General features: G+C 36.1%; 6 protein-coding genes and 1 pseudogene across 7 annotated transcripts; 4 read left to right on the top strand and 3 right to left on the bottom strand.

The window, feature by feature from the left end:
• Positions 1–4353: 4353 nt before the first annotated feature.
• Positions 4354–5520, top strand: LOC116204259 (glycine-rich protein DOT1-like). The gene has a single exon (XM_031536338.1). It carries the CDS (start codon positions 4354–4356, stop codon positions 5518–5520), a length of 1167 nt encoding a protein of 388 aa, XP_031392198.1.
• A 230-nt stretch (positions 5521–5750) lies between these two features.
• Positions 5751–9430, bottom strand: LOC116206078. Of its 2 annotated transcripts, none has more exons than XM_031538825.1 (7): positions 9199–9430; positions 7893–8145; positions 7692–7811; positions 7425–7583; positions 6882–7054; positions 6658–6763; positions 5751–6052 (listed from the first exon to the last, which is right to left on the bottom strand). In XM_031538825.1, the coding sequence occupies exons 2-7, from the start codon at positions 8118–8120 to the stop codon at positions 6023–6025; spliced, it is 816 nt and encodes a 271-aa protein (XP_031394685.1). In that variant the 5' UTR covers positions 8121–8145; positions 9199–9430; the 3' UTR covers positions 5751–6022. The 2 variants fall into 2 exon arrangements, with proteins under 2 accessions (XP_031394685.1, XP_031394686.1); XM_031538826.1 differs by having other exon boundaries at positions 9170–9427.
• Positions 9431–12142: 2712 nt separating this feature from the next.
• Positions 12143–13796, top strand: LOC116203217 (probable F-box protein At4g22030). The gene has a single exon (XM_031534886.1). It carries the CDS (start codon positions 12220–12222, stop codon positions 13597–13599), a length of 1380 nt encoding a protein of 459 aa, XP_031390746.1. The 5' UTR covers positions 12143–12219; the 3' UTR covers positions 13600–13796.
• Positions 13797–16390: 2594 nt separating this feature from the next.
• LOC116202855 (probable F-box protein At4g22030) lies at positions 16391–18016 on the top strand. Its single transcript, XM_031534484.1, has one exon. It carries the CDS (start codon positions 16468–16470, stop codon positions 17839–17841), a length of 1374 nt encoding a protein of 457 aa, XP_031390344.1. The 5' UTR covers positions 16391–16467; the 3' UTR covers positions 17842–18016.
• Positions 18017–28519: 10503 nt separating this feature from the next.
• Positions 28520–30474, bottom strand: LOC116203360 (probable F-box protein At4g22030). The gene has a single exon (XM_031535049.1). The coding sequence runs from the start codon at positions 30059–30061 to the stop codon at positions 28712–28714; it is 1350 nt and encodes a 449-aa protein (XP_031390909.1). The 5' UTR covers positions 30062–30474; the 3' UTR covers positions 28520–28711.
• A 6319-nt stretch (positions 30475–36793) lies between these two features.
• Positions 36794–38481, bottom strand: LOC116205423 (annotated as a pseudogene).
• Positions 38482–60630: 22149 nt separating this feature from the next.
• On the top strand, positions 60631–63005 carry LOC116206316. Its single transcript, XM_031539148.1, has 2 exons — positions 60631–61160; positions 62285–63005. Exons 1-2 carry the CDS (start codon positions 60866–60868, stop codon positions 62674–62676), a joined length of 687 nt encoding a protein of 228 aa, XP_031395008.1. The 5' UTR covers positions 60631–60865; the 3' UTR covers positions 62677–63005.
• Positions 63006–72089: the final 9084 nt, after the last annotated feature.

Here is a 72089-nt window from a genome sequence, read left to right as displayed (position 1 = left end):
AGTGGGAGAAGATTGAGAAGATAAAGAAGTTTTTTGAGGCTTTCTATGAGATTATAAACTTGTTTTCTGGAAGTAAGTACCCGACGTATATCTATACCTTCACTTTCACTTTCAAAGCATATGTGATGCTCAAAGATTATAGTGATGGGGCATATGAAGAATTGAGAGCAATGTTGTTGAGAATGCTAATGAAATTTGAAAAGTACTGGTCTGAATTTTCAGTCATTTTATCGATAGCGATTAATTTTGTTTGTGAATTAGAATTACAAAAAGTTGTATGGTAGTCAGTTTTTGGAATTTTAGACTATTTGAGGCAAATTATTCTACTTATATGAAGAATATACATCACATGAGATGGGGAATCCAATATCTGCATCAAATGAAAAGTTCAATCTAGATGCTGATCAAGAGTCAATTGAGTTAGATATGCTGGAGGTAAAAATTTTAATGATGTTATGTATTACTTTGTCAATATTTGTATTTGTCCCTTATATATTTTCTTTTTCTTGTTGGCATTTGCACTTGAAATATGTTTTCATTGGTCTTTTCTTGTTATTTTAATTTTTTTTATCAAGAGCTCGATGATTATGATGATGATGAGTATTCAACATCTTCGAAAAAGTCTAAGCTGGAAAAGTACTTAGATGAGGCAAGGATCGATAGAAAGATGGACTGAACATTATTGATTATTGAAAGATTAACTCCCTACGATATCCAACAGTTGTAAGGATGGCTCGTGATATTTTGAGCATTCTCCTATCCACAGTTGCCTCTAAGGCATCATTCAGCTGTGGAGGTCGTGTTCTCAATCAATATCGGAGTTCTTAGAAACCTAAACATGTGGAAGCACTCATGTGCTCTAGAGATTGGCTTTATGCATTAGCCAGTAAGTATGCTTTTCAGATTTGATTTCTAAAGTTCTTTTGTTGATTTTTCTCTATTTCGAATGTATATGGTTATGAGATTTCTGTGGATCAACTCCCTGAGGATGTGATGAACTTCCATATTAGCGATGAGCCATCAACTCAAAGATCCAATACTGTGGTTAAGAATTAGTAAGGCTTTTAAAAAGCTAATGTTTCTTTGTTTTTTTCTTTAACTTTTATATATTGCAATAACATTTTTACTTACATTGAACATGTATTGTTAGATTCCATTGAAAATAGCACGTGGAGCTGGGTTTTTTCTTTGGCTGGATGAGGGCCCGATGTTTTGCTAATTTAACTATTGTCTTTTGTTATCGAGTGCTGAAACTTATGGTGAAGGTCATCAAGTTCGGTTTCTCATTTTGTTACTATGATTTTAGACTACGAATGTATGTTGTGTGTGGATTGTATTCCACTTATGAGCGTGTTAACTGTTATGCAAGTATCTGATATTTAGATTGTTATTGTATAATTGTGTTTTAACTGGCAGATATGGATACGTGTACCTATTATGGCACGTTTCGATAAACATGTTCAGCATGTCGTATCCGAATTGACACGGATATAAACAGGTCGTGTTTTCAAAATCTAACCATTTAATAATCGTGTCATGTACGGATTAGACTTCGATGACTCGCGTCCGTTTAGACACGACACATATAAACACGATACGACACGAATTGTCAGACCTTGATGAAGAGCATTACCATCCATGAATAAGCGACAATAACGTGTATATAGGAAGCCGCTTGGTAAAAAATATAGGGAAAAGTACAAAAACTCCCCTTGTGGCTTGAGTTTGGGATAAATTGGACTATGTGGCTTTTTAAGGGACAACTAACACCTTGTGGTTAGTTTACTTAGTGAGACATAATAGACCTCGTCGGTAGTTTTTCCGTCACTTTTGGTCCTCAAACTATTTTTTTTGCCATTATTATCCTCAAACTTTCAACTTTTTACGATTTGATCCTAAAATTCGAGGGAAAAAAGGGAGAAGGGACTTGGGCTGCCGGTTGGCAACCCTGACCCCATCACCGAGGTTGTCGACACCAACAAAGGACGTCAAAAACCTCAAGGGTGGAGTTGGGGCCGCCGATTGATGGCCTCAGCCCTCAAATCGACCGATATTTCAAACTCGAGATTCCGATCGATCGGGGGCCGGGGCCACCAATCTGCGATCCCCGACCCCACCTCCATGGTTGCTAACATCCTCTGTGGGTGCATGCTACCTCAATGGTGGGGTCGAGGTCGTCGACCGACAGCCTCGGCCCCTTTCCCTTTTTTCTTTTTTTAATTTTAGGATAAAATTGAAAAAAAAATTGAAAGTTTGAGGGTAATAATGACAAAAGAAAAAGTTTGAGGAACAAAATTGACGGAAAAAACTGACGGCGAGATCCATTATGTCTCACGAAGTAAATCAATTGATGTTAGTTGTCTCTCGAAAAATTACAAGATTCAATTTATCTCAAACTCAAACCACAATGGAGTTTTTGTACTTTTCTAAAAAATATGTACTACTTGGGGATAATATTCAGCTGGTGTCCAGCAATAGGCATAGAAAATGTATGTGTTGTGTCCTCGCAATCTTTGTAGGAACGGTTTTTAAGATTTTATAAGCCGGAGGAAGTGGCAGAAAATGCTAAGGGTGGTTGTAGTGGGAGCAGTTGTATTCCATTATACTAAAAAAGACATCCCCTAGATGGAATATTGTAGATTTCAAGGGATTCTAGAAATTTTATAGTTATAAGTGGAATACACCAGACTGCATTCAAACTATTTTTGTTAAGTTTCAATTTTGTATTTTCATGTCTAAAAACAATATCTGTAAATGTAACTACTCCCTTTCAATCAAATTTCGAGGAATAAGTCATATTTTCAGGGAAACATAACTCCCTCTGTGTATAATCACAGAATTTGATGGACTATGAATAATCAAAGTCCAGAAAGCTAGTCCCGATTTTTGTGACCCATATCATGTTAAGGACGATTTCCGATTCCGGTCCACGACATAGCTAGCTATACGGTCCACAAGCTAGGGATGGAGCTGCATAAGAATGTTGCCTTAGGTTGCTAGGCGCTTGCCCATTGGTCTTCGTACATGCCAAGTTACATACATACATACATGCATTGTCTCCAACCGAAACTACAAAAAGAACTTTTTAACTACTTGAACGAACCTGCTAAAAGATTCCGCACATACCAACTTGTGTTGCCTTCAAACGGTTCAAAATTTATTCTCTTTAAACAAGGTCACATCTTAAAGCCTTGTGAATAAAAAAAAATCGTGATTAGGAAAATATTCTCTTTTAACAGGCCCACTTGGCTCAGATACCAAAGTGCACCCAAAAAAAAAAAAAGGAAAAATTCCCTACATCTATATTATCCATCAGTTTCACAGTTCTGGTGTTTTGCCTGATGTTATCATGTTCTACTATCAACCCGAGCCGAGCCATCAGCAAGCTCCAGCTTGCGCTATCAGATTTACAGTATGCAGTGAATAAACGAGCGAAAGTGATGGGATTTATTTTAGTTATGTCTGCAACCTGAGGTGCCTGGGTATGGTAAGCTCCATTTTGATGTAAAGGTTGGCTTAAGCTCCAAGAGCATCGAGCCGAATATGTGTGTTTAAGGATCTCAAGCTTGAGTGGCTCGTGAGGGGATCCGGCCTTATTTGCACCTGCCCGTCTCAAAAAAGCAATAATTTCAGAAGGAAAGAGCTAGTAGCTCCATGGACATGAATGAGCTTGGTCACGGCAACACACATTCTGATTAAGCCAAAGTCACACCATATTGCTTCCACGTCGGTATTGCTACAGCACATTACCTTGTGCCACAAGCCCATGAACACCGGCCAGTTCACAGAACCCGCGAAAATTTTGACAGGCACAATGATCCAACAGCAACTTTTCACTGGCACGATGCTCCAACGAAATGCATAGGAAGTTCAACCTCTCGGTATCATGCAGACACTCTACTTCAAAGACGTGTATTTTCAAGAAAGCCCCAGCTCCCGACACATAGTATCGACCTAATACTTACATTAATCACCTAACCCACTATCATACTCTTACATCACAACAAGAATGTTCATGTGGAACATGATGTTAATTAGCAAAATAATACTAAACCCAACAGCTGTGTGCATTCATGTTTGAACCATAACAGAATAGCGCACATGCTGTTTTGTCTGGATTTGAACTTCCCTTTTTCGGGATGTTGTTGACAATATGTAGTAAACGGATCTTACTTGACTTAGATGTCTCTACATCGTTATCTTCCCTTTCAAAATACAGTAACGACCATGACCAATTACCACTTGTTTAACCACAGGAATGTTTTCATCCTTGGGCTTCTAGGTTGCTGTTTATATAAATAGCAGATGCTTCTTGGAAAGAATTGCAGAACAAGTTGGGCCGCTTACTAAACAATGGGCGCCCATGTGAGAACTCCTTACGTGGCTCTTGTTCTGCTCACCATTCTCACTGCTTCGAGCAAGGTCAGTTCTCAAAGTCCTTGGAAGTTTAATGATCAGGAAGGTGGTGGTGATGATGATGATGATTGCTTGTATATGAGCTGGAGAAGCTGTGGAAATTTGTTTGGTCAGTTCGGGAGAAGCTCTGAGAACCCAGGCAATTGGTTTGGCAAGCCAAATACTGGAGAGAGAGGTGGTAATAGTGGCGCCGGTGGAGGCGGAGGTGGCGGTGGCGGAGGCGGTGGTGGCAGTGAGGCTGGTGCCGGTGTTGGTCATGGTGAAGGCTCTGGAGCGGGTTCTGGCACTGGGGAAAGCAATGGTGGCGGTGGTGGCGGTGGCGGAGGTGGTGGTGAGGCAGGTGCTGGTTTTGGCCATGGTGAAGGTTCTGGAGCAGGGGCTGGCGTAAAAGAAAGCGGTAGTGATGGTGGTGGTGGAGGTGGAGAAGGGGGTGGAGGCAGTGATTATGGCGGAGGCTCTGGCCATGGAAGTGGATACGGCGATGGTGCTGGAGGTGGAGACATGGGAGGCGGTGGCGGTGGGGGCAGTGGAGAAGGTGGAGGATATGGGGATAGCGGCTTGGGTGAAGGATCTGGTCATGGAAGCGGATCAGGTGCAGGGTTCGGTGTAGGAGATAGTGGTGGTGGTGGAGGTGGGGCCGGTGCTGCTGAAACTGGCAGTTCTCGTGGGGGTTTTGGTCATGGAAGTGGTTTTGGTGCGGGAGCTGGATTCGGCAACAGTGGAGGCAGCGGAGGCGGAGGTGGTGGCGTTGGAGGAAGTTCTAGTGAAGGGTATGGTCATGGGAGTGGGTTCGGGGGAGGTTTTGGTGTGGGTGGATCTGGAAGCGGTGGAGGTGGAGGTGGAGGCGGAGGCGGAGGTGGCGGAAGTGGTTTAGGTGAAGGATATGGCCATGGTGAAGGTGGCGGGTTTGGGGCAGGCAGTGGCAGTGGCGGCGGCCAAAGTGGAGGCAGCGGCAGTGTCCCCAAAAAAGGCCTTCAAGGGGGAAGTCATGGGATTGGGGTGGGATTCGGCATCGGTATCGGGTTTGGTTTTGGCATTGGGGACACTGATGGCAATGCCAATATCAATAACTATCCCAAAAATGGTAGGAATGGTGAACCCTAAGACGATCATTTGATTGTTCACAAGAAGCTCTTAAACATTAAAAATCAAGAAGCAATTCTCGAGGTCACTGATGTCAAAAAGAAAAAAAAATCACAAAAATGTTGGGTTATAGACTCTTCACATCCGAGTGCAAATAAGTTCTCAAAGTCAGAATAATTTATTCGACCTGAACAATTTGTTCAAGTCGATAAATTCTTTATCATCCCTTATCGGTTGATCTGTAATTGATGTTTACATAAAACTTCTGAGCATCGGTTTTATTTCTTGTTCACAGAATGCAGTTTTTACCATATAATTACAGATGGACACCCAGGCTTCCGACTTTCACATTTCTGTATGCATATATATACAGCAATATTGAAGTTCGTGAAGCACTTCATCGTTAAAATTCTTTGAAGTCGCAAGACATTATGCAGCAAGCAACATTCATTTACATACAAAGGAGAATTTTTACATACCGAAAAATTGGTATATGTCTTGGCTTGACTGAGAAGGCATTGGACTAGACTCTTGGCCACTGTGGACTCACTACCTGCACAAACCCAATAAATTCATTGGACTTCGAATGCCAGGAATTGCTCATATGAATCCTCAGCTAATCAGAGATTGCAATTATATTAAAGCGATTAAGCAAAACAAAAATAACGTGCCACGGCACAATTCAAAAGATTCATGTAAGCAGATGCTAGTACTGTTGAGAGTATGGGAATCTCGAACTTCCTTTTTGCAGTTTCTGTGAAAACAAGAAATCTGTCGGAAAGATGTGTTTCAGAAGGGTTCTCGTTTAACACACAAATACTTCTCCATTAACTTGTTGTCTGAAAATGAAAAACTGTTGCAAACATCATGAAACAGATTGCGGAACTATCTGTAAACTACAGAAAAGTCTAAAACCATATCGACATACTTGTCAAAAAAAAAAAGGAGGCAAAAAAAAAACATATCAACCTCAAAATTGCTTAAAGTTTGTAGAAAAATCTGATCCAAAGGAAAAATCTCGGGAAGCTTCTCCACAATGTTACAGTCATTAGACATATTACATAAGATGAAATAACCCTCAACTACGAAACCAAGTTTTCCAGAGGAATGGGCAAACTCTTAAAGTGGTAATTAGACATGGGCCAAGGTAGGACTAACCTCAAGAGTGCTGAACACCAATCTCATTCGGCTAGCAACTACTGATGGCTCCTCTGCATGGCCCATCACTGCCATTTGCTCCAGCTGAAGAGTCTTCACAGGAAGCCTGTCAGCAAATGCAAACGTTCTAAGTATATGTTTCGACATAATGTTCCACTATGAGAGAAAGAAACAGAAAAACAAATGCAAAGTAAGGAACTAGTACTTCAAGAAGAATTTCTCACCATGCCATCCCTCTTATATAGTATGCGTTTGCTATGAGGGCACAAAAACCTTTCCATTGAAGAAGTATTTCATCCGATACTGGGGGTGAAGATGACCATCTAACAACAGTCGGTTGTGGCGTACACAAGATTGTGATGAATGTAATGCTCACCCACAAAATGCACTCGTCAATCTGCAAATTAAAGAAAAGGGGGGGAAAAAAACACTTGTTAAGATTTGAGCATATATTACTGAGATGGACTCCTGCATCATCATCGAAGCTGGCAGACACCCAAGGTTCGGTACAGTAGGTTTAGGACTCTGCACGGCCCAGGATGACTTAGGCGTGGTAAACGAGGGCAACAAGCGAGTTGAACTCGAGACATGTTGCTACGATTCATACCGTTCCTTTCATTGCTTGACCGACCCGCAAAGTTTAAAAGAATTGAAAATATTTAATTAATTTACTGCCTGTGTGTTGCCAGTTGAATTGGAGGGCACAATTCGTTCACTGATTCTCAAATAAGAGGAGATTTTTTTCTAGTATATGAAGTTCTCACTACCTCCTCCAATACGATCTTAGACTTCAAGCTGGTGTTTCCACTGAAAACCTGCATGGCTTCGATTTCGACACCTGATTCCTTCATGTCAGTGAGTTCATCTCTTAGTCCTTCATCAGTGCACCCAAGCGCATATGCATTCACCCCCGCACTGATGAACTCCTGATTAAGGGAGAAAAAGAAAAAAACCAAGAGCAAAGAATCACTAAAAATTGGCCACCGATCTAACAGCAAACAACAATTCTGGCGAGCAAGCTGCTCAATATATACTTTCAAGTTGTCACCTCCTCCACGCTCAACGGCATTTCTGTATCGCTTGAAAAGACTGATCGCTATGTTGCGAGATGAACGGTACTCGTCATCTGGTGACACGGGATCATGCAACCGGCACTGCGTTTTCACATCAGAGAAAAACAAATCAACGAGACTCTGAAAATTCAAATTTTAACCAGCAATAGAAGTCCTGCATACCAGCCATTTCTTTGAAGCAACATGGTGTGCTCCAAGTCGGTGCCAGCTGCTGCTCGAAAAAGAGGTGCTTAAATCTTCAGAACGATTCCTTATCGAGATGGGAGAAACCACCGTCTTGTTTGATGGGTTGTAATACCTAAATTTGGGTAGATAGGTCTCTCGGGGAGAGCAGTGCTCTAAGTATGGGGTGTAGTTGTTAATCCTTCCCGTAACTGTTACCATGGCCATGATTGAACCATTATACTGCTGTCTTCTGAAATTAGTATACGGCAATTATGAGCATCCAGAACTATGAACACAGCAGTTCAAATAGAGAGCCAATGATATCAAAACAATATAGGCAAAACGAATAGTGCAGAGGGTTAATATCGCGTTAAATAATTACAATTCAAGAATAACATTTGCTGATTATGTAAAAAGTATGAATTATACTAACATGTCTTCGTCTTTGTTGTTACATACAAGTACTATAATTAGGAAGCTATTATGGTGTATAAGCTTCCCACTTTGCGCAACATCTTTATCCTAATCCTTTTTCGCTTTCTTACTGAGACGCTAGTTTACTCTCCCTCATTTTCCTACAATTCATTTTATGAAAAGTAAAGGCAGAACAACAACCTGAGGAAAGCATCAAGTTTCACTCATGGACGTAAGAGATGATAGATTCAATTCCTCAAATATCCCCAAATTCATAATGTTTATGGTCTGTGGACTCACGGTAAACTTTTCTTGTTCTTTATACCCATAAACGTGCCTTATATTGCCCCTTGGAAGTCAAAAGTGCTCCTAAAATAGCAATCTGTATTTCTTACAAAACTGGCAGCCAAACGAAACGGCATATAAATAAATTCGATCGGGACAAGCAAACCACTTCATCATTTTCCAACAACATACACCCTGCTAAACTTCTAATTGTCTATGTTTTCGGTAAAGAAAGCTGACTTGCTATTGGATTTCTTATAGAGGAAGTGATCACACATACACAAACATCGAACAGGCGATTACCAAACAATTCACGTACCCAGAATCCGTTTAACTTCATTGGAACTTGTACTCAAATTCGACTAAAAGTCCCGAACTACTAAAACTAAAGTCAGCCCAGAACCCGAAATAGAAATATAGGTCACTCCACGAATCAACTTTCAAACATGAACAGGGCATTGGTGAATCATTCTGATGGAAATTACATCTCGTGAAACTAGTGAAAAAAGAAAGCTAAGTATAGGGGAAAGATCCCGACTTTCGGTTAGAATAAACCAAATCAAGAACTGCAGTACCCTAACAGAGGAGGTTCAAGAACAGTCACCTCGCTGGCCGCCAAGAAGAGCTTACGGTTGAGACATCTTTGAAGAAACAAATGGAAAGACAAGCCAATGAGTGAAGCAACAACGAAAGAATCTAAAGAGAGAATCTTTTAATGGCCACCAATTTTTTGAATGGCTGCAGAGAATCTGATGGTGATTCCTCCTCCTCCAAAATGTATTGCACAGAAACTCTTCCCTCTAATTTTTGAGGCTGACATGAGAATTAAGGGGGGGACTCCTCGAACCCATTTGTCCTGTCCGGTTTTCTTGTTGAGCAAAGTCGTTTTGCTTTGGAGGTGCTGAAGCGTAGATGTCGTTTCATGTCCAAAATGCATTCTATATCTTTATCTCTATATCTATTTCATCTATATATATATATATATATATATATATATATGAAGAAACTGAGAATTAGTTGAATTGATTTGATGCTTAAACATGCGTGAGCTTTTTGTCTAGAGTTTTGTCGACTTTTTTAGTTTTTACAAATAATCAAGAATTTTGTTATTCTTTAAATTATTATAATATTATTCAAAACGTTGTGAATTTTTAAAATTTTAATTTTGAATAGATAGATATTCTTATGAAAATTTGGTTATGTAAAAGATGTTTTTATAATACTTTTTGTACATGAAATTCGGAAGATTTTTTGAAAGTTTAATTTTCAAACTTTAATTTGAAATATATAATATTACGATGGACATGATAGTGACATAATATTTTCTAAAATTTATATTAATTGGATTTCACTTCATTATAAACTAGTTGATACTCACGCGTTGCGCGATAATATTTATACCAATATTTTTATATAACCGAATGTAAATAATTGAAACATATACCACGAATAAATATAGATGTAAACAATGTACACGGCCATCGAGGCTTCTCCTCCTTGTGCTCAATCAAGGCCATATTGCCCCAGCAATACCTTCCACTCAATCTGGCACAATTCGCTACCGCTTGATCCATCAAAATTCTCAACATCAAATCTAGTAACTGACATCTTTAGGATCCAATTCCAGCACTTGGGCTCTATTACTAATTGTTGTGATAAGATGTTTGTAACCCGAGATGAGATAATAGAGAAAATAAGATCGGATACTAAATATATGTGGTAAAACTCCTCCCAACAATAAAAGGGAAACTTTCACGGTGCAGAGTAGGAGAATCCACTAGATAATAAATCGAAAATTACAGTCCTCAGAGATATCTCTCATCCTAGTCCCCGTTACAAACCTCACACTGAAAAGAATCTAACTCGATTTCTCAATTTTCTTCAACTTTCTCCCTCTAATACCCTAGAGTTACAAAGAAATTTCCCCAAGAAAACTCCAAAAAGATTAACCATCACAATCCACATACAAGACTCCCTCAACCGACCTCTCAAGGGGTTGGGGTTTCAGAACAACTAAGGCTTATTATACAAGCCGTGCAAGACACTATTTATATTATCGAAAAGATATATACAAAAGATATCATAATATTTCTCCAAGAATATTTTCCCCCTTTGAATATATTATAAGGTTACAAGATATCCCGAAATATTGAAAATAATATTTCTCCTGATTTTTTCCTCGTTTATCGGGCTTCGAAATTGCGGCTTAATGCAAGACACACGCAACAGACCACTCCCTCCAATCTGAGTTTTCTAGCAACCTCATCAGGGTGGTGACGGTTGAAGGTAGGCATCCCCGATCAGCCATTCTCTCTGCCCTAGTTCTTGTTTTCTTTTTTAATAGTGTTTTTTGTTTTAAAACAATCCACTTTTAGCATAATTAAAGGGTTTTATAACTGGAAAAGTAACGGTGGGACCAACTATGATGAGAATAATAAATATTTACAACAATGACACATAGATTTAAAATCTATGTAACACATCAAATTACATTCTCTCTATATATAGCAAAATGAGTGTCCAATCTATGTGTCCAATTAATTTGGATGAGATGGGAACTAGGGCAGAGAGAGGATTACCTCAACGAAATCTTCGGGAGAACAAGGAAAAATACTTTACATTCTGTTTTTTTTTTTTCGTTGAGAAGTTTTTGCTATAATTAGAAATAGAAAAAAGAGAAAAGTATCCGTATTTTTTTAAAAAAATGACGCTGATAAATAAATAAATAAAATATAAAAGTGAGACATTTGGGGACATTCATAGTTGTCCAATCAAGACCGCTATCTCCTGCTACCGTACTCTCCCTTGAAAAGGAGGCAATGGTCAAGTATTTGACTTCATGTAATGTCAATGAAAATTTTTACTATTTTCTTCCGATTTAAAATTAGATATAGATTTATTCTTAACATCTATTTAGATGAATCTTTGGCCGAAAAAATTGAACGATGTATCATTACCTTGTGTACCCATATGATGTACACATTAGCAAGGGAAATGAATAAGCGTTTGACCTATCGTCCGGAGATAAAATCAATTTTTTCTTTTTTAGATGAACGAAATCAAATTTTAAATGTATAATCTAAGGATGAGAAATAAATGATGAAAGATATACAAAAAATTGACTATATGAATGAACATGGTCGATCAACCTTGTGATCGTAAGCTATCAACTAGTGCTACGCCGTATGTGAATCAGTGTTTATTTTTCAACAATGATCATTCAGCACTTTTTCACCAGTTTCGGTGGGTTAACTCAGAATTTCAACGTCGATCGACTTAAGTCTAAGGAGCGGGATCGATGATTATGGGCCGTGAGCAGACACCCAGTTTTGGGCCCATGGCCCATTTTTAGTACGCGAGCCCTACAACGACGACCACCGTGTATTGAAGTTTTCACAAAATAGACCGAGCCAAACGTTTTACATCTTCAAAGGTGAACTGATCCACGAACAGAACACGACAGACCGGGTCAGCAGTCAAACTTTTCCACGCCATCTGCTTCATATATAAAACCTATCCAGCTCCTCATCACATGTACAACCGAGAAATTCAAGTCCCATTCAGACCATTGACACGCACCGAGCTCATCAGAGAATCAATCTCCTTGCTACATTATTCGCCCATCATGGCTTCGTTACGAGTTAATTCGTGTTTATTATCTTCTAGCAGTGCTTCTGCTTCTTCTTCTTCTTCTTATTCGAGTAGGAGGATAACAGCTGCGGTCCATTTATCCGGTTCCCAGAAGGCTTGGTCGGCCAAACCCATCACGGGGAGGCTTGTCCGTGAACTGAATACCAGAAGTGGTTACGTTGGTCCAGCGCAGCAGTTACTTGACCTGACTGGTGACATGACAGTTGTAGTAACCGATGAGCCCAGCGGACCGTCGGGTGCTGTAGCCAATTCAGTGACCGAGCAGATGTACTCGATCCTCGAGGCGGTTGCAGATAGAGTGGAGATGCATAGGAATATTGGCGAGCAGCGGGACAACTGGAATACCCTCTTGCTCAATTCCATCAACATGATGACTCTCACGGCCACCACCATGGCGGGCCTTGGAGCAGCTGCTGGAGGTGGAGCTCCATTGGCGCTGAAGCTGTCTTCAACTCTATTGTTCACAGCAGCCACCGGGATGTTGCTTGTGATGAACAAGATCCAACCCTCACAACTGGCCGAAGAGCAGAGGAACTCCGTGAGGCTATTTAAACAGCTCGAGAGCGAGATCCGGTCAAGGCTCGCCGTTCGTGCCCCCACTCAAGCTGATGTGGATGAGGCTATGAAGAAGGTGCATGCACTCGATAGGGCTTACCCGCTCCCCTTGCTCGGGGCCATGCTAGAGAAGTTCCCAAAAAAGTTCGAGCCTGCCTCCTGGTGGCCGAAAACCAAAACTAATAAAGCCTCGGCCCACCGAAATAATATAAAGATGAACCATTTTCCATCTACCGGGGCCCGTGCCTGCTTGGATCGGAGAGTGTGTAATCAAAGTGAGGGGAAGAACGGGTGGAGCGAGGAGTTGGAAGTGGAGATGAGGGCCATTGTGGATGTTTTGAAGAGGAAGGATGAGGAGGATTACCTGAGGCTTGGCAACATTGCATTGAAGGCCAACAAGGTGTTGGCTGTTTCAGGCCCGGCGCTCACTGGCCTAGCCGCCGTGGCTTCTGCCTTTGCTGCAGGATCCTCTGGAGGGGCGGCAGCTGCTGCCATTGTGGCAGCTGCATCCGGCTCGTTAGCGGCAGCAGTGAATGCATTTGAGCACGGTGGGCAAGTGGGGATGGTGGTAGAGATGTACAGGAACTGCGCAGGATTCTTCATGCTGCTGGAGGAGTCGATCGAGGTGACGCTGGAGGAGAGGGATGTGGAGAAGAGAGAAAATGGAGGGTTGTTTGAGATGAAAGTTGCCCTCAAGCTTGGAAGGAGCCTCTCGCAGCTTCGAGATTTGGCTAGGAAATCCATTTATTCCGATATCGAAGGGACTGAGATTGATGAATTTGGAAGCAAACTCTTCTGAAAGTCTGTTCTTGAGCCAAAATTTTAACTTGTATAGATAACATATAGTTGGACCTTTCTAATCAATCATTCTTCGATTCTTTCACCACAATTTTGTATATCTCCTGTAAAAACATAGTTTTCTCACTCAGTGAATTTGTACACACTTTATGAACAATAATGCTCTTACTGAATTTTGTATCTCGGAACCAATCTCATTCACTGCAAAACGTAATTTTCTGGTAATATTATTGTGCAAAAAGTCACTCGTTTTTCTCTAAATATAAAAAGAAAAATCACTTTTCAAAGTTACGGCAAATCCTTTCTTTTATCGTTTCCGTAGAAGTTACTATCATCGATATGCATATATATATATATATATATGAGAATGCAAGTTTTATTAGTGTATCACCATCTGATATCAAGAAATTCAATGAGTTCTAACTAATTCAGATTCAAATTTAACTCGGTAATGAGAAAAAGTTCGTGCAATTGTGATCAAAAGTTTTGTCACTACTCTCTTAGTATATGAAATACGAATAAGACATTGTATACATTGTGATGGGGCAATTCCCTACCAACTGAAGAAATCTAATATTGCGTTTGATACTACAATTAAGATGAAATGGGAACTAGGGCAGAGGTTTCAAAACAATTGAGACCTATTTTACAAGCCGTACAAAGCCCCATTTATAATATCCAAAAAATATATACTAAAGATATCATAATATTTCTTCAATGATATTTCCCCTATTTGAATATATTTTGAGGTTACAAGATATCTCAAAATATTGAAAATAATATTTATTCTGATTTCTTCCTCGTTTATCGAGTCTTCGAGATTGCGGCTTAATACAAGACACACCCGACACGCCACTCCCTCCAATCTGAGTTTTCTAGCTACCTCATCAGGGTGGTGGCGGTCGAAGGTAAGCATCCCCAATCAGCCCTTCTCTCTGCCCTAATAGTGTTTTTTGTTTTAAAACAATTCATTTTTGGCATAATTAAAGGGTTTTATAACCGAAAAAGTAACGGTGGGACCAGTTACCATGAGAATAACAAAAAATACTTACAAGAGTGACACATAGATTTGAAATCTATGTAACACACCAAATTACATTCTATCTCTGATACATAGCAGAATGAGCATCCAATCTATGTGTTCAATTAATTTGGATGAGACGGGAACTAGGGCAGAAAGAGGGGCCGAGGTTTCCGAATAATTGAGGCATATTTTATAAGCCGTACAAAACCCTATTTATAATATCCAAAAGTTATATACTAAAGATATCATAATATTTCTCCAAAAATATTTTCCCCTTTGAATATATTTTGAGATTATAAGATATCCTTATTGAAAATAATATTTCTCATGATTTCTTCCTTGTTTATTGGGTATTCGAGATTGCGGCTTAATTCAAGAGACACCCAACAAACCACTCCCTCCAATCTGAGTTTTCTAGCAACCTTATCAGGGTGCTGGCGGTCGAAGGTAGGCATCCCCAATCAGCCATTCTCTCTGCCCTAATTCTTGTTTTCTTTTTGAAAAGTGTTTTTTGTTTTAAAACAATTCACTTTTGGCATAATTAAAGGGTTCTATAACCAAAAAAGTAATGGTGGGACGAACTACTCTGAGAATAACAAAAAATACTTACAAGAAATCTATGTGTCACACTAAATTAAATTCTTTCTTTGATACATAGCAGAATGAGTGTCCAATCTATGTATCCAATTAATTTGGTTGAGACGGGAACTAGGGCAGAGAGAGGATTACCTCAACGAAATCTTCAAGAGAATAAGGAAAAAAACTTTACATTCTGCTATGTTTTTTTTTTTCGTTGAGAAGTTTTTGCTATAATTAGAAATAGAAAAAAGAGAAAACTATTCGTTTTTTTTTTAAATGGCGCTGATAAATAAAAAATATATAAAAGTCAAAGACATTTGGGGACATTCATAGTTGTCCAATCAAGACCGCTATCTCGTACTACCGTACTCTCCCGTGAAAAGGAGGCAATGGTCAAGTATTTGACTTCTTGTAATGTCAATGAAAATTTTTACAATTTTCTTCCGATTTAAAATTAGATATAGATTTATTCTTAACATCTATTCAGATGAATCTTTGGCCGAAAAAATTGAACGATGTATCATTACCTTGTGTACCCATATGATGTACACATTAGCAAGGGAAATGAATAAGTGTTTGACCTATCGTCGGGAGATGAAATCAATTTTTTCTTTTTTGGATGAACGAAATCAAATTTTAAATGTATAATCTAAGAATGAGAAATAAATGACGAAAGATATACAAAAACAAAATTGACTATATGAATGAACATGGTCGATCAACCTTATGATCGTACGATCGTAAGCTATCAACTAGTGCTACGCTGTATGTGAATCAGTGTTTATTTTTCAACAATGATCTTTCAGCACTTTTTCACCAGTTTCAATGCCGCCAAACCGACACATGGTCACATGGGTTACCTCAGAATTTCGACGTTGATCGACTTATGTGTAAGGAGCGGGAACGATGATTATGGGCCTGAGCAGACATCCAGTTTTAGGCCCATGGCCCATTTTTAGTATGCGAGCCCTACAACGACGACCACCGTGTATTGAAGTTTTCCCAAAATAGACCTTTTACATCTTCAAAGGTGAACTGATCCCACGGAGTTCAAACCTCATGAACAGAACACGACAGATCGGGTCAGCAGTCAAACTTTTCCACGCCCCGACCGTTTCTGTCCTACCCATTCCATCTGCTTCATATATAAAACCTATCCGGCTCCTCATCACATGTACAACCAAGAAAATTCAAATCCCATTCAGACCATTGACACGCACCAAACTCATCAGAGAATCAAGCTCCTCGCGACATTATTCGCCCATCATGGCTTCGTTACGAGTTAATTCGTGTATGTTATCTTCTAGCAGTGCTTCTGCTTCTTCTTCTTATTCGAGTCGGAGGATAACAGCTGCATTCCGTTTATCCGGCTCCCAGAAGGCTTGGTCGGCCGAACCCATCACGGGGAGGCTCGTCCGTGAACTGAATACCGGAAGTGGTTACGTGGGTCCGGCGCAGCAGTTACTTGACCTGACCGGTGACATGACAGCTGTAGTAACCAATGAGCCCAGCGGACCGTCGGATGCTGCAGCCAATTCAGTGACCAAGCAGATGTACTCGATCCTCGAGGCGGTTGCAGATAGAGTGGAGATGCATAGGAATATTGGCGAGCAGCGGGACAACTGGAATACCCTCTTGCTCAATTCCATCAACATGATGACTCTCACGGCCACCGCCATGGCGGGCCTTGGAGCAGCCACTGGAGGTGGAGCTCCGATGGCGCTGAAGCTGTCTTCAACTCTATTGTTCACAGCAGCCACCGGGATGTTGCTTGTGGTGAACAAGATCCAACCCTCACAACTGGCCGAAGAGCAGAGGAACTCCGTGAGGCTATTTAAACAGCTCGAGAGCGAGATCCGGTCAAGGCTCGCCGTTCGGGCCCCAACTCAAGCTGATGTGGATGAGGCTATGAAGAAGATTCATGCACTCGATAGCGCTTACCCGCTCCCCTTGCTCGGGGCCACGCTCGAGAAGTTCCCAAAAAAGTTCGAGCCTGCCTCCTGGTGGCCAAAAGCCAAAACTAATAAAGCCTCTGCCCACCGAAGTAATATAAAGATGAACCATTTTCCATCTATCGGGGCCCGTGCCTACTTGGATAGGAGAGTGCGTAGTCAAAGTGAGGGGAAGAACGGGTGGAGCGAGGAGTTGGAAGTGGAGATGAGGGCCATTATGGATGTTTTGAAGAGGAAGGATGAGGAGGATTACCTGAGGCTTGGCAACATTTCATTGACGGCCAACAAGGTGTTGGCTGTTTCAGGCCCGGCGCTCACTGGCCTAGCCGCCGTGGCTTCCGCCTTTGCTGCAGGATCCTCTGGCGGGGCGGCAGCTGCTGCCATTGTAGCAGTTGCATCCGGCTCGTTAGCGGCAGCGGTGAATGCATTCGAGCACGGTGGGCAAGTGGGGATGGTGGTGGAGATGTATAGGAACTGCGCGGGATTCTTCAGGCTGCTGGAGGAGTCAATCGAGGCGACGCTGGAGGAGAGGGATGTGAAAAAGAGAGAAAATGGAGAGTTGTTTGAGATGAAAGTTGCTCTCAAGCTTGGAAGGAGCCTCTCGCAGCTTCGAGATTTGGCTAGGAAATCCATTTATTCCGATATCGAAGGGACCGAGATCGATGAATTTGGAAGCAAACTCTTCTGAAAGTCTGTTCTTGAGCCAAAATTTTAACTTGTATAGATAACATATAGTTGGACCTTTCTAATCAATCATTCTTCGATTCTTTCACCACAATTTTGTATATCTCCTGTAAAAACATAGTTTTCTCACTCCTCAGTGAATTTGTACACACTTTATGAACAATAATGTTCTTATTGAATTTTGTATCTCGGAACCAATCTCATTTATTGCAAAACGTAATTTTTTGGTAATATTATTATGCAAAAAGTCACTCGTTTTTTCTAAGAATAAAAAGAAAAATCACTTTTCAAAGTTATCGCAAATCCTTTCTTTTATTGTTTCCGTAAAAGTTACTATCATCGATATGCATATATATATATATATATATATATATATAAGACTGCAAGTATTGTCACTACTTTCTTAGTATATGAAATATGACTAAGACATTGTATACATTGTGATAGGGCAATTCCCTACCAACTGAAGAAACCTAATATTGAGTTTGATAATAAAGTTAAATTTGATTTAATTTAATTTGAGGATATAAAACAATAATAGTTGGGAAAAAAAATAATGATTGTATTGTTGAAATAATGAAAAATACTGAATAGTTGAGAAAATTTAATGATTATCTTGTTGAATTAAGAAAAAAATATTGAATAATTGAGAGAATTTAGTTCTAAAAATTTATTGTAATAATATATAAGAAAAAGTATGAGAGAGAAATGATTAATTATGTTGTTAAATTAAGGGAAAAGTAAAGTTATATTAAGTTAAGTTAAGTTCAATTTGATAAACAAACAAACCATAAGAGAGTGTAATATAATATCGCAAACTATTGTCTGGTAACCAAACTCTTTTATTAGTTATTAAAATTTTTATGTAGGCATCTCTTAAAATTAATATATATATATATATATAATTACAGAATGTCTGATTGAGTTTGGCGTTTTATAGATGAAATGCGGAGCCATGATGACTGTTAAACCCGGAAATTACAAATAAATTGACATGCCCTAATTTTGACCAACTTAAAGAATGAAATAATTAAGTATAGCCTACCATGTAAACTATGTAAACTAATAAGTGAAATATTAACATTATATTCTTTCTAAGAGACCATAAGTTGTTCTTCGGTAATAACTTCTGATTATATGTCTGACCAAAAAGTACTTTTAATAGATTCGAATCTCTGCATTGCAAGTACTTTTTGTCAAATGACAACACACTTTATCAATTGCATGCACCACACCTTGTGCTTTGTAAAATTATATGCTTTGACGAGATATGATTAACATTCTCTAATACTTCAATTTTCCCAGTAAAATCTTTTTCTTTAATAAGGCTACATATATTTTCAACCTACTTGTTGAAATTATCTTATTTTTGGCGTCTGCTATAATAATTACACTCTTAAGATGTTTTATTTCATAAGAGAACATTTTTGTAGTATATACTCGATGTAAATGGAAATTCTGTAACTAAATAATTACGACTTTAACCCAAGCATATAACTTAGAGAGATTTTTTGTGTGCGTACCCTATCGATGGCAATATGACCTGGCCTGACAGTTACCCGACCTGGCTTGCCCCATTTGGGTAGGATTTTACCTGCCCTGTTTGAAAAACTGGGCAAGCATGGAGATTGTCGGCGACCTGGCCTTCCTATTTATAATATATATGTAATATTATATGTCTAATAAAAATAAAAATAAAAAAGTTTCTAAATTAACCCTATTAGGTTTAGCTGCTAAAAAGTCAAAATCCTCAGTGCCTCTGCCTCGCTCTCTCTGTCTCTTCTACTTCTCGTTTTGCAGAGCCAAAGGTCCCAAAGAATCCTAGCCTAGCGGCCTAGCCTTGCCTATCGATGTTGCTTGACTCTGCTGCTCGAGCTCGAGTGGCTGTTGCTGGCTGCTACCGTCGGCTAGTGACTCGAGCCGAGTCCCCCTGGTGCTCTCCTCTCGTGCTCTGCTGCTCTTGCTACTCTACTCGGCTGCTCAGTCTCCTCTGCCCTCAAGTGACCAGGGAAGAACAAAATTCAAGAGTTCGATAGTGTAGTCATATCCGTCTATAATTTCTATTCGCATAGTGTATCACTATCACATAAAGGTTATAGTATTGTCTAAAGATACTACCATAATCCTACCGAAAAAATCATTGCCATAATCTCAAGCTTTAAAAGAACGATATATAGTTGACTTTTTTGTATTATTTACAAAATTACGATGATATTTGACTATTGTTCCATTTGTTCAGTCAATTGGTTTGACTTTTAGCGTAAAACAGGAACCGTATATCTTTGACTTCACATTTCATACGACAAAATTTTCAAGTAAATTTTATTTAAGAAAGGAAACTTTTGGTATGGGATGCCTAAAAAAAAAAAATCTGTCGTGGGACATTTATTTTTTATCACATATAGGTCTAATTAATAGTAAAAAGTTACATTTTAACCTACAAATATCAAAAATCATGAAACAAGTTAATCGGGTCGTATCCAAAGTTCACCAAACTTTTGGAGTTGATGATGTGTCCTCAGAAGAAGTCGCCACATTTCTTGAGATCTGCAGTTTGAGCCGACCAACAAATAAGAAAAAAGATGAAGAAGCATGTTTCGAAAGGTGAAGACTTTTTGTTTTTTTTCCTTTTAAGATTTTCTGGGGTGGGGCAGGGCGGGGCAGGGGAGGCCATCAGTGCTCCCCCTACCGACAACCACCTCCTCAAACGAGGTCATTGGCGTCACCGTCACCTGCGACCTTGTCTAGGTTACTGGTGTCAAAGCCAACACCGCTCAAATCTCCCTCAACCTCTTTTTTCGCGTGGCCACCACGCTTAGATGAGTCTGTCGGCAGCCTCTCATGGCGTCGACAACCTTGTCTAGGGGTGGGGTGGGGGTGGGGGTGGGGGTGGTGGTGGTGGTGGCGGCCGAAAACAGATCCCTTAACCTCATTGTCAGTAGCGTTTGTTGCTTCTTTTTTAATTTATTTACAACAATGTTGATATTATATAATAAATATTTATTTAGAAACATTTATTTTGGAACAAATATTTACGTACAAATATTATTTTAAAATCTTTTTAAATTATTTTATAATATTTATTTTGTTTATTTGATAATTATTTTATTAGTTGCAAATTAATAATTATTATTATAATTATTTTATTAGTTGCAAATTAATAATTATTATTATAATTATTTTATTTTTATAACTATAAAAAAACTTATTTATGAAATAGAAATTATTTTTTAGATATTTTTAAAATTATTTTATTTCTAAAATTATAATTTACATTTATTTTATCAATTTTTTTATATTTACAATTGTTATTTCAGAAATTATATTATTAATTGTAATTACTATTGTTTTATTTTTAAAATTATTTTATTTTAAAAGTATTTCTGAAATTATATTATTTAAATTATTTTTACAACTATTTTATCTCTGAAATTATGCTTTCAATTATTTCTTCAATTTTATGAATTTAAAATTTAAAATTGACTTATTAATGTCATATACAAGGCTATATTAATCTAAATCAATCTGCGGTATCCAGTGAGGGTAGAGGTGACCAACTGGGGTCACCGACAAATGCCCGGGAAGATAGCAACGGTGCTACCGGCGGTATGCTAAACGATAGTTCCGATGACGAAGGCTAGTGGCCATTCAACGGTGTCTTAAATATCGTCAATGTCAATTCACATCGATTCCCGGTAGCAGCTGCCACCATCGATCTTCTTCTTCTTTTTTTCTTTTTTTTTAAGACAAGGGGATAATAACTTTGCATAATTAAATTTCAAAAATTAAGGGTTATTGTTAATTATTGATTCCCTACAATTAAGGGATAAAAAACTTGTAATTAATGCTCTCTAAAATAAATGGATATTAGTCTTGCTCTCAATTATATAAAAAAACAAACGAAATGTCTTGCTCGTAAAATTGAACAATTTATTAATTTACAAAATACATCAGTTAGAGCAAGAATTATAATTGGCTTGCACTAATTTATAAACGGCATATTATTTTTTGTAGAGCTTGTTAGTTTGAGCAAATGATAGTTATTAGTGAAACCAGCGTTCAAAGCAAAAGGTTTATCTCGTAATAATCATAACAGTATGAGCTCACTTAACATATAGTACGGACCATGAATTATCGTGAAAATTTGTCCAACAAATGCAGAGTCACAGCAAGTCCAAAGTTATGATTGTAGTCATGTCACTCTAACGGTAATTGCAATATCTTTAATTGGTCTGACCAATTGCTATTGTAACAGCGACATGTTTCAACTATAATATTGACTCGATCCAATAAAGACGTAATTTTGTATATAAGTTTTTCCGAATATTATATTTTTTTGAAGTTATTAGCTTCAACAATTGTAATAATTTGTTCGACGAATATGGCGTGTGGAAAATAGTTTTTTATATATATGGCTTGAAATTTTGTTTTGCTAGATAAATATGATATATTTATTGAAAGAGGCATTGTTTACAAGGGGAGGCCGTCAAACACATACATGGATACAGAATTTGACCGAAAGTCATATTGGATATAAGTTTGTCGGCATGTGGGTTAGAGGAACGGGAGAACCAAGTACAACTCCAAACTGACAGAAAAGAAAAAATATGCGAAATGTCAGCGATAATGTTTCTAATTTCCCACGGGACATTACGGGGATTAGCCACTTCTACTGAAAGAGCATCACGTTTGAACCATATCTTAAGCCAGCCCGCATTGAGAGCCGTGGAGACAGCTGAAAGGACAGTATGGGATTCAGCTTGGAGAGGAGGTGCAGTCGAAATGGGTGCACACCATGAGTAAGAAATGTCCTCAGCTTGGATCCGAGCCAGCCCAGCAATGAAGGCAGATCGGCCCCTCCAGGCAGCATCTGTGTGGACTTCGCACCAAACTGCAGAATTGGGGACAGGATGCTTAGGAGAGTGAAGGGGCGGGTTCTGGAACTGTGGAGTGCAACTGGGCTGGGTCTCGCTAGCGGTTAGTCCAGTGTTGTCGAGGTTGGGACGGGCAGAGGCAGTGGCTGATCTGCAAGGTGCAACATTCCTTTGTGCCATGAGAATGCCCCTCCGCACAGATAAAGCTTTTTGTATACGTTGAAGCATGCGAGCAATATCAGCTTGGACTCCCGCAAATAAGCATTCATTTCTCAAGTTCCATAGAGTGTGAAGCACTATAGCACCATAAGTCGTAAACATAGTAGGATCAATGTAATTGCTAAGAAGCTGGGTTGAGGGCTGAATGAAAAGAGACACAATATCCTATTATATATGAAATCTCCAATTTTTTTTTTTTTGATGATTATTAGCACGATCCAATTCTAAACTTTGATATTGTCAAGTATTATATGGAACACATTCCATTCACCTTTATAACTCAGTTTTAGTTAGATATAATATTTGATCGAGGCAAAATATTCTGTTGAACATAAAAAATTACATGTGCATTACTGCTTGTACTATAGATATTATTTGGTGGAACTAATTTATAATGTTGAAAATAAAATTGACCCACTTTTTAAATGGGTCTTCGAATAATGTTACACGTTATATTTCATTTACTACTTGGACCATAAAATAAATAAGTGGACCTGGTTCAAACAATTTCTCATCTTAGGGCATGAACATATATAGTAGAAAGTAAAGAAAGACTAACTTTTAAATTAGGACTGTGGTAGGACGATGCTATTCGAGCTCTTTTTCGTCTTTCATGATCATGCTCTCTAAATTACCCTTTTTGTTAGAGCTATGTCATTGTTGGGTTGAACCAATATATAGTTGAACCCTTTTCTTTAGAACACAGCAATCACAATCAGAACAAAATGATCGCTCTAGAGCCAATTCAAAATATGTTGCCCATAATAGTTGGCTGTTATTAATTGCATTATTTGCTTGAACGAAATTCTTATGGGGAAACTAATCCTAGCCATTTTATTATTTCTTATTCTATTTTATTTTGTAAGCGCAATATAAAATGATAACAGTGCTTTCTTGGACAATTATGTCAATATATACATGTTAAATTATTCACATAAAAATAATTGTTCATAATCATTATCTACATGTGATTGTGTGATTGTCGAACTTCATTTCACAACAACTCCTAGTTCGTATTATACGTCAACACAATTCACACTGTCATGATCATTACTAGGTAAACTTTTTCACTTAAAACATTGTTTACACATAGAACTATTATTTACTCAAACTAACATGATTACAGAAAAAAATATATATCGTTATATATTAGTATAGGCCAACTGTAATTCTCTCTCTAACTGATGGGTTTTGAATAAATTCATATTGTTCTTTGGCGAGCAAGATATTTCATTTATTTCTTTGTATAAGTAATTTTCATTATTAAATAACTCACATATCGAAATAAATATTTACAATAAATTCAAAAATAGAATAAGGAGAGAGTGGATGAGATCTCGGCGGGGATAAGGTCGCTGATAGCCTCTCTCTGGGCATTGCAAAGCAAGGAGAGAGTGGATGAGATCTAGACGGGGGTGGCTCTACGTGGCCACCATCACCCTTATGAGGTCGATGGCGACATCTGTTGGCGTTGACGATCTCATCTGTGGAGGTGGTAGCCGGGGCCCGGACCTACCCTCTTTTCTTATTCGCAACCTCTTGCTGCTTCTTCCATTTCGTTTTAAAATAATTTACAATTTTTTCATTTACAATAGATAAACTGGGTTAGTTTGGTTAATAAACTGGTTTATTAAGCTGGTTTATGGTATGGTGAATCAATAATGGCTCTATGATATGGTGGGTAAAAATCGTAAAAGGAAAAAGTGAATGATCATCGTATATGGCACAGAATATAAAAATTATGAACCACCCAGAAATGGAAAAATTCAATTAGGTTCCTGCTATAGAAGCACTGTTAGAAAAAAAAATACTATCATTGTCTTCCTCCAAATTTCATTTTGCCACTGCTTTTGGTCCTGAAAATTTTTGCCACTAATTTGACCTCAATAGCGTCATTACATCGGTTTAATGGGGAGACTGGCTCGGGGCTCCCGGCCGACGACCAACCCCTCTGATCTTTGACCTCACCTAAGGGAGCAGCAGCCTGCCGTAGAGCCCCTAGCCAATTTAGTCTCCACGCCTCAATGTAAAAAAAAAAGTTTGAAGAACAAAAATGACGTCATTTTGATAAATTCGATTAAAAAATAATACTTTTATCATTGATTCGTCACACATAAGCATTCACGTACGTCATTGTTCCAGTAATTAAAAATGTTGACAATTGAGCTAAAATGGTAGACAAAAGATGAATGTTTGGTCTAAATTGGTGAAAAAAAATTTTCAAGCCAACATAGAGTTTTAGGGTTTAAGACAGAACATGAATGTATGGGTTAATTTTGCATGGCCCACCAGTAAGCTAAATTGACTGGAAATAGTTTTGCAAGCCAATATAGGAGCGCTAGGAATTAGTTGGAAAAATGAGAAATATCTTGCTAATATTGTTAAATATTAATGTAGGGTGCAAATGAGTCGCTTGCGTCCGGTGTTATCTAATGAGAGCTAATATGGATTTGGACAACTATAATTCTACGAGATTGCTATTAGAGTTGGAGAAAACTTATATAGCTCAGACTCAAAGAGCATACAGGATCACTCATCATCAATCAGATACAAAGTGGGTACCATAGGCCATGTATATGCATCATTTAGGTATGATGCCTAGCCCCTGTTGGGGCCTGTACTTTTAGGAGGGTGAATGGCATTGGCCTCAAAGCTTTGATGGACACGCATCTTTATTTCTTTATTTTCTTTATTTTTTTAAATACAAAAACCTCCCTTGTGTATAAGGTGAGGACAAAATGTATCATGTGCTTTTTTTTCTTAGGGACATATAACCCCTCGTAATTTACTCCGTTAGACATAGGGATAACACTGTCAAATTCCTTTGCAATATACCATTTTGGCCTCAATACATTTTAAGCCATTTTTTAACTATTTTTTTCTTTCTTCTTTCAATCAGCTGAGGACTAGCTCTTCACCCCCAGAAAAGCAGACAATTGCTCCATCCAAATTCACTCACGAAAAACCTATAAAGGATCCTCAAATTCACTTGATCTTTGAAATCCCTAAGATCAAAATAAGAATTGGAGCCATCTCCCACTCCATCGCAGAGCCCTCTCCACCGCCATCCCCGAGCCATCCTCATTGCCATCTCTCTCCCAGACTCATCTCCACCACCGTCACTTCGATCTCCACCACCAACACGGCCATCTCCATCATGGCCATCACCATCCCCGTCATCGTTGTCACCTTCTCCACCATCAACAGAGGCGAGGCCATCTCCCTCCTCGCTCACCCCTCCGTCTCTTGGCACCTCTGCACCGGAGCCTCCAATGAAATTACCAGCAGCTTGTGGAAGCTTCGCTGTCTTCCAACAGCTTCTTCAATCGACCACCAATGATCCCTCATCTCTGCAGAGTAATTGAATTTCAGTGAAACAAGAACGATTCAGAGAAGGAGGGAGGATGGTGAAAGAATGGCAAAATAAATAAGATTTTTGAGCCAAACAATTACAGAGGCAGTAGTGGTGGAGATACTGAGTCTACTAATAGTCGGGATGAAGATGAGTACGCTTAAATTGGTTTCAAAGTCCGTACTGAACGATCATCTGCGACAAATCGCAGTGTTGTGGTTTGAGTTAGGGCAAATCACACCCTACAAGGTAATTTTGGAATTTAGAAATATTTTATTTTTAAAAAATAAGTTTGCTACGGAAAAATTAACGGTGTTACCCCTATATTTGACGGAGTGAAGCATAGGGTGTTATATATTCCTGGGAAAAGCACATAATGCTATTTGCCACAACCTCAAACCATAATGGAGGATTCTGTACTTTTTTTTCTTTTTTTAATCAATGATAAATTTAGCTGTTGTTCTTTCAATTGCCGAAAGTGAATTTCTGTTGTCTGGGTTCTTGAATGAGCGAGGAAAATATACTTCAAAGAGTGCTTGAGTTTGGTAGAATGGTTAAAGTTTGTTTGGTTCACTGGACATGTCACTTTGCAGTCTAATAGATTATAGATTGTTTCGATAAACATGTCACTAAGGATATAGATTATTTCGATGGAATAATGTCACTTTGCAGTCTAATAGATGTGAGTACTATAGGCAACAAGAGAGAAAGGCGATACTTATTCTCCTCCTACACAATCGATCAATAAATGTATCTAGTCGAGGGTGATCTAGAGCCAGATAACCAAATACGCGACCGACCAAAGCTATGAAATTGCTTGGGTCGTATCTCAAAAGAGTATGAGCGTGGATATAACTAATCATTAGAAAAACTCATGTAGAGTCACTATATCTACTACGTACATCTGGCTGGAAATGAACGACAAGATGAGGAGGAGGATAAACCTGTAGCCCTACTTGTTCACTAGATAGTAGTCGCTGTCGAGATAAGGATTTTTATCAATTGTAGGGGTGTAGAAAGAACAAATTGCAAAATTCGAAGCTTGTGGGAAATTTGGGATTCAGCTCAGGGAGAGTTTTGACAGTCTTCAAACAATTTTCATGTAAAATTTGATAGTTAATATGGTTTTCGCTGGAGTCATCTGACAGTGGATTAGTGGTGTATAATTAATCGTTTACATTTTTTTAATACAAATAAGACCCATGGGTCTAATGGGGGATTGATAGAGAGAAACCTTAAGAGATACGAAAAGTTACATTGTTAAAAATTAGTAAAACTCAGAATAATTTCTGAAGAGTCGGGAAGCAAAATAATATAGTATAGGGTAAACGCGCTTGACAAGAAGAGAGGTGAGGAAAACACGGTTGCCTTTTTCTTTTCTTTTTTTTCCTCTCCTTTTTGGCGCTGGAGTCCATTTTACCCTTTGCATTTTCTCATAGTATATCAACTTGTCCACTTCTACGAGACAAAATGTTCAAAACCCTTGATTTGTGTTGGCAATTATTTATCAATACTAGATTATATTGATTAGGAGAACTGGATCCTTAGTAGAGGGGCATTATCCTGCAACCAAATCTATAAACTCGATTATTATCAATAAGGCTTCTCGTGCCGCTGTATTTCTCTATCCCTGCATATCAGTTTTAGATCTACCAGTTTCATATATAATCTTAAGACATAAATTACGTAGGCTAAGCCTAATTGATTCATTATTTTATTTTTAAAATTAAAGTATTTTCTATATTTTAGAAAATATACAAAACTCAACTAAAAAATATGATGATAATTATGACAATGATACAGTTAGTAAATCATGTAATCTTCACTTGATGTTCGAAATTCACAGGAAGCACTTTCTAATATATGGGCAAGTCATCGTTTAAACGATGATTAGTACTTACCAATAGACTGAAAGCATTCGATTGTCTTTGATATTACCCTACACCTAATGAGACGCGGACGTTTAGATTATTATAACTCGAATTGAGATTTGACTTCTACTATCGGAAGCGACTTCAGTTTACTTTTAAAATAAAACAAAGGTGGTTGTATCCATATAGACGTATTCATCTTTTGACAATTGCAATCCTTTTAATTATGTTAGATTAGATCTCATAGTTCATATTCTATTATTGCATGTCACGCAATATAATATGGAGCAAATGTTTTAGATTGTGTAGCTCACCATAGTCATTTCGTTCGATAAGTAACCAGAAATATCCAGAAAGGCTGCAAATATACATTAAGAAAGGCCGCTTTTGTACCATCCCGCAAATGGATTGCAAATAAAATTCACACGATCAGTTTCCACTTTAGTTATGTGGTGTATACAAAGATTGTGTTGAAATAATCAAAGAATGAATGATTAGCATAACTAAGGCTCTAACTATACACGAGTTTGAATTCTTGGGGCACAAGAGATTAGTAATTCAGAAGAGCTTGCTTCCGAATTCATCGATCTCGGTCCCTTTGATGCCGGAATAAATGGATTTCCTAGCCAAATCTCTGAGCTGCGAGAGGCTCCTTCCGAGCTTCATTGCCACTTTCTTCTCAAACAACTCCCCGTTTTCTCGACTCTCCACATCCCTCTCCTCCAGCGTTGACTCGATCGACTCCTCCAACAGTCTGAAGAATCCCGCGCAGTTCCTATAAATCTCCACCACCATCCCCACTTGCCCACTGTGCTCTAACGAGTTCACTGCAGCTGCTAATGATCCGGCTGTGACTGCCACCATCGCTGCAGCTGCTGCTGCAGCGGAGGACCCTGCAGTGAAGATGGAAGACACGGCGGCTAGGCCCGTGAGCACGGGGCCCGCAACAGCCAATACCTTGTTGGCCTTCAAGGCAATGTTGCCAAGCCTCAGGTAGTCCTTCTCATCTTTTCTCTTCAGCACATCAACAATGGCCCTCATCTCCACCTCCAACTCCTCGCTCCATCCGTTGTTTCCTCGTCTTGATGGAAAATGATTCACCTGTCTATTACTCCGGCGGGCTGAGACTTTATCGGGATTGGCTTTTGGCCACCAGGAAGCAGGCTCGAACTTTTTCGGGAACTTCTCGAGCATGGCCCCGAGCAAAGGGAGAGGGGATGCTCGATCTAGTGCAAGAATCCTCTCCATCACCTCCTCCACGTCCTCTTGTGTCGGAGCCCGGAGGGCAAGCCTTGACCGCATCTCGCTTTCAAGCTGTTTAAATAGCCTCACTGCATTCCTCTGCTCTTCAGCCAGTTGCGAGGGTTGGATTTTATTCATCACGAGCAACATTCCGGTGGCTGCAGTGAACAAGAGAGTTGAAGACAGCTTCAGCCCCAGAGGAGCTCCGCCTCCAACAGCCACTCCCAGGCCAGCCACTGTGGTGGCCGTGAGAGTCATCATATTGATGGAATTGAGCAAGAGGTTGTTCCAGTTTTCCCGCTGCTTGCCGATATTCCCATGCATCTCTACTCTATCTGCAACCACCTCGAGGAGCGAGTACATCTGCTCACTCACTGAACCAGCAGCTGCATCTGATGACCGACATGGCTCGCTGATCACTACGGACATGTCGTCGGTCAGGTCAAGCAACTGTTGCACAGGGGCCATGTAGCCATTTCTCGTGTTTATAAGTTCTTGGAAATGCAGCTTCTTGCTCGAGCTTGACTGAACCTTGGGGAAGGCCGGGGGATGTATTGCAGCATTGATCATCCCCTTCGATGTAGAACGGGATGAGGTGCAAGCACAGGGAGAAGAAGAGGGAGCAGAAAACGAGGACAAGAGAGTCGAAGATGTTAAGGAAGCCATGAATGGAAAGTTGAGCTTGCTGTGTTTCTGTTTTAAGAATCGTTGTTGTGAACTTGAATGAAGATATGTTTGAGCATCTCCAAAGACATGTATATATATATATATGTATGAAGAAGAGGAGCCGCTGCCATGCAACCAAAAGAAACCGTAAGAATTGAAGAGGTCTGAAGCGTTGAAAAATCTTGACTGGCATTTCCCGATTGACCCAGCCCTGCCCTGCTGTTCAAAAGGTTGACGTTTTATGGCTTGTTCAACCGTCAACAGTTTGTCCCGGTCTCAGTCTCGTGCAGAGGGCAGTTCGTAATGGGCCTGATTTGAATGATGATCGAGTCAATTGGCCAAATGGGCTTTCTGCTACACAAAAGATGAACAAATTGACTTATTGAGAGCTATACTCTGAACCCAATAGCAAAATTTTCAACCGTATAAGTTTATGTTTTCTCTTTTGTTGTTCTTCAATTTACGAAAATATATCGTTCCGAAATCTCGTCCTCGGCTAATCTTGTCTTATATATTTGTTTTGTGTTGTGATTCCATCGTTGGGCGACTATGGCGAGACTTAAACTAACCAAATTGGTAAAACAACGGCGAAAATATAGTGGCTCGTTCAAAGGGAATCCAATAATTTTTATAGTTAAAATGGTAAATGAAAGTAACTCATGACAAGAAACGATCGTGTATTTTCTCTAACAAAAAAAAGAGAAGAAACAAAGAAACATGCATATTTTGCTTACACAAAAAAGAAAAAAATACTTATATTATATATATATATATATATTGAGTTATTATTTTATTGGCCTGGCGTTTTATTCACACCACCCCCCTAAGTGCTGATACGATGTGTGCCGTTTACTTATTGATTAAACTAATATTTGCTAAGACATCGGCTTGCCATGTTCACAATTACTAGCTTAGCCTTTTCCATCAAGTTGATGGCAATCTTTCCCTTCTTATCACGTGCACTTACTCAAGACACTCTTGATTATAATGTAATAACCGTGTTCACATGCCATCAATCCGCAAGACCGAGTTAGACAACTCAACAGAAAAAAAAATGCAAATATTGGGTTAGTATTATGTATAACGCCCAATAAAAATGCATAAAAATGAGAAATTGGCCCCACAATAGACTAATAAATTCCCACTTACAAGCATTTTAATTGATTCTTATTCATCAAAAGTAGATGAGTAATACTCATTGAATATTTTTCCAAAAAAAAGAAAGAAAGATAATATAGTTTATAGTCGAATTTGTCCGCCATGGCTACTATTATTTTGCTGGTACTCAGATCCTAACTCAGATGAACACCTGAATATAATATAGGTCTCTAAAACCTAATAGAACTTGCTATTCTGAGTTTAGATTAACAATCTAACATAGAAAAAATATAAAAGGAAATTTGGATATATAAGATGGTCGAATTTTACGAATCACATCTCAAAATAAGGATTTTGACTAATACTAAATTAAAATATGTAAAACAAAATTTTATATGGTCATACTGAATATATGTAACTTATTCTTATAATAAAAATAAATATATTAAATAAATTAATTAATTGCGAGATCATGAGTTAACAACATAACTTTTACTGTGAATCAGTTGACTCCTCGTTGGCAGCTACCAGCATCCCACTTGAGGTCACCAGCGACCTCTCTAGTTGGCAACGACCCCGACCGAGGGTGAGTGGTCGCCACCGTGCCCAACCCTCGCTACCTTCCCTCTCACTCACCCTGTCTTTGTTTTGTTTAATTTTTTAATTTCAAAATCATAATTGCTATTAAAAGATTAATTTTTTGAAGAAGAATGCGTTTCTACAAAGAGAAAATGACGTTTGACCTTAAGTGGCAAAAATGTGAAAGATTGAAGACAGGGAATGACAAAAAATAAAGATTTGGAACGGAAGTGACAAAAAGGGGTTAAAAATTGGGCACCGGATCTGCGCTTCCCTCTCTAAGATACAGTTTTGAACGAAGTACGAAACACTGTACAAAACTACAGTGCAGTAGAAATTGGGATAGAATAACGCAAGAAAATGCTTCAACACAAATGGCAAAGGCGCCCCCAAATCAAATCTATATATTGCAAAACGAAGAGGGAAACTAATGTGATTGCTTGAATCGTTAAACCCTCAGCTTATTGTTGAATAACTTCTCATTCGACCACAAAAGATAGCCTTATCTATAAAAAAAAAAAATTATTGCACACAAAAAAGAAGAAGAAGAAGAAAAATTATTGTTGACAATTACGATTACTATTTTTTCGGAAAATTAACCATTTTATTGGTAAATTATGATTACTATTTTTGTTATTAGTAAAATCAATAAATACATATATATTAAATATTAGTTGACAAAGATTACCGAAAAAAAAAATAGTTGACAAATGGCTCCCGGCCCAGTTAAATTCCACTTGAGCATCCAAATCTGGGTCAATACCAGCAAAAACATCTCTGAACAAGGTTCTAGCAGTGTAAATAGTCTACAAAAAAAAAAAGATCTTCCAAAGAAATATAACTGGTTTAGGAAATCTAAAAGATATTTATGTGGATTATATAAGGTGAGCAGCAAGATCTCATTTTTTTTTCCTTTATGGCCGTATATGCTTCTATTGAGAGATTTGTTATAATTACTTGCCTGAATTTTAAATGTTATCTATTTATATATGAATTTGTTGCCACGTTAGAGCACTACTAGGATGAAATTTCACTCGGTTATAAGATCTTAATCAAGAATAGCTTTCACACTGTGCACATATATATTGAGAAATTGTTACATGTGTAAGATTTTCCTCCATCTTTTCTCTTTTTATATATGTAGTAACTTCTAGAGTTGCGAGTTGCAATTCTCAGTTAAAATTTCTAAAATTAGTATTACTAGTCCTTCGACCAATGCGGTTGTTTTCGTTTTTTTCTTTTTATCTTTCTAGTTGTAAATCAAGTTTAAGAATTGTATTGTAAAGACGTTGCATGAAGTGGATAGAAGTATCGAGAATAATTTTTAATTTATTTATAATCAAAATATCAAACAGATGATGCTACAGTCGGTACCAGTAGTACATAGGATTACTTGTTGAGTTGATGAGAGGTTTTTAGAAAATGATTGGATGTCTCATCTCTATTAGTAAGAAATTTAAAATTTTGAAGGTCAATGAATTTGTTACATAATTTCTAAAATGTCAATCGTCATGCTCTAAGGATCGTCATTCCTCGAGTTTTTCGCCTCTGAGTTAAGCATTGGCATTCTTCACTTTGATAATTCAAGTTCAATCTTTTTGCATGTATTTCAATTCTAAATTGACGATTTGATTGATGTTCTCAGATTGAGGTGGAGGTGGCGGCAGCAGCCTCAAGTTCCCGAAGTTGGCGGGGAACATGGCGAGGGTAACATGAAGACGTGGATTGTGCGAGGCACATTTGGTTGGACGCGAGGAACAACGAGGTGACGATCGCGAAAGATGGCGTTCTGCCGAACATCCACAACATGCTCCTCCGAAAGAAGGCCTCCCTTGTGTTAAAGTGCGAAAATGCCGACAACGTTGATTGAGCCCCTTCTGGATCGTTGTTGTTCCCACTCTTTTGTTCTTTCAGCTTCCATGTATGGCACTATGGCAGTGTAGTTCGAATTAGCGCTGCAATTGGGAGATTGTTTTTCGCCATGGACTAATTGCATGAATTTACTCACTTTTCTTTCCTTTTTTTTTTTGGACAGCACAACAAAATTGTCTAATATTGGTGGATTGAGTTAATCATGTGGACTCTAGAATGCTATCGAGCTAATGAACTATAAAATTTTCACTTTACAATGGTATAAAGATGTTAGTTATTTAATAAATCAAAAGAGTTGAAATTTGAGATTGTTATATACGGTAAACTTGAATTATAAGGAATGTAAACCGCAAATAATAAAATGTTATTTTCATAAAGCAAAAAGTGATAGAATGCCAAAAAAAAAAGAGAGAATTAATTCCGGATTTACCTTATCAAGGATTGTTGGAGTTATTTATTCAATTGTTGCCTTACTAATTATTGTCGAACTTGGCTCTGCCAAATTTTATTATCAATTATTAACAAAATATTAACTGAAACGTGGCCCGTACAACGCGCAGGTTATAGGACTAGTTTATAATTTATTATAGAATTAAGGCAATATTTATTTAAATGTAATGGATGGTACTATCTTTTCATTTTTTGGTTACAATGGAGGCCCATGTGCCTAATACATTGAAAAAGAAATATTAAATATTTAATAAAAGGGCATGGGTAGTCCCACCAGGTATCAAATTTGGGAACTCTTGGTCACCAAACGAAATGTGTTCCACTGTGTTATATCCCCTCTTGATAGATGGTAGTATCTTTATACTAAATATAAACTTTTGTGATATCATGATAAGTAGGTGGAGACTGCACAAATTGGTGATTCGTTCCGGTCCTTGGAAAAGCCATTGGAGAATGATGAAGAGCTTGCAGTCACAATGTGTTCCAAGCAATTCTGGCCCGATGATATGATATAAAAGAATGAACTTCCCCTGCTCGGAGGCTCTTCCTACATGTGGGTATGCTTCCCGGAGGAAATCCGACCAGTAAGGTGCAAATTGCAAAAGCTCTAGCCTTCTCTCTGATTAAATTATCAGAAAGAAAGGCAGAGTACTGACCAAAGAGTTTCTTCATCCCAAAGCCGTCCAATTTTTTTCAGCGGACTGAAGGCTGAAGTCAAGATACAACATTAAACCAAGCATAAATGGAGAGTCGACACCCAGTTAGGCTAAACGATCCTCAGTTTGCCACGTATCATCGGCTGATATGTTTAAAATATGTTATATAACATATTCAAAGGTAAAATGCAGTTACTTAAGTGCTTCAGCAAATAAAAAAGAAAGGGATACCAAATACAGTAACTTTGGTCGGCTAAAAGAATAGGGGAGGGATGGGAGAGGAAGCGGAGAGAGAGAGGAGTGAATTGATCGATTCTGTGAGGATTTTAGAGCAAATTTCATAAAATTTCCTTCTTCTCAGTCTCTGTGAAGAAATCAAAGACCAACTAAATACAAAGTTCAACTAAAACAAATGACACTAAACACATACATTACAGTTGGCAAACTACATTATCAATGTGCAATCTTCATCTGGTGCTCAAAACCATAGGAAGCACTTTCTGATCTGAACAAACGATAACTAATCTTGATCGATAGACTGAAAACACCTTATAATCTTATCAAAAGACAGTTATTTCTTATTAATAATCTATATATATATATATATAAAAACTTGAAAGCAAGTGCATTAAATAGTGGCATAAACATAAATAGATATATATATATATATAATTAATTCACATAATAATATATTTATCAAATAAATAAGTAATAAAATAATAAAATAAATATATACATATATACATTCAGGAAATATATAATATGTTTTGGAAATATATATATATATATATATGAAAATCTATTTTGGTAATTATTGGTAAATAAGTGATTGTATATTTGTTTAGATATATAAAAATTCTATGTTTATTAGTTTATTGAAATTTGTTTATATTATCTAAATATAATTCAATTTTCATTTTATATAATTCTACACATTCGCTCTAATTATAATTAGAAAATAAGTGCATATGAAAAAAAAAGTATCACTTTTAGAGTTAAAGATTTTTTCCTCTTATAATATAATTCATATAGTAATTATAGGATTCGGAAGATTTCTTATGGTATATCCTTAAGAACATAAACATCCTTATATACATAAAAAGTAAATATAATTATAAAGAAATTAAATAATAATAATAATAATAATATTATTATTATTATTATTATTATTATTAAAGAATAATACATTCAATGAAATATTAAAGAAGGACTCTAATCATCTACCGTTATTTCATTAGTAAATAAATATTCACAATTATATTAAAACTTATTTAATTAACTTTAAAAATTATTGTTAGTCTTATAAAGGTTCAATAAGTGCATCTCTCATTGAAATTATTGGCCCATTTTACATATAGAAAACTTAATATGTAAAATGTGAGCGAGAATAAAATACCAATAAATACGTAATTGTAAATTTTATAGACGTTATGATTTTTATTCTCTCATTAACTAGTTAGGAATTTTTAACTTTTAGGCTATTAAATTTTGTTTATAATTACACTGAGAATCAAGATTATGTATACATAATATTTTACATGAATTTTTTGCTTATGAGCACTTGAATTACTATGATCCAGCATGACTATGAAAGTTTTCGTATTAAAATTTACATAGAATAGTTTTTCTTATATAATCATATAAACTACAAATTGATTTCAATTATCGAATTCATGTTTAACTTTTCATGATAATATTTTCTACAAATTCCGTGTAACGTATGGGTTCAATAAACTAGTATAATATAACGTAACTATTTCATTGCATCTAGCTTATTATTTCCTGAAAATGGTCTTTCATATTATCCTACACCTACTGAAACCGACCTTTTGATTATTATAACTGGAATTGAGGTTTGACTTCTGTTTTTACCAGCGAATTGATCAGTTGCTTACTAGAATAAAACAAAGGTGGTTGTATCCATCCATATATGTATCCATTTTTTAGACAACTGCAATCACCTTTAATTTTGTTAGATTAGATTTCAAAGTTCATATTCTGTTTGCATGACACACTTTATAATATGGAGCAATTGTGTTAGATCGTCTAGCACACAGTTTTCATTTCATTTCATACATTCCAGAAAGGGTGAAAATATATATTAAGAAAGCTGGCTCCTTTTGCACCATCCCGTAATTGTATTGCAAATAAGAAATACATGATCAATTTCCACTTAAGTTATTTGATGTATACAAAATTGTGTCGAAAGAATCAAAGAATGATTGATTAGAGTAACTAAAGGCTCTAACTATGCACAAGTTCGAATTCTCGTGGCAGAAGAGAGTGGTAATTCAGAAGAGCCTGCTTCCGAATTCATCAATCTCAGTCCCTTTGATGTCCGAATAAATGGATTTCCTAGCCAAATCTCTGAGCTGCGAGAGACTCCTTCCGAGCTTCATTGCCACTTTCTTCTCAAACAACTCCCCGTTTTCTCGACTCTCCACATCCCTCTCCTCCAGCATCGACTCGATCGACTCCTCCAACAGCCTGAAGAATCCTGCGCAGTTCCTATACATCTCCACCACCATCCCCACTTGCCCACTGTGCTCGAACGAGTTCACTGCAGCTGCTAACGATCCGGCTGTGACTGCCACCATTGCTGCAGCTGCTGCTGAGGGGGAGGATCCTGCAGCAAAGATGGAAGACACGGCGGCTAGGCCCGTGAGTACTGGGCCTGAAACAGCCAATACCTTGTTGGCCTTCCAGGCAATGTTGCCAAGCCTCAGGTAGTCCTTCTCATCTTTTCTCTTCAGCACATCAACAATGGCCCTCATCTCCACCTCCAACTCCTCGCTCCATCCGTTGTTTTCTCGTCTTGATGGAAAATGATTCACCTGTCTATTACTCCGGGGGGCTGAGACTTTATTGGGATTGGCTTTTTGGCCACCAGGAGGCAGGCTCGAACTTTTTCTGGAATTTCTCGAGCATGGCCCCGAGCAAAGGGAGAGGGTATGCTCGATCTAGCGCAAGCACCCTCTCCATCACCTCCTCCACGTCCTTTTGTGTCACGGCCTGGAGGGCGAGCCTTGACCGCATCTCGCTTTCGAGCTGTTTAAATAGCCTCACTGCATTCCTCTGCTCTTCAGCCAGTTGCGAGGGTTGGATCTTGTTCATCACGAGCAACATTCCAGTGGCTGCGGTGACAAGACAGTTGAAGACAGCTTCAGCCCCAGAGGAGCTCCACCTCCAACAGCCACTCCCAGGCCGGCCACTGTGGCGGCCGTAAGAGTCATCATGTTGATGGAATTGAGCAAGAGGTTGTTCCAGTTTTCCCGCTGCTTGCCGATATTCCCGTGCATCTCTACTCTATCTACAACTACCTCGAGAAGCGAGTACATCTGCTCACTCACTGAAACAGCCGCTGCATCTGATGACCGACATGGCTCGCTGATTACTACGGCCATGTCGTTGGTCAGGTCAAGCAACTGTTGCGCAGGGGCCATGTAGCCATTTCTAGTGTTTATAAGTTCTTGGAAATGCAGCTTCTTGCTCGAGCTTGACTGAACCTTGGGGAAGGCCGGGGGATGTATTGCAGCATTGATCATCCCCTTCGATGTAGAACGGGATGAGGTGCAAGTACAGGGAGAAGAAGAGGGAGCAGAAAACGAGGACAAGAGAGTCGAAGATGTTAAGGAAGCCATGAATGGAAAGTTGAGGTTGCTGTGTTTCTGTTTTAAGGATTGTTGTTGTGAACTTGAATGAAGATATGTTTGAGCATCTCCAAAGACATGTATATATATATATATATGTATGAAGAAGAGGAGCCGCTCCCATGCAACCAAAAGAAACCGTAAGAATTGAAGAGGTCTGAAGCGTTGAAAAATCTTGACTGACATTTCCCGATTGACCCAGCCCTGCCCTGCTGTTCAAAAGGTTGACGTTTTATGGCTTGTTCAACCGTCAACAGTTTGTCCCGGTCTCAGTCTTGTGCGGTGGGCAGCTCGTAATGGCCTGGTTGGAATGATGATCGAGGTCAATTGGCCCAATGGGCTTTCTGCTACCCAGAAGATGAAAAGATCGACTTATTGGGAGCTATACTCTGAACCCAATAGCAAAATTTTCAACTGTAGAGTTTTACCTTTTCTTTTTGTTGCTCTTCAATTTACGAAAATACATCGTTCCGAAATCTCGTCCTCGGCTAATCTTGTCTTAGATCTTGTTTTGTGTCGTGATTCCATCATTGGGCGACTATGGCGCGACTTAAACTGACCAAATTGATAAAATAATGACGAAGATATAGTGGCTCATTCAAAGGAAATCAATGAGTTTTTATACTTAAAATGGCGAATGAAAGTAACTCATGATTACTATTGTTGACAATTATGATTTTCAGAAAAGTAACCTTTTTATTAGTTAATTATGATTACTATTTTTGTTATTAGTAAAATCAATAAGTATATACATATATTAAATATTAGTTGACAAAGATTATCGAAAAAAATATATTAGTTGACAAATGGCTTACGGCCCATCCAAATTCCACTTGAGCATCCAACTCTGGGTCAATACCGGCAAAAACATCTTTCAACAAGGTTCTAGCATTGCAAATAGACTAAAAAAAAACGATTTGATCTTCCAATGAAATATAACCAATTTAGGAAATCTAAAAGATATTTATGTGGATTATATATGGTGAGCTGCAAGATCTCATTTTTTTTTTCCTTTATGGCCGTTTATGCTTCTATTAAGAGGTTTGTTATAATTAATTTCCTGAATTTTAAATGTTATTTATTCATATATGAATTTGTTGCAGCGTTAGAGCACTACTAGGATGAAATTTCACTCGGTTATAAGATCTCAATCAAGAAGAGCTTTCACACTGTGCACATATATATTGAGAAATTGTTCCATTTCTAAGGTTTTCCTCAATCTTTTCTCTTTTCATATATGTGGTAACTTCTTGAGTTGCGAGTTGTAATACTAAGTTAAAATTTCTAAAAATTAGTATTACTAGTCCTTCAACCTGTACGGTTGTTTTATTTTTTTGTTTCTAGTTGTAAATTAAGTTCAAGAACTTTATTGTAATGATGTTGCATGAAGTGGATAGAAGTATCGAGAATAATTTATAATTTATTTATATTCAAAATATCAAACAGAAGAATGCTACAGTAGGTACCAGTAGTATATGGAATTACTTGTTGAGTTGATGAGAGGTTTTTTTAAAATGATTGGACGTATCATCTCTATTCGTCCGAAAATTAAAATTTTGAATGTCAATGAATTTGTTATATAGTTCTCTAAAATGTCAGTCGTCATGCTCTAAGGATCCCAGAAGTTGAACATTGCAACATAATTCAGAAAATTGTTGTCTTTATTTTCACTTGCGAAAAATATTATCAACAAACAAGATTCTTGTAGTTGTCTTCAGTGTAATTAAAATCGGACCGGAAAATGAACCGATTGAGGTACGGGTTCACAGGTTTATGGGTCCAACCGGAGTTTGATGGGTCGGACCGCACGTCTAATTAAATAATAAATAATGCATATAAAATTAAGAAAGACTACGATATATTAAACATATACACAAAAATTCAAATAATTGAAATAATGAATGAAAGAAAGTTTTTTTTTTATTGAAATTGTTTTTTCCTTTGTTATGCTTAAAGAGATAAAGAATGATTAAAAGGAAACAAATATGGCTATTGCCTAAATGATTAAGATGCTAGGCATGTGCCTCTTAGGAAGGCTGAGGTTCTCAGTTCAAGTGTTCATGATGCGATTTAATTTTTCAATAAAAGGAAATCTATAGAATCAGCTGGTTCATATGGATTCATTGGGTTCAATCAGAAAACTGTCCGATTTAATGGGCTTACCGGTCTAAAGGTGCAACTTCGATCTTTAAGATAACCGGACCGGACAAGGTGCCGATTCCTGATCGAACCGGTCCGACCGGTCGGTCTGATTCAGTTTTAATAACACTGGTTTTCTTTTTCACCTTTAAAAAAAAGGGGGAAAAGGGAATGCTAAGATCGTCGAGCTATACCATTAATTTTGTCTAATTTAGTTCCATGTTTGCTCTTTATCCCTAGAAACAGGGACAAATTCAAGATTTGACATAAGAGGGGCGAGACCATTAAGGGGGTCAATGTTAAGATAATTTCTCCAAATTAGGAGGCGAGTATAAGGATTTTCATCAAAATTCAAAAAAATTATATATAAATTTTCTTAAGGCGGGAAAAATATATGGGGGACTAGCCCCTCAGCCCCCTCTCGTTTAATCCCCGCTTAGAAGATGATTGATGAGAACTAAAGTAGGAGATCATTGCTCTTAACCGTTAGTCGGATTGTAAATGAAATCACATATAGTAATCTGCAAATATGAAGTTCTTAGTTTAAATTGATGACAGAATTGGGAAAATTGTTGAGCAATTGTTTAATTTACCGAAAATTGTTCTTAAACCAGAATAAGACAACAAACCTATGCATATCTATATATTTATATAACTATAGATAATATATAACTGCTGAGTCAATCACCATAATCAGCCATGTATGCCCATTCAACGAAATGGGAGCTCCTCATACATTTGTAACTGACAACCTAATTAATAATATACAATTATCAACTGTTTTACATTGAATGTACCTGAATTCCACTTTTTATCTAATATAAAAATTAATTAATTACTCATTTCTTAAAGATATTCCATAATCTTTTTATATATTATTGTAAATAGATTTACAATTCAAATCTATACATAATATATAATTATTGAACAATCATCATAATCCACCACGTATGCCCATTCGATGAAATGAGAGCTCCTCATGCATTCATAACCAACAACCTAATTAATTATATATTATTATCAACTATTTACATTGAATGTACGTACCTAAATTCCACTTTTTCTCTAATTTAATAATTAACTAATTAATTAATCATTTTTAAAAGATATACAAGAATTTTTTATATATTATATATAGATTTACAATTCCCATTTTAGAAGATTATAATAAAAATCTATATATTATATATAATTGTTGAATCAATCACCATAATCCACCATGTATGCTCATTCGACGAAATGGGAGCTCTTCCTACATTCCTAACCGACAACCTAATTAATTATATATAATTATCAACCATCTATATATCTATTTATAATATATAATTGCTAAGTCAATCACCATAATCCGCCATGTATGCACATTCGACAATATGGGAGCTCCTCATGCATTTGTAGCGACAACCTAATTAATTATATACAATTATCAACCATTTACATTTAGTGTACTTGAATTCCACTTTTTCTCTAATGTAACAATTAATTAATTAATCATTTCTTAAAGATACACAATAATTTTTCATATATTATATATATATATATTTACAATTCTAATTTTAAAAGATGATGATGATGATGATCCGTATATCTATATATGATATATAAATGCTGGAGCTTTCACCATTTTTTACCATTTGTACAAAATCTTTAAATGGAAGTTTCTCATTCAACAACTTTTGAAATGTCACGTATAATAAATTTTTGTAACTTCCACAAAAAAAGAAAAACTTAATTGTTTTTATTATTATTAACATCTCAAAAATCTATATGTCTATATATCAATATTATTATTATTATTATTATTATTATTATTATTGTCGTTGTTATCATCATCATCATCATCAAATTTTTTCTTAACTTTCACCAAATGAGATAATTGTTAAGACAAAAATAATAATTATTTCTATAATTTTTGGGGACAAAAATATTTTCTTGAAAGAAAAATAATAATAACTATTATATATCAAATATTTTCATAACTTTCACCAATCTCTATGTAATATATGATTGTTGGGACTTTCACCATTGTTTGTCAATGTATAAAACATTGAAATGGAGGTTCTTATTCAACGACTTTCGGAATGTCACATGTAATAATTTTTTGTAACTCGCACAAAAGGAGGAAAAAATTAATTGTTGTTATTATTATTAACATATCAAGAATCCATAAATTTATATATCAATATTATTATTGTTATTATCATAATCATCGTCATCATCAAATGTTTTCTTAACTTTCACCAAATGAGATAATTGCTGAGACAAAAATAATAATTACTATTATTATAATTGTTGGGGGCAAGATAATTTCTTGAGAGAAAAATAATAGTAATTATTATTATTATATATCAAATATTTTCATAACTTTCACCAAATGGGATAATTGTTGGGCACAATAATAATAATAACAATAATAATAACAATAATATTGTTATTATTATTATTAATGATTATATTTTAAAAACTCGTGTTAAAATTTTATAAAACTATTAGTAATTGTTTTAAGTTTCATATTCATAATTATTCATATTTTAATTTCCTACTCTAATGATAATGTTAATTTGGTATTCTATGGATATAGCTTACATAAAAGGATGAGTGAAAAGTTATGTTTAGACTAAAAAAATGGAATCTATTACATAATTTATTGAAAATTATGAAGACAACGGATGATTCATTGTTTTGTCTTTGTAATTCATCAATTGGATGAGTCATTCTGAATATCAACATTTTTGAAGATATCCTCAAATTATCTTAGGAAAAATTCATGAATTTCTATTAACAAAACTAATACTTGATTTTTTTCCCTTTAAGTAGGCGATAATACATGGTGATTTCCTCATAGATAATAGCCATGCGCAGTGCAATTGTAAGTGGCTAGTAATATAAAATGCCTAGAGAAGTTAAACAAGTTACGATACATGTCATCTTGGGTTCACTAGACTGCGTCATGTGTCGTCTGTGAGCATATTCTCGACATGTGTCACCCATGTGTTTCACCAAGTGTCAACCAAAACTCCTTAATTATATAAAATCTATATATATATAGTAAATGTCCCTATTTACTAGGAGTAGAATAGTAAATGTATTAATAAATTAATATATTATATAGAAATTGAATTATTGTAATTAAAGAAAATATTTCCAAAAGAAATATTAAAACAGAATTGTAATAACTTATTGTTATTTTATAAGTAATTTTAATTTTATATTAAATAAATATACATATTTTAAAATAAATTAAGTATTATTAAACTTTAGGTAATTAATTTTAATAATCATTTGTTAGCATTATAAAAGTAAAATTAGATAAATCTCTGATAGAATTGATTAATCATTTTATCTTAAATTATTCAAATTTATAAAACTTAATATATGAAATATGAGTGAGAAAAAGACAATTGCGAATACATAATGTTAATAATTTATAAACTCTATGATTATTATTATTATTTTAATAAATAAAGCTAGGAATTTTGTATTTTCTAGATTTTATTATTATTTTCTTATAAATTAGATTGATAATTGAGATAATGTCTATAAAATATTTTACATGAATTATTTGCTTATAAGCTCTAAAATTAATATTATCAAGCATGGATATGAAATTTTATCGTATTAAAGTTTACAAAGTATAAAATCATATAAACAATATTAATAGTTGTCTTAATATCTAAAATTTCATAATAAATTTTTATAATAATTCTTTTACAAATCCGTGAAATAAACAGGTTCACTAACCCAGTAATTTTGTAAAGAAAATTCTTCGCCTCCCCCTCCTCCACCCACTATTACCCCCCAAAACGCCCAACCTAAATTCTTTAATTACATAAAACAATTACTATTTAAAATAAATAATATCTTCACCTTCCTCCTTCTCCACCCATACCGTTATCCCCTACCCAAAAAATTATTATCGTAGAAAATTTTACAAACTAAAAAATTTGTTGAAAATGATTTAATATTTTACTACTAAATAATTTAAATTTTAGAATATTTTAATATGATCGTAGAAAATAAAAATATTATTGAAAATGGGTTTGTTTTGATTCAACCAATGAGCCCCAATAAAAAAACGACAAGCACAATTAGATCAATCCACACAAGTTTCCCTCTCGGTAAGTACTTTTCGTTCTAAGTATTTTAGTTCAAATACATTTTTTTAAAGGTAGTTTTGTATTTTACAATAACTATTTTTAGTTAATGTACTTTCAAAGTTTTCAATAGGCATTTCTAATATATATTATATACAAAATTATGTAGGTAATTTTAGATAATATAATATATAATACATAAGTAGTTTTATATAATATATATATACACAAAATATAAACGTCGGAACAAATTTTTAGATTGTGCCACATTGGATAAAGGAGGCTTTATGTCAAGTGACTTCTCCTGTCCAAACCAATCAATGAATAACATTTGGCTCAATACATTTAAGACATGTTGCAGATTATTAAATATATTAAAATACACATATTAAAGAAGTTGAATTATATAAGCCTCGGGACGATTTTTTTGGATTTTTTTCCAAAATTTTGAAAGCGTCGATCATATAAAAATTCTGAAGAGACTCAATAAAAAGAATAAATATATGCAAGAAATATGTAATAACTCTCCCAAGATAGGACGAGTTGATCAACAGGAAAAAAAGAGAGAAAATTCAAAATTAAAGAATAATTTTAACTAATAATTTTCTACACTAATCTACATATAGCGCAGGTCGCTCTCTATACCAACACTCTACTATTCTACTCCAAGGCAGCAGTAGCATCAGTGTTATCAGAACCAGACCGGACAGGACGGTTCGACCGTCGGACCGAAAACCAAACCTATGTCCGGTTCGATTAACTTAAAATCGAAAATGCACAAACAAATTGGTGAACCCAAAAAACCGATTGGTTTTAGATAAACCCATCAAACCCATTAGAACCGACCGGTTGCATGGGGTCATAATTTTTAAAGGAAATCCCCCGACTCGAAACTGAAATTGAGCACAATTGAATCAAATCAAAATCGATTGACGATTATGAAGCCTGAAAGTGAAACCCTAGTCTTCTTCATCTTCACTCTTTACTTAAGTTCAGTCATCATCAGTGACTTCTACTGGAGGCCGAGCTTCCTCTTCTCCTTTGAGCATTGCAAGATTGCAATAGGTTTGAGCTTCCGCTTCTCCTTATGTCTCTTCTCAGCTTCTCCTTGTCCAGACGCAATAGAGTGACGACCCAAGAGCGGATTCCTCACCGACATAGGGACAGGAGACGGCCATCTCAAGGCACATCAAATCATGAAACGGCAGGGGTAGAGTCAAGAGGCAGCACAGCAGCAGAGCTTGACCTCTACAGGCAAGGCACGAGTCCAAACGCACGGCACGACAGCTTCTGAAAGGTAGAGTCCATACGCAAGGCATGGTAGCTCCTGAAATGGCAGGAGGCACATCTTGATCTCTACAGGCAAGGCACGGTTCAAGCTTCCTCTTCCTCTTCTCCTTTGCTTGCAGTGACTGGACCAAATTTAATTTAATGTTGTAAGCTTTGCTTGCGGTTGCAGTGACTTGCGGTGACAAATTAAGGCATTGGTGGTTGGTTTCGTTGAAAGGCTTGTGGTTACGGTGAATTTGCTTGTGGTTGCGGTGACTTGTTGAGGCATTCAAGCAAGCTATGATTTTCTGTTTCATTCTGCACACTACGCAGTTCTCATTTGGTCATACCATATGAGGTTTGAGTTGTGTTGTTCGTATGAATGGAAAGAACATTTAATAGACTTCTTGTAAGTTTTAGCACCAAATAAGAAGTTTTATTTTTGATGTTGCAAAATCCTGAAGGTCCATATGGCTGTGCTCTAACCTAAGATAAACGCTCAAGTTTAGGCATGACTTGGCCGATCAAATCACTTCTTATCACAGGAATGTCCTGGTCATATTTTTGTTCGACTAGAGGACTCTGTTAGTAGACGTGTCTCTTTAGTATAGCAATTCGTAGAGTCGGACTAACACGACATGTTGTTCTTTTCTTTAGGTGTGTGACCTCATGGAGGCATCGAAGATACACACTACACTCTATTATGTACTAGACCGCGATGTCGCAAACAGAACGATGAAAACCCAAGGTAGCCATACTAGAAATCTACGCAGAGTTAGGCAGGGCCTCGACCTCATCAAGGCTTTGATCGAGCAGTTCTTGTCTTCCAAGTATGTACCTTTTCACTGCTATGGCATGTTTACATTTTGTTACCATCCCAGCATCGAATGATTCTTGTGTCTATCGCATCCTCATTTTTGTGTTTTTCCATTTCTGTCAGCGACTACTCGTTAAAGGATGCGGCAACCACAGCCTATTCTCCAGTTTGTGCCCCGTATCACACATGGGCAGTCAGAACCGCGGTTTATGCAGGACTGTATGCATTTCCTGTATTTTATTACTATTTTCTTGTATTGTATATTATTTTCTTAAAATAATGAATATTTATTTATTTTATAATTAAATATGCAGTCCGATCCATCGAATCCCCGGTTGAACTTATAAACCCATGAACCCATTCCTCGATCGGTTCGATGTAAGGTCCGGTTCTGAAAACCCAAGGAAGCCATACTAGAAATCTACGCAGAGTTAGGCAGGGCCTCGACCTCATCAAGGCTTTGTTCGAGCAGTTCTTGTCTTCCAAGTATGTACCTTTTCACTGCTATGGCATGTTTACATTTTGTTACCATCCCAGCATCGAATGATTCTTGTGTCTATCGCATCCTCATTTTTGTGTTTTTCCATTTCTGTCAGCGACTACTCGTTAAAGGATGCGGCAACCACAGCCTATTCTCCAGTTTGTGCCCCGTATCACACATGGGCAGTCAGAACCGCGGTTTATGCAGGACTGTATGCATTTCCTGTATTTTATTACTATTTTCTTGTATTGTATATTATTTTCTTAAAATAATGAATATTTATTTATTTTATAATTAAATATGCAGTCCGATCCATCGAATCCCCGGTTGAACTTATAAACCCATGAACCCATTCCTCGATCGGTTCGATGTAAGGTCCGGTTCTGAAAACCCAAGGAAGCCATACTAGAAATCTACGCAGAGTTAGGCAGGGCCTCGACCTCATCAAGGCTTTGTTCGAGCAGTTCTTGTCTTCCAAGTATGTACCTTTTCACTGCTATGGCATGTTTACATTTTGTTACCATCCCAGCATCGAATGATTCTTGTGTCTATCGCATCCTCATTTTTGTGTTTTTCCATTTCTGTCAGCGACTACTCGTTAAAGGATGCGGCAACCACAGCCTATTCTCCAGTTTGTGCCCCGTATCACACATGGGCAGTCAGAACCGCGGTTTATGCAGGACTGTATGCATTTCCTGTATTTTATTACTATTTTCTTGTATTGTATATTATTTTCTTAAAATAATGAATATTTATTTATTTTATAATTAAATATGCAGTCCGATCCATCGAATCCCCGGTTGAACTTATAAACCCATGAACCCATTCCTCGATCGGTTCGATGTAAGGTCCGGTTCTGAAAACCCAAGGAAGCCATACTAGAAATCTACGCAGAGTTAGGCAGGGCCTCGACCTCATCAAGGCTTTGTTCGAGCAGTTCTTGTCTTCCAAGTATGTACCTTTTCACTGCTATGGCATGTTTACATTTTGTTACCATCCCAGCATCGAATGATTCTTGTGTCTATCGCATCCTCATTTTTGTGTTTTTCCATTTCTGTCAGTGACTACTCGTTAAAGGATGCGGCAACCACAGCCTATTCTCCAGTTTGTGCCCCGTATCACACATGGGCAGTCAGAACCGCGGTTTATGCAGGACTGTATGCATTTCCTGTATTTTATTACTATTTTCTAATATTTATTACTATTTTCTTGTATTGTATATTATTTTATTAAAATAATGAATATTTATTTATTTTATAATTAAATATGCGGTCCGACCCATCGAATCCCCGGTTGAACCTATAAACCCATGAACCCATACCTCGACAGGTTCGATGTAAGGTCCGGTTCTGATAACTTTGAGTAGCATGTATTACTCTCTCTCTTTTCTGTCACAATCACAACACACTATTGTCGGATGGAAATTCCCTTACTGACTTGGGTTGGATTAGTCCAAGGCTTGGGACGGTTTGGAGTCTCCACTACAATGATTAATTGGTCCGTGAGTCACCTAAGTCTTTATCGGGCTCAAGATACTAACCTCTTAGGGATTTGATTTTTACTCGGCCTTAAACCGGAAATCTAGATTCAGGAATTATGTTACAATACCAACGCCCCCACGTGATGGTAGTACTCTCCTACCTAACATTTGTTTTAATTACGTCCGATTGTTCAATCCTAGAAGTCTTGGTCTTATTCGTGTATATTTATAAAAGTATAGATGTTACAATTACAACATGTACACCACATGTACGTGTACCGGTTCCACAATACATACCCCCATCTCATGACACGTACATTTCATGTACCCATTGATTTCCATCCATACATCACATTCATGACGGGCATCCAATTGGCCTTTCAACATTCAAGTGGGTCAAAGAGGCCTAAAGATGGGTCTAAGGCCCGAAATGAGACAAATGGGATAGATGTTACAATTACAACATGTACACCACATGCACGTGTACCCGTTCCACAATACATAGACCCATCTCACGATACGTACATTCATGCACACATTCATTTCCATTCATACATCACATTCATGACGGGCCTCCAATGGGCCTTTCAACTTTCAAGTGGGTCAAGAGGGCCTGGAAGATGGGTCTAAGGCCCGAAATGAGATAAATGGGCCTGGAGCTCCTATCATAGGAAATTCTTAGTCAATTTATCCTAAGTCTGCACATTTTATTTCCAATTTTCATATCTTTGTGAGTTCTATCAAATTTTATTAAGTTCAATTTTAAGTGATTAATTCATTAATTTAAAAAAAAACTACAAAATGGTCCTAAAACCCTCAACACCACAAAGGTCTTATAAATTTATTTCTAGGACTCTTTAAGTATGTTTATTACCCCAAATCCATGAAATTAAATGTTAAGTTTACATGATTAACCAATTTTGGTCCAAACAATTTTCACACAAGTCACCTACTTAATCAATTATTTCAATTTTTAATCAAGTGTGAACATAGTCGAGTTAGTCCCTGACTCTAAGGGTCCTATACCCTCAAGGCCACTTGGACCTTCACGGTCCTAGGACAATTGCTAAGTGAGTGATTAATGCCCAAGACCATGACTAAGTGTCAAATGTACGTCAATTAACCAATTGGGGACTTTGATTAACCGATTAGACACCCAATTGTCACTTAATCCACGAAACCTAATTCGGTTACCCAACCTTACACACATACAGACTCGGCCATTTCAAATCTTTAATCCAAATAAGGACAATTAACCAATTTTGGGACACAATCTCATGTGGCCGAGACCATATTAGCCTAATTCACTCAATTTCCATTAGAAAGCAACATGGCTGAGAGCATGCAAACACCAATTGAATAATTTTCTAGGCAATTTGATCCAATTAGATAAACAATCCTCTCGGCCATCCAATAGCGGAGGCTAGACCAACAAAATTCAATTGATTTTTGATAAAATAAACAACTAATCCTACTAGGCCACTACCTAGACCCGAGACGTAAAATTAATTATAATTTTCTTTGGAGGTTTTTAACTATTAAAAAAAAAAGAAATTACAAAAGACGGGTGTATTTCTGGGCACAAGAGCTTCCTATTAAAGTGAAAATTTGTATTGTCATATATATTATTATATAAATTTTCATTTTTACAAGGTAAATTAATTAATGATTCCCGTGCGTAACTCAGGTTAGTGTAGTTTTACAAAATCAGCTTAGATCCTTTTTCATGTTTTAATTTGTGAAGCAAGCAATCTCTAAATTATATCTACAAAATACAATAAAGAAGTTGGTAATTAGGTACTTAAAACACATATAAAATGAAAAAAAAAAAATTAAGATCCTTTTGACAGGAATACTATAAGAACTATTCTATAAAATAAACAAATATATCATTTTTATTTTTTTAGTTGAGAATTTCGCATATATTATTCTTTCAACAGTTGGTCTTCCATTTTTATTTGTGAATTTAAGTAAAAAAATCAAAAGGGTATATATATATATATATAGCAATTTGTATATCTTATTATTTCACTGCGTCTTCGTTAGTCTTTGATATACTTTATTTACATGAAAACAATGCTTTATTCACTTAAAAGAGTATTAGTTTATATATTTGATCAATAAAATAAGTAAAATTAAATAAATAAAACTTTTTTCATCAAAATTAAGGTGATTACTTAAACTCTTTTAGTTTTGAAAAAGAACTTTTAATTTTAACATCAAAATTGTAGAAAATGCTTTGACTTTTAAAATTTTACATTACATAATAACCAATCATTTCAAGAACTTAATGTTTCTTGAGCCATAAGTTACATATGAAATCGGATTTTAAAAAATAATAACAATGAAAAATTTTAAATAATTAATATTCTCCACATAATTGATAAGCTTTTTTAACTACATAACTGTCATTAATTTGATGAAGAAAGATAGAAATATTGTAGAAGAATTTACAAACAAAAATATATTGCGTTTGGTTTCATAGTAGAATTTTAAAATCAGATTTTAATTTTGATTTTGAGTGGTATAAATGGGGCCCACCCTTTGACTTTGTATGAGTTATGTTGTTTTGTTATGGAAAAAAGTGGTATAAATGGGGTCCACTCTTTGACTTTGTATGAATTATTTTATTTTGTAGTGGGTAGAGTTAAGTTAGAATTGAGATTCTAAAATAATATTGGGAAACCAAACAGGCCAGTGTTGGTTTCAAAATGAAATGTAGTAGTAAAAATATCAAGTGAACTGCACAATGCATAAGATAAATTTAATTGTAATTTTAACTAGTTGCCCCAATTTTGATTAAATTAATTTTATTGATTTGATTGTGGATTAATGAATTTTCATTAGGTTTATACAGACTTAGATCCATTTTCTTGCTCTCACATGTAATGTGTGGTATATTTCTGCTTATGCGTTGCCCTTAAACATCTACCCTCAACAACTGATCTCGAGTCGGGCTCATCTTCCGTGCTCGAGCGAGAGGGACTTACACGAGGCGTACTTTTGGTTGGACTCGGTTATATTGAACTTGATGTAGTGTGGGTGTGCACACGCGCGTGAATGCGCATACACGTAACCTGCTCTCCGATACCATATTCAATTTCCATTGGGTTTATACGGATTGAGCTCATTTCCACTTAAAAACTCAAGCTGATAAGTGGTGGTACCTAGTTCATGTGATGTTGGGTTTTGAATCCTTTTAGAACTGAAGTTATTTGAATAATATGCTTTTTTATTTTCTTTTCTTTTTTTCCCTCTTTTGGCTAAGGCATTTTAATGATTGGAAACTGTCATGAACAATTAACCGATCCTTGCGCGCATGGATAAACTGTCTAAATACTAGCTGATTTTCATAATTTGCTCATTTCGTACTCATTATTTTGTTCGTGGAGTAATTTACAGAGTGATCAGAGATTAAGAGTGCGTTTGGATTGAGAGTTGAGTTGAGTTGAGTTTTAGTTTTAATTGGTTTGTAATGATTGTATTATTGAATTATGAGAAAAAGTGTGAAAAAGTAATAAATAATTGAGAGAAAATAATGATTAAGTAATGATTGTGTTGTTAAATTGTGAAAAAGTAATGAATAGTTGAGAGAATTTAATATTAAAAATTGAATTGAATGATTAAAAATATTTAAAAAATAAAAAAGTAATGATTGTGATGTTGAATTGAAGATAAGTGGAGTTGAATTGAGTTGAGTTGAATATTGTTTATAAAACAAACACACCCTAAGTATTTAACGTTTCCAGTTAATTATAGGACGACCAACAACATGAAAACGAGAAAATTACAATGGAGCTTCCATAAGTTTATTCTTTTTGCCGATCGGATCCTGTAAGTTTTATTTTGGCTAAATGAGTCTAAGAACATTTAGTCCATTATACACTATAGTCCATACCATTATTCGTTGTTTAACGACGTGAAATTTTCTTTCAAATGTAATTAAGATGTCTATGTGGAATATATAAAAACCAATGGAAATCCTATAAGTTTGCTCATATTTTCAATCGAGTCCTGTAAGTTTTACCTTGGCTAATGAGTCCTCAAATATCCATTGTGTTATACACTTCCAGTCAAAACTGTGACTGAGTGTTAATCGATGATGATCGGGACATAAAAGCATGAAATACTTATTGACGATGACCAATTTTTTTAGATTAAAATAAAATATATATATTTATCAATTACCCGAAATGCCCCTAACTCATCTCAAATTTTTTAATCCTTTACCATTACACCTCCGTTAAACTCCACTCACTCCTTTGTCACTACCGTCACCACTTGACCTTTGATGAAGCGAAGCAATTTTCTCGTCATTCTCGAGGTGAACAAGTTAGATGTATGACCTTGACATAGCCAAACCTCGCTAGTGAGATCTAACCTTTGAGAAGGCTCGTGCTTGTGAACCTTTAGTTGAGGTCTCAAAAGCCCTAGTTCGACTCGCGAGCCCAAGTTTGGGTATGCCAAAGGCTCACGAGACCCATTCTAGGAGTTGGGTGAATGAATGGCTTTTTAGACCAGAGCTCGGCATGCACCAAAAACAAGGCCCCGACCCCAGGGTTGAAACTCATGAGCCTCGGTAAACCAAAACCTAGGCTTGCGAGTGGACTCAAGGCGTCTAAGACATTGATTGGAGGCTCACGAGGATGAGCCTTCAGCCTTCTTAGAGGACATATCTCCCCGCAAGGTTTGGCCATCTCATGATCATATCTGACTTGTTCGCCTTAAAAACGATGAAATAAATTGTCACATTTCGTCGGAGGTCAAATGACGATGGTTGTAGATGGAGGAGTGAGGGAAGTCCAACGGAAGTGCAGTGGTAAAGAATTGAAAATTCGTAGATGATTTAGGGGCATTTTGTGCAATTGATAAATCCCTTTTTTATTTTAAACTCAAAAAATGGGAGAATTACAAAAACGATCTTATAAATTTATTCTTTTATGACATCGAATACTATAAGTTTCATTTTGGCTTTTGCAAATTCTAAATATTTGCTTCGCTAGACACTTATGGTCTAAATCATTACTAACCGTTAACCGTGCTGACGTGGACATAAACAATGTTAAATATTTTCACCTATATTTCAAATACTTACGTGCAATTAAAAGAATAACATCGATAGTCTTAAAATATTTTCATTTTTTAAACTTGAGCATATAAGTTCAATTTTGGAAAAACAGTCCTAAATCGTTTCAAAAAGTGACAATTTTTGTACATTCCATACCGGCCGATAATATTAAATTTTTATTTCAATTTTTAATTTTAAGAAATTAATTAAAAATTATTTTTTTGAAAAAATTTAAATAATAAATTTTTTTTAATTTTTTTTATAAAAATAGTAGAAAAACTACATTAAATTAAAATGATTAATTAAATATTGGGGGAGGGGGATCCGAAAGGGGTGCCCTTTGGACCAGAACCTCTGATGATCTCGCCTTATTCGATATCTTGGCAATTACCCAGCCCCCTCTCATTCTTTGACGAGTTCGAAAATTATCTTCCACTTTTTGGAATTTTATATAGTTATTTTTTAATATTAATTTTCGTATTTATTATTTTCCTAACTTTTTATTTTTATTTAATTTTTCTAAATCTTTTTAAAAATTTTTGTACTTTTTATGAACTTTCTGTAATTTTTTTGAATTTTTCTTAATTTTTTTCTATTTTTCTATTTTAAAAAAAATTCAAAATTTTCTTTAAATTTTATTAATTTATGCAATATGTTCTGAATTTTTCTTCTATTTTTCTTAAAACTTATAAACTTTCTTTTACATTATTTTCAATTTTTTTAAAAATAATTTTTATAATTGTTTTGAATTTTTTCCACTTTTTATTTAATTTTGGTTAATGTTATTCAAATTTTAAATTTTCTTATCTAATTTTTATGTTTTGCTAAAATCTTTAAGAATTTTTTGAAGTGACATGTGATGGTTGGTCGACGTGTGTCATATTAACTACCAGCTGTTAGCTTTTTTCCAAGGCTAAATCCACGTTATCATTCGTTAATGTCCGATTATGGAATGGACCAAGACTGTCTCTTTTTCAAATGATTTAAGATTGCTTTTTTCAAAATTGAACTTATAGGATTCAAGTCCAAAAAATGAAAAACTTTTAGGTCCATTAATGTAATTCTTTTAATTTTTCATGTCGGCATTTTCAATATAGGTGGAAAAGATTTAACGTGGTTTACGTTACGTCAGCACTGGTTAACGGTCAGTTGCGATTTGGACCATAAGTATTTAACAAAGCAAAAGTGTAGGACTTGAAAAGTCAAAATGAAACTTATAGGTCTCGATGTCAAAAAAGAGCAAACTTATAAGACTATTTTTGTAATTCTTTCTAAAAAATTAGCATGTTATAATATAATCTCGCCATTAAGTCCCAGACATCACCGGTTTGGACCAATAATGTATAACATGCTAGATCACGTTTTATGATTGACTTAGCCAAGCCAAAATGAAACTTATAGACCTCGATGTCAAAAAAGGGCAAACTTATAGGATCTTTTTTGTAATTCTCCCTAAACAATTAGCACGTTATAATATAATCTCACCATTATGTCCCAATCATCACCGGTTTGGACAAACAATGTATGCCATACTAGATCACGATTTATGATTGACTTAGCCAAATCGAAACTTATAGGGCTCCATTGGAAGTTTGGGCAAATTTATAGGATTTATGTTGGTAGTTATATATTTCATGTTAGCATTTTAATTACGGTTGAAAATTTTCACACCTTTGATGTTGACATCATCACTTGTCAAAACTCAGCAAAAATTTGGACTAAAAGTGTACAACGAACTAGATTTCTGAGGACTCATAGCCAAAATCAAACTTATAGTACTTGATCGATAAAAACGGCAAACTTATAAGACTGCGTATATAATTCTCTCACATGAAAAGACATGAAAATAATGTAGCATTTGATAACACCAATTGAGTGCTTAAATTAAATTTTTTATTATTTAATTGGATTTAGCTTGTTTAATTGATAAAAAATTAAGTCAATTTAATAAATTAAATCCAAAAATCATTTAATGATTAGTAAATGGAAACATACTTTTTTTTTATAGGTAAATGGAAACATACTTGTTTCCTTTGCTGAATCGTTCAACCATGTGGAGAATTTTTCTGAATTTGCAACAATGCCTTGAACTTTTTGAAATTAAAAAATGACCCATTTATGTCTTACACACAACAAGGAGAGAGAGAGAGAGAGAGAGAGAGAGAGAGAGAGAGAGAGAGAGAGAGAGAGAGAGAGAGAGAGAGAGAGAGAGAGAGAGAGAGAGAGAGAGAGAGAGAGAGAGAGAGAGAGAGAGAGCAGCAACAACAGGTGGGCGAGCGATGGGAGGCATGGTGGTGGGTCAGATCTCAGCCAACACCGACCAAGGTGAGATCATTGGCGGCACTTGAAGTCGCCGGTGACTTCGTCTATTGCAGTAGCAGCCTGGCTCCATTAGGGAGATCGGAGGTGGTGGAGGCTCGGATCTCAACCACCATCACAACTGATGAAGTTGCAGGCTATCTCGACGGTCAAAGGCGGCGGTGGCTAAAAAATTTGTAGTGCAGGGTAGCATCCTACGCAGATTTGTAGTGATTTTATCGTTGTCAAATCGATTATGAAATAAATCCATAACCACATCGAAAGGACAACTTAGATATGGCCGAAGGCCAATTGAGGTATCATGCTGTGAGACTCAATATTTACTTTTTCCAAATATGTATACATACACGTATACATACATATGCTTTTATATACATAATACATTATATATATGATGCTGAAAAAAAAGGATTAGAAAGGGCCCCACGTGGCCACTCTTCCCCTCACCCATTCCACCGCCATTTCCTTCTTTCTTTTTCTTTCTTTTCTTCTTTGTTTTTCATTTGTTTCTTCCTTTCTTTTGTTCTGTCGGTGGGCTGGGGAAGACACAGAAAGAAGCAAAGCAAGAGAGAGAGAGAGAGAGAGAGGAAATGAAAATGGCAGAGAAGGCTCAGTGGAGCTTACGGAGGAGAAAGAGAACCAAGCTGAGCGAACTCGGTGGAGAAGAAGAAGAGGAAGGATAGGTTGAAGGGAGGATTGATATCAGTCAAATAGGCTGCATGTATTGGGTATGTAGCTAATTCAACCTTTTCATGTACTTGATTCTGATTTCTAGAATTCGGATTCGAATTATGGACCGAGTTACATGCCCACTACTTGTTCGATTTAGGAAGAAAATGACTGGTTTTGATGATAGGAAGTCGTGTGGGAAAAAAATAGTTGAGTTGTAGGATGGTTCTTGGAGGTTTTGCTTAATTTCGATGACTGACTCCTGCGTTTAAGTATGTGGCTGAGCTATGTGGTGATTCCTTGACCGGTTTTAGGATATTTTGTTTGTGTACGACGATAGGAGACGTGCTTAGGATATGAGATGAGTTAAATGGTCTTTTCGTACTCAATTTAGGATGCTTTAACCAAGTTTTCATGGCTTGAGGCTAAGTTTGGGATGTGGTTGAGTTGTATCCGATTCTTCAAGCGATTTAAAGTACTTTAACATGAATTTTTTTTCGAGGGCTGGATAGGATGAAGATTGTTTGATCAATTGGAGTATGCTTAGCCTAGTTTGTGTGATTTGGAGATGGGTTCATGTTGTGGACTAAATTTGCTTGGTGATTTTTGTTCTATTTGGGATGGTTGAAGCCGATCTTGATGACTTGTATTCATGCCTGAATATGTGGTTGAATTGACTAATAGAGGAAGGATGATATTGCTTAGTCTCAAGTTGAGTTTTGGATGCTTGTTTAGTTGATTGATCTTTTGCTTGGTTAACCTCAATTTGGAGCATAGACTAAAATAAATTGTAGATGCTTTTGGATGCTCGATTACTTATATTTGGGTCTCCGTAAGATCGATTTAAATAACTTTGCATGCTGTCCAGTCATGAGTAAGGCTTATAAATGTTCTTTTTGGTCACCTTCATGGATATGGTAAGTTGTCTTCGTTCCTATATGCTTTCAGATCATTCTCCGTAGCTTTTCATGTCATTTTGGGTATTCCATAGTCAAAATAAGGGGCATTTGAATCGGGATTAGAGTTGATTTAAGGATCTTGGAACTCATTTTTGTTGAGTTTAGCTTGAACTCGTTCCATTGTTCTTATATTTATATTGCCTGATTCTTTTGTTTCTCTTTCTTTGTTTTGTATGTCTCTTGAGCAAGAGGAGAAGAAATGAGAATAGACAAAAGTTGTATAGTTTTGATGAAGGGATTGAGTTTATATATTTAGTTGTATTCTTCCTTGTATTATTTGGGTTAGTTGGTTGAAGTAAGTGGGTTTTTTATAGTTTAAGCATGAGTGTCTAATGAGTTTAGCGAAGCTAGAGTTTCTCTTGTTAGATTGAATTCGGTCGTGTATGAGCTTAAGGAATTCGATTAGAATAATTTGATTGACTTTATGGGGTTCTGACAAAGGATTCGAATTTACGTGCATAATTTATACTTGACAATTTTTACTGATCGCGTTTGTTTAGGTGAAAGTTTGATCATGGGGGTAGATGAAGTTTTATTTTCAATGTTCTCATTAGTAGATTAATGGAGGACTTGTTCATTAAAGTATTCTTCTGTTTTATCTAAAGTGGGAACAATAGTTTGACAGAACTAACATGTATATTGTGATGTTATTTTGCATATTAGGTGATATTTTATGATTGTAATGGATAGGGATCGAGGAGACCGAATATCTGGATTCAGAAGGCTCGAGCCAATGAACTATTCTTATGGGAATTGTCAGTGAGTACCTTATTCCATTGAAAAATGATATATATATTGATATATGTATATGTATATATACATACAAAGTACGTTAAGTGAATGGTAATGATGGTGTGATTAATAGGATTGATTATAATAAGAGGATTTGAGAGATGTTTTCTGTTTGTGTTGGAGTTGTCTGTTTGAGGTTATGTGATTATTGTGATTATTGCAAGAGCTTTAGCTGGTAATAATTGTATGGAGTGTATAAATTAATTTATGCGGATATAGGATAAGTGATGGATTATGACGTCATTATATGAGACATGAATTTTATGGATGTTATTATTAAAGGAAATATTGTGATAATTTGTGAATAAGAATTTGGTGTGGGTATATGAGATAAGATGGCATGGTTGCAGTCGATTGTGCTTGTGATTGTTGTTTAACTATAGCCATGGGACTGCTGGACCCGGCGGAATATAAACATAGGCCAGGTCGGCCGCTGGACCTGGCGGAATATAAATAGGGCATGATCGGCCGCTGGATCCGGTAGAATATAAACATAGGCATGATCGGCCGCTGGACCTGGCGGAATATAAACATGGGCCAGATCGGCCGCTAGACTCTGCGGAATATAAATGGGGGCATGATCGGCCGCTGGACTCGGCAGAATAGAAAAAGGGGCCCGATCGGCCGCTAGACCTGGCGGAATATAGATTGAGGTCAACTCTTACCGCTAGAGGTTAATAGGCGGCCCTCGCTTATGAGATATGATTATGAGGATATGTGAATAATTTATTTGAGATGTGCAGAGTTACGGTACCGTCATAACTTTGTTGTGAGTAAATGCAATCTTATGGCTATATTGATTAGTTGTGTTGTGTATTGTTTGTTTGTATTGATTGTTGCTGAAGTTTGATATGTCAGGTAATGTTGTGACTTACTATGAAACGCTAATGAATGGATATTTGATGTTTATGTGATAATGGATACTAGAGAAATGGTTGGAAGAGTTGTGTGTAATTGTTAGTATGACTTAAATTTAGTTAATATATTGGATAAATTTTATTTTTTATATAGGTGTATATATATACATATATATATAATATACCACGTATGTGTGTGAGTGAGCAGATAGTTGGATTGAATGTGATTGTATTGTTTATTTGCATAATTGGTTGTTAGAAATTAAAGATTTATTTAATAATAATTCATTTTACTTTGGAATATAGTGCTCACTGAAATACAGCTCACACTCTGCATATATTTTTCGGATGAGTTAGGAACTAGACTAGCAGCACAGGAGAACTCTTTTGATATCGGGGATCAGTTCGGAGAACTAAGTAGGAACCTTAGTTATTTGATAAGTATTTTTTGTATATAAGGTATTTGAATATGTTACGACCTGAAATTTTTGTTTAGTTTGGTTGAGTGATTGGTTGAGAAAAGAAAATTACTCTCTTTTGAGATGTATATAGATATTAGAGCATGCTATATTGATTTTATATTTTTTTGGGTTTATGGAAAGCCAGTTTTATGTGAATGGTCATGTGGTAATGGATATCGAATAAATATAGGAAAAATTCAGCTGAAATTTCGGGTCGTGACACATGCTCAAAGACCTCGGAGGATCTTCTCTCGGGAAACTATAGGGTCAAATGTCTAGGCCTTGGCTCTCTGAAAATTGGTTGGGGATTTTAAATGGATTCCCCTAGTTAGAGATTCTAACGAAACTAAGGTAGAACCTCCTCCTTTTCCCCTCTTCCTTGAGCAAATAGCGTCTATATATAGATGTCAAACCATTAGATAGACCACAACCACGTGGTTGCATTGTTTAGCCGTACGACTGTGAAATCGAGCATCATGGCTATAAGTGCTTATCATTAACCAAAGCCATAAGGCTGTGGTTATGCAATCATATATGAATTAATCTTTTGCATGTATGCATGTTGAAATTTATCAGAAAACTAAAAGGACTAGCTGAGCCAATGTATGGACTCCGCTGAAATTGATTGCCGATAAGATACATTGTCACTGGAAACTGAAAAGGATCATGTACGCTGATTCTCACGGGATAGACGAAGAAACATTAACCCCATCGCGAAATACCACAATAGCTTTAATGTGAAAATACAAAAGAAGTTCTGAGGTCATTATTTGAAAAGAAAAAATCCGGGGACTCCTTAGCAAAATGAACCCAGCCGGCCGATGTTCGTCGACCTGGCCTCGGGGACCCCATGGAAGAAGAAGAAGAAGAAGAAGAAGAAGGAGAAGAAAACCTTTTTCCCTTTGCTTCCCTCTTTAATTCTCTGTTTTCTCCATAATCAATTCCTTCTCTCTGATCAGTGCCCACCTCCCCTCCTCATTACTCCCACCATCCCCCCTCCCCACCCCTCAATCAAACCCTTGATCCGGAATCTGCTATAACAGCGACTAGATCAACAATCACTTCGCTCTCTGGCTTAGGATTTCGGAGACAAGATGATCCAGCTCCTGTTCACGGTGATACTCTTCGAGATGGCCCTGACATTGTCGTTCGTGTTCAAGACCCCGCTGAGGAAGCTCGTGATCATGGGGCTGGACCGGGCGAAGCGCGGGCGGGGTCCCCTGGTGGTCAAGACGGTGGCGGGTACCATAGCGGTTGTCCTGTGTTCCAGCCTCTACAGCATGGCGAAGATCCGCAGCCGTTGGATGAATGAGGACGGCGGCGCGGCTAGCCCCAATCCGACGGACCAGGTCCTTTTTGCAGGACACATGCTCGAGTCCACTCTCATGGGTGAGCGATCTCCTTGACGATTGCTGGTCTTCTCGTCTTCATTGAATTGCTTAATATGAGAAATCGACCTATGATCAAATTGGGGTTCGGGTTGTTTCTTCGGATTCAACTTGAATGAGCCGATAGCAGATGTAGTATTCGTCAATCTCTTGTGGAGGAATAGCATTTTGGTTTTATGGATAAATCAGCTGATCGTGATCGGTTCACGTGCATTAGCTTAGGGATGAAATTGGTATCTTTACATGCTTCTGATGTCATAGAGCATCGCATCAAATCCCAATTGCCCATATTTGCTTTCCCGTTGCCACATCCCGATGTTGTTCATTTGAATTGCTCTCTCCATACTATCATTTGACTGATTTGTTCCACAATGAAATGATAATTTTCCGAGTTAACAAAAGCTGGACGATCTTGTAGGTAATGAGGTAGATTGTTCTGTCATTTACAATGTAATGCCCTTTCTTAGCGTAATTTGATCTTATATGAGTTGGAGATGGTAGAATGGGCCATTGCGAATGACAAGCACTTGTGCTGATGAATTTGAATCAGTATGTCCCTTGTTCAGCACGAAAACTGCAGAGAGCATTTAGAATCGGTTTCAACTCTAGAAATATAGCTGAGCTTTTGCCTCACCTGCATTGCAACTGTGACTTCTTAAGTTTCTTTCCTGGTGGAGATGCTGAAATTACAATTCTTGACTCTTAAAAGTGCAGTACAAGATGCTTCGAACTCGAATGTTTCATACTGATGGGATCAAAATAAATCATCTTTGATTCAGTCTGTATTATCAGAACTTGGCACGATAGGGTAGTGTATGCGTAGATGGCTATTTCCTTAGTCACTGACCTGTGTTTAATTAACTGTCTGGAGGTGGAATTGACAGCGATGTTACTGAAGGGTTTTAAGATCAATTTCCCTAGTGAAAAGTATAATCAATGGTTTAGTGTATTGCTAATTAAGCTGTCCATAGATCATTAAATATGTCTCTGCGCGTCATTAGCCTGTGTCTTCTTCTGCTAGTTCTTTCAACTGCTACTAAGCATAAAAGCTCTCATATAGACTGCATCTTTGGCTTTTGCCACCCGTTGTGATCTTAACTTCTAGGATTGCATTAATTCTTGCAGGAGCCATCCTTTTCCTTGCCCTGATGATTGACAGGCTTCATCACTACATGAGAGAGCTCCGCCTACGGAGAAAGAGCATGGAAGCTGCTAAGAAGCGGGCCCAGACCCAAGGAGATTCTGGAGATGGGAAAAGTGGTGCTTCCGATGAGCTCAAGAGCTTGGAGGGGGAGACGAAAGCCCTCCGGCTAAAGCTTGAGCAGCTCGAATCAGAACTCGAGACGAAGAAGAAAGATTTATCTGCCGCTGAAGCAAATGCAGTTGCTCTGAGCAAACAATCTGAGGGTTTCCTTCTCGAGTACGACCGTCTGCTCGAGGAAAACCAAAATCTAAGGAACCAGCTGCAGTCATTGGATCAGAGGTTCTCCCGCTCAGGTAGCAAGAAAAATATCTGAGGTTCGACTGCTTTTTGGGCACATGTCACTGTTTATGATGGGTTGCATTCTGCTTTTATACCAATATATGTTCCCGGTTCACTCGGAATGGTACAGTTACTAATCGAAAAGGATTTGATGATGAGAGAGTGGGAAAAATGGAAATGGAAGAAACAGTTTAGGGATACAAGTTCTTCATGTGACTCATACAAATTGAGTTGTGATGTTGTGAATCGATTTTTTGTTAAAGAGTGATGACAAGTCCTACTGCACCGATGTTTCTAATTTGCCGTCATTTTACTCTTGGAACTTTATATTTGTTAGGACATTGGATTCAATTGTACCTTCAATCTGTTATCTCACTGTAGCCCGAACTTTTTGACAGCTTAGTAACTGTCGTTCCCTAAACTTACCATATGGAAAAGTAGCATCGAGCACAAGAGTAATTGGCCTCCTAAAGGATGCCCTTAATAAAAAGACCAAGATACCATTTTCAAGCTTAGATGTACGTTGATTGATTATTCGAGATCGATATGCAATTGAATAATAAAAGAAGCCTGAATGTGGTTTTGTCTAGGAATCGAGATACCGAGCTTGCGAACCAGTCATTAGGCCCCCTAGCATGGTTAAGGCAATAGAATGGAAGAAAAGGATTGATCGGTAGAAAATTACTACTCCAACTTGAGGATTTGTTTTGGCTGATGTAAAAGGTCCTGAAAGGAATGCTTGTATTATAGAAAAGGACCCTCTCTCCGACTCTTCTTTTCCTCTTTCTTCCACCAAATCCCTCGATCCAAACAAGCCATTAGGGATCGGAGTTAAACTGATCGCTCTATGCTTGTTATAACTACTAATATCTTGTCCTGTAACAGACATGATCAGAGTAGCTGAGTTAGCTCGTCTGCCAGTGGGACTGGGACATGATTTTGTTATTATTCAATAACAATTCCAGCTTTTAGGTTTATAATTTTTTTAGTTTGAGATTTTTCTTTATAAATACTCAAAAGGGCATTATAGTCTTCCTAGAAGGTCAAGAGTTCTGCTAAGCTCCTTTTCATTCTGAAAATTGAAGAAGGGAGCAAAAGCAGTCATAGGGGAAATTATGTTTTCAACTTTAAAATCCAATCTAAATTATGGTTTTAAAAGTTTTTCATCGAATTCAGCCAAAAAAAAAAACAGAGAATATATTGTCATCAAATATTGCCTCTATTTAAAATCGAGTGAAATCTGCTTACCAAACCACCCACCAAAAGCAAATTATTGGCAATTTGGTGTGACTACTAGCAGCATTTAGTGAAATAAAGTTGACCACTGTCACTATATAATAATTGCACTATAAAATTTCTCCTATCATGAATATCTACTTAGGGTGAAAATATCTCATAACTTATTACCTGAGATTAAACAGGTAGTTATTTGGACTAGTTTTTAAGTACATTAGATTAAATATTTAAATATAAGAATATTATGGACTGATCAATGCTTAAGGGGTTAAGTGATATTGGCAGGGTAAAAACTACGATGTTGAAAATTGGAAGTAATTTTGGTTGGTTGCCTCCCAAAATTTTAATATTTTGCACTTTTGACCCCAGATTTTTATAATGCAATATTTATAGATTTTTTATGTTGATATATAGTTTATGGTTATTTCACTAAAATAAAATAAATATATTTTAAAATAAAAAAGAGATAACTTGAGAAATCTAAGAATCAGAAGTCGAAGGAGTGGCGGTGAGAGGGATAGGAGCCATCATCTCTCAGAATTCTCCTCCTTTCTATTGGAAAGAGGAGAGATAAAGCGGGAGAGTGAAGGCTCCCGTTGTCACTAGGGACCCTAGAGGCCGTCCCAAGCCCTCCCCCCAACCCCTCCACAAAATAATAATAATAAATAAATAAAATTGCCTTTTTTTTTAATTATTATTGGAAAAAGAAAATGAGGATTCCGAATGGCGGTGTCTTCGATTCTAACCACGATTGCGTAAAACGAGGTTGCCAGCGGCCAATAAGTAGCGTCAGGGCCTTCACCGCACCCCTCCTCGTCGTCACTCATATCTCTCTCTCCTCCCACTGCCTAAAATCGTCACCCGTTGGGATCTCTTTGTAATTATGAAAAATACAGGGTTGCCACTGCAAATAAGAGAAAAAGCCCTCCCGTTGAGTGATCAAATTAACAATAAAGTAGATTTTAACTTATTTAATGATTAAGAGGTTTTTTTTACTTAATTTACTATAACCAAATCAATTTATTTTGAGTTTATCAAACAAGCTAAATCATATTAGGTGCTGAAAATCTGAATTTTACCACTTAATTTTGTTTGAATATTGGATCAGCTTGACACAAAGTGATTCTAATGGGTTTTGACCCGCTCTATGTAGCAGGTAAAGTACCATACCTTCACTTATCCTTCTCAAATTCATAATTCTAAAGAGTGTTACACAAGATACGACATATAAGAATATTTAATCCATGATAAAGAAGTAACTTACAACAAAAGATTAAGAAAATTACATAGCACAAAATTGAAAGTTGAATTGCTGTGTCTATATAAGGATAATTTTTCTTACTAACAATTTTTTATTATTTATCCTAAGTTTTTTCTCATTAATATATATATATATATATATATATATGAAAATATGAAATTGCTTGGTCGTTGCTCATTAATTTATAAAGAAAAATAATTATCCTTGTTGATATATATCATCATCACAATGATTTAATAGTTCTTGAATTCAAATTAAATAATGTTTCTGCTTATCCTGTTAGTGTAATTTTCAATCCATGTGCTCTTAATCGTTTCCCTCCGCATACAACTTCTTCTTGTTCTTTAACTTTTAACATTAGTTTAACTAGTGGGAGACCTGAAATTTGTTGCGGGTGGGATTTTCCTTTTCCTTCTTTTTTTTAAGAGGACTACAAAAAATAAGTATTTTTTTTTCTCGGTGAATAAAAATAAAAATAAAATATTAATAAAATAAGAGTGCTTTAATAAGAGTACATTTTCTCTTAAAAAGTCATGGCATTTTCCGGGGAAACCATTAAGCTTTATATACATTGATGCATTATTTAATAAATTTTATTACACAATATCATTGAAGTTTACGATTTTCAATTATACTAGTGTTTTAATCATCTAGCAAAAGAAAAACGTAGTATTCATTATTTAATATTAATTTTATTAAACTTATTATTAGCACAAATTAAAATTAAATACTTACGTATATTCAAATTTTAATTGTATTGTACTTTTACCATCTTAATTCAATTGAATTTGCATTCCTTGTTTTTTCTTATAAGTAAGAGTTTTAGATAACGACGACTATGGAGAAAAATAACAGTACATCTTGTTCATTTCCTTTTCACTATTTTTTTGGATACATTGCTTATAAAATTTTCATGTTTATTTTTTTATTAAAATGAAACATTCGAAATTTTATTCTAAAAATCACAACATTTCGATTTTCTTTTTCAAAATTAAGCAAAATTGTCAGTTTGGCTATTCAATATTGATGTGTCACCTGCCACGTGTCATTTTTGTCCAACATTTATGGCATCTAAAACTATTGAATGATAAAAAAAAAAAATTAAACAAACAGTCTTCTAATCAAAATCGGGTTCCCAGTCACCCGGCCAACGGCCATCCTCCCTTGAGGTCGCCGGAGACAATAGTTGCTCTAAGATATTTAGAGTATACTTGTAATTTTAATGTTAGTAACACTTTTCTTTCAAAAATAGCTAATAGTAAATGAGAAAATTTATTATTAAAAAATTAATTATAATAATATTTTAAAAAATATATTTGAAAATTTATTATTAAATGTGAGAAAAAGACAAAAAAAGTTATGTGTATATATGGATGGACGAGTTGATAGGAGAATTTATTATTCAAAAATTAGTTGTAATAATAGTTAAAAAAAATATGTACGAGAATTTATTATTAAAATGGAAAAAAAAGAAGATAAAAAGTAATTATTATATTGTTGAATTAGGGGAAGAATAAAGCAAAACAGAGTGGAGTGTAGTGGAGTAGAATTGAACTTCAAAATCAAACGTTCCGAGTCATACGAATGACTCTCCCAAATGAAGAGTGGCCCAAAGTCCATGTGATTTCAATCTTCTCATGGATGGATATCGGGCTTAAATCCATGTATTTTTTGGAGTGCACTCACACAACATCAATGAAGGAGTTAGGGCAACACAACACAGCTGTAATTTTCGAGTGTAGCAGCAGCAAGGAAACGATTACCAGAGAAGTACAAAAGAATTTTGTCTGTTCGAATCAGTTTTGACCAATTTCGGAAAATCATTCGCGCGAATCCTTTCACCATTAGATCAGACTCAAAATTTGAGGGAAGATTCTGAATTCATTGTTCTTCATTATGAATGGTGGAGATCGGCAGAGGAAACCCACAGCCTGCGTTTTGAGCCTTGTCATTTTGTCTTATGTTTTGGCAAATTTTCTTCAACTAAAATTTCCATATTTTGAAATTAGTTGTGCTTGCCAAAAAGTTGATCCTTATTGAGAATTGATGGGTTCCGGGTCTAGCAATCCGAACTCGAGGCTCTAAAACCCTGAAATATCAGAGGTGAAGACCATCAAGGATGGAGTTGATCGAGGGGTATACCCTAGTTGTCAATTGATAGGGAAGAACTTTGTATATTTTCGTCTATTGTTGATAGTGTAGTTACGTGGGTGTCCCTGGCCGTGGCTTTATTCCTAATATCAGGAGGTTTCACGTTAAATTCTTATTGTCCATTTTATTTATTTTGGCATTGTTATTTGAATATATTTTGGTGGTTTCTCTATATGAATAAGTTCGCACAAGATGAAATTCCGAGTCTCTTGCGCAACAAAAAGAGCAAGTGCTGGCCACCTGGTGCGAGTGGGACCAGTAATTAATTCTTAGTTAATAGTTAATTTCTATGCCATGAATTTCATATTTATTGACTTTGGATCATCCAATTATATGCATGTTAAGGGAATTGAGGGACAAGAAAAATTGTAATGAAAAAAGGAAAAAAGAAATATCATGGTAGACGAAAAAGACCGATCTACATAAAGTAATTCAAATTATTTTCACGAAATTCTTCCATATAGGCCTTTTTTTTAGGCCCCTAACTCATGACAAAGCATCCATTCACAATTCCTATTAAAACATACACACGAATATCAAGTCAAATTACATTTTTTCTTTTTTATTTGATATCTTTTTCCTCACATGTTTTAATGAACTTAAATTCTCTAATTCTTATTCCAATTTTTTCCATCAACACCCGCGCAACGAGCGTAAAAAAAAGGACTAGTAATAAATTATCTTAGATTTTTAATTTCTTTGACTCAAAATAATCGCATAATTTACAATTTATGTTCCTTATACACACTACAAAAATACATGGATTTACAGGTGGAACTTTTTACTGGGGGAGTTCCCTCGGTAATCCATTGGTAAACCTTCCATGTTGAGGGATTACTAACAGATTACCGACGGAAAGCCTTTTATCAATAATCCGGGCCTAGATTATCCTACCTAGGCCTTACCAAGGGCGATAAAATTACCGGGTGAATATTACAACCGTAGTCCTTTGATATTACCGAGAAAAATTACCTCAGTACCATCGGGGAATCCTTCTACGCCATGAATTTCATCTTTATTGACTTTGGATCATCCAATTATATGCATGTTAAGGGAATTGAGGGACAAGAAAATTTGTAATGGAAAAAGAAAAAAAGAAATATCATGGTAGACAAAAAAGACCGAATCTATATAATGTAATTCAAATTACTCCATGAGATTCTTTCATGTTGAGCTTTTTTATAAGCCCTCAACTTATGATAAAGTGTCCTTTCACAATCCTATATTAACATACACACGAATATCAAGTCAAACTAATTTTTTTCGTTTTTTTCTGATCTCTTTTTTCTCACATGGGTGAATGAACTGAAATTCTATCATATTCATTCCAATTTTTCCCATCAACAGGCTTGCGCAGCGAGTGTATAAACTAGGACTAGCAATAAATTATTTTAGATTTTTAAGCTCTTTGACTAAAAATAATCGCATAATTTACAATTTATGTTTCTTATACACCACTATAAAAATACATGGATTTACCGGGGAAAGCCTTTTATCGATAATCCAGGCCTAGATTATCTTACCTAGGCCTTATCAAGGGAATAGTACCTCGATAAAATTACTGAGTGAATATTACAACGGTAAGCCTTCGATATTACAGAGAAAATTTTCCACAGTATTATCGGGGAATATTCCCCTAGTATTTTACCAAGGGATTACATAAGGAGTAATTCCCTTGGTATTATTGGGTCCTCCAGTAATTATGGTGGGATTACCGAACGAATATTCCCGCGGTAAATTATTTAAAAAAAAAAAAGTTACTGGACTGGACCGGCCTTCTAGCGCCTGGGTCCAGTAGAGCGGGCCCAACATGCAAGCCTAGTGCGTGGGACATGGGTTGTATTCACCCGCATGCTTGTGCACTCGGCAGCGCAGTGCGAAAACCATCAAGTTACGCTCCAAAGGCATGTTTATAGGTTGCATTTTTATTATATTTAATCTAAGTTTATATATATATATATTTTTTATTGAAAATTGATTTTTTAATTAAGAAATTTTCCTTTATCAACAACAAATGTTTACCCTTTTAACATTATTGGGTCGAAAATAAATTAATTTAATATTTCATTGAAATTATTTAATTTATATAATAATATGAGCTTTAATAATTATATATTTTTATACCCAATATAATTGGCATGGTGGTTAAAGGGTGTGACTCCCATGGGGAAATTTAGATTCAAGAAATTCCAAAAATCATACAAGAGAATGCTCCCTATTGGGATCCCCATAGCTTGATTTACCTATTTCGCGGGATTGCAGGATATTCTCGTGTGCCATGAGATTAGTTGAGCGAATCCCAAACATCTTCGTCATGAAAAAAAATGGAAATAAATGTATCATTTTAAAATTTTTAGAATGTGTAGGGTGCTCCCAGGAATTCCTTCATTCCAAAATTTCTTATGTTGAACTTTTAAGAAGGTTAATCCATCATTAGTTTTAACTTATGGAAATGTTTAACCTATCATCTAATACATTTTCAACACTTTCAACTCAAAGGTAAATTCATTTCATATTTAATATAAAATATTTTTTTTTCGGCGTGTACCTTGGTATCCAGAAGCCCAATGGGTTCTGACTAATCCAATCGGGAGATCAAGTATTAAAAGTTATTCTCCCTCCCAATAAGTGCGCTTTTCGGGATTCGAACTTGTGTTCTCCTCCTTACGGGGTGAGCTGCTTACCACTCAACCAACACTTTTGTTGGTAATATAAAATATTTAATTTTCACGATAATAGTAACTTCAAAAAAATATATTTATAAATAGTATATATATATATATATATAATGTCGAGGGAGCACCAAGGGATTTCATATATTAATATTTTTGAGATTTTATAATTAAATAAGATATTTAATAAAAATTATTTTTTTATATTTGATAAATATCTAAAATTATTATTGTAAAACTAATAATAATTCTTTCATTTGATATTTTATTATTTTATATAAGTTTTGCTCTTAAAACCACTAATCTCATTTGTCTTTCTTCTATAATTTATGAAGTAGTCTTTTTTATTTATGTCAATCATGAAATTAGTATTTCAATTTATTAAGTTTCAAAAACAATTACTTATTTTCAAAATGCGCGTCATATTAGTTTTTATTATTTTAACACTTTTTTCAATTTTTTAATATTGCTGAGGGAAAATATCTCTCAGTAACTTTTTTAAATTATTTCAATTTTTTAATTATCAAGGGAACTTATGCCTCGGTAAATTGTTAATTTTTTTTTCTTTTTACTATGACTGAGAAAACTTTTCTCTTAATAAATTAACTCGAGGGAATTATCGAGAAAATTTTTCCTAGATATTTTTTTAATTTTAAAAATTCTTTAATATTATTGATGGAACATTTACCTCGTAATTTTCTTGATAATCTATTAGAAAATTTTCCAGCGGATTATTGAGAGAATTTTGGTATTGCTATGAAGTTGAGTTTGAAGATTTAGCCCTTCGGTTCAATTTTCCTATTGGGGTATTCAATAATTTTAGAATTTAATAATATATCAGGGGCTATTTTCCTTGTCCTTTTCTTGTAGCAAACGTGCTAGCTATAGCCATGCAATTCTGCAATTTAGAACCGAATCGGATACTTTATATATATATATATGTGTGTGTGTATGTATCCAAAAGGCACGAAAGCACGAATAAGAAGATCAAACCAGAAAGGTCTCATTGTATTGGTCCAAATGAATTACTAAAGTAGTCTGCTTTTCCACTTACCCAAAAAAAGAAAAAGTAATCTCCTTTTATACGAATGGTACGTAATTGCAGTAGATCGAGTCATATCGATCTCTTATAAGCCCTGCAATACCTATTGTTGCAACGCGTGGCATTAATTTATATCTTATTAGCAATTATGGTTGGTTTGATTTTGGAGTTGAATTGAGTTGAGTTTTGATTTTAATTGAGTTGTACTGATTGTGTTGTTGAATTATGAGAAAAAATGTGAAAAAATAATGAATAGTTGAGATAATTTAGTATTAAAAATTAAATTGAGTATAATGGAGATGTATGTGGATTTATATATGAGCCACACCTTTTTGACTTTGAAGAGTTTATTTTTGTTGTGTAGTGGGTAAAGTTAAAGTTAGAGTGAAAATAATCCGATTGCAAAACCAAACGGAGTATTACAGCCCGTTTGATTTCATAATCTGTTTTTAAGATTTTAACTATAACTTTAACTCTACTTACTACACAACAAAAGTTAACAATATAATTATTACTTTTTCATTTTTCTTTAAATTTTTTAACCATTCAATTCAATTTTTAATAATAAATTCGATCAGCTATTCATTATTTTTTCACATTTTTCTCATAATTCAACATCACAATCATTACAAATTAATTAAAATTAAAATTAAAATTCAACTCAACTCAACTCAAAAACCAAACAAACTATTAATTTTTTGAATTTCTTTTTTTGACCCCGCAAGATAATTGTTTTATTCGAGTAAGCATTCATCCATCATGCTAGATTTGAGTTATGCATGCTTGGATAACTATAATTATTATAAAGGTATTCCTAACTTATTAGTTGAGGCTACTTTTCAATTGGGCGTCGACTTGTTCAGACTACAAGATATTTTTAATAAATTTTGAATATTTGCATTTAATTAAGTTCGCAGACAATGAGATTTGATAACTGCATCTTAGCTCATGCGTAATTCCTTTGAACGCTTTTGAGGTATTGAAATAATCAACCAACTGTAAAAGTCTATTAGGGTAATTGAACCATGCTGAAAAGCAACTTAAAAGTTTTCGAATTTATTTAGGCGAGCACGTAATGAATACTC

Source organism: Punica granatum, chromosome 4, assembly GCF_007655135.1.
Source record: "Punica granatum isolate Tunisia-2019 chromosome 4, ASM765513v2, whole genome shotgun sequence".
Lineage (NCBI taxonomy): Eukaryota > Viridiplantae > Streptophyta > Magnoliopsida > Myrtales > Lythraceae > Punica > Punica granatum.
Note: the sequence above shows the minus strand (reverse complement) of the source record. Positions and strands in the feature narration are given on the sequence as shown.

Bases quoted from the DNA above. Each gene is read 5' to 3' on its own strand.
- LOC116202855 (XM_031534484.1), top strand. From the start codon at position 16,468: ATGGCTTCGTTACGAGTTAATTCGTGTATGTTATCTTCTAGCAGTGCT.
- LOC116203360 (XM_031535049.1), bottom strand. From the start codon at position 30,061: ATGGCTTCCTTAACATCTTCGACTCTCTTGTCCTCGTTTTCTGCTCCC.
- LOC116206316 (XM_031539148.1), top strand. From the start codon at position 60,866: ATGATCCAGCTCCTGTTCACGGTGATACTCTTCGAGATGGCCCTGACA. The intron at 61,161-62,284 runs GTGAGCGATCTC...TAATTCTTGCAG, and splicing joins GCTCGAGTCCACTCTCATGG to GAGCCATCCTTTTCCTTGCC.
- LOC116206078 (XM_031538825.1), bottom strand. From the start codon at position 8,120: ATGGCCATGGTAACAGTTACGGGAAGGATTAACAACTACACCCCATAC. The intron at 7,055-7,424 runs GTAGTGAGAACT...TTTAATTTGCAG, and splicing joins CTAAGATCGTATTGGAGGAG to ATTGACGAGTGCATTTTGTG. The intron at 6,053-6,657 runs GTTAGTCCTACC...GGGTTTGTGCAG, and splicing joins TGGTGTTCAGCACTCTTGAG to GTAGTGAGTCCACAGTGGCC.
- LOC116203217 (XM_031534886.1), top strand. From the start codon at position 12,220: ATGGCTTCGTTACGAGTTAATTCGTGTTTATTATCTTCTAGCAGTGCT.
- LOC116204259 (XM_031536338.1), top strand. From the start codon at position 4,354: ATGGGCGCCCATGTGAGAACTCCTTACGTGGCTCTTGTTCTGCTCACC.